Source organism: Spinacia oleracea, chromosome 6, assembly GCF_020520425.1.
Source record: "Spinacia oleracea cultivar Varoflay chromosome 6, BTI_SOV_V1, whole genome shotgun sequence".
NCBI lineage: Eukaryota > Viridiplantae > Streptophyta > Magnoliopsida > Caryophyllales > Amaranthaceae > Spinacia > Spinacia oleracea.
This window is the reverse complement of record NC_079492.1, coordinates 56,663,334-56,724,281: the sequence shown is the minus strand read 5'-3', so window position 1 is coordinate 56,724,281 and position 60,948 is coordinate 56,663,334. Positions and strand designations below refer to the sequence as shown.

The following is a 60,948-nucleotide window of genomic DNA, read 5'->3' as shown; positions in this document are numbered from 1 at the left end:
CATGATTTGGATTGGTTGACTCAATTCTTTTCCTTCGTCCGCTCGGGTAAATTTCGCACTTTGGGAGGTACGGGCTAAGTATTTCATGGCTCGCTCTTTTCGCTCTCCCTTTTCTCTTTCTATTTTCTCTTTTTGCTTGGGATTTCTCCCCAACATAAATCCTTCAAAAAAATTTATTTGGGTTAAAAGGTAGATGGTTGTGGTCTTTGAGTCACGAGGCGAGACTGAGTGAGCCTCGTTTGGTAGGCCTATAGTGGACCTTTAACTTTAGTAGGCCTAGGGTGGATCTTTAGCTTTAGTAGGCCTAGGGTGGACCTTTAAATTGTCTTACTTTGCAAGCGTATTTAGTCGTTTCTTAAAATGTGCAAATAGCGTTGATTCAAAATGTTGTTTTTACCTTATTGAAATTTAACGAAAGAATTACATCGAAAATAATTTTTTGCTTCTTTTTCAGATTCCAGTTTCTCGGATTTAACTGGAAGTTGTGATTTAGACTCGAACTTTCATTAATCTTTCTGATTATAACCCGTGTATGAATACAAGGAGGTGGCCTAGACTCAAAATAATGACGTGGCGTAAGCCTATAATACTTGACCAAGCGACTCTCAGACTTAGGCTAATTGGACCATAACTTTCGTTGGTTGACACTTTAGATTTTAACCCTTGGGTGTTCATTTGTCATGCGCCATTTTGCTTAATGTTGGCAAGGTAGTTAGTTGGGGAGATCGAATTTCCACTTTTACAAGACTAGAATCATTAGTGCGGCTTCCCTCTTAGTGTATATTGCCTTACCCCAATGGTAGCCTTATGGTATGCCGATTTGAGTATTTTCATGGTTGGTCATGTTGCATGGAAAATCTTTTAGTCCGTACTTAGGAGTATTTCAAGGAGCGAGTGGCTCGAGAGGACTATGATGGTCGTGACCCAATGTGATCATAAGCCTTGAGGCCATTAATTTTGCTAATGGTATTGACACCCTAGGCTCACTTTGGGGGTTATGCGACTATGGGGGAATGATTTTCAGAATGTGACCGTTTCCATTTTTCAAATACTATAATATATTCTTTTTATTGGCGAGAGAGAGTATTGAGGCCGTAGATTTTTAGCAAGGGATGACAATTACATATGGGTGCTTGTTGATTTAAATGTTAGGAAGGGAGACTCAATATGGTTTAAACTTTTAACTTGCAGAACGACACCAAGCATTAGGACCGATTCTATGGATAAGACAACTAAGACTTAGGATTTAGATTGTACTTTGGCATAGCCTAGTCTAGACTCGGATTTATTTTTTATTCGATCATTAATTTTCCTTGAAGACTCTATTTGAACATTATTTTAGGAATACTTTGCCCATGTGACATTCAAGGTTATTTCAATTAGCGTGCTCGGTTTTGGAGCCGAACATTGTCGTCATAGGAGGCCTAACAACGACACAAAGAGTTATTTTATTTTTTACAAGTCGCTTTTAGAATCGAGTGCCTTTTCATACGCCCTCGTAGCAAAAAAAAATTCGGAAAGTTTTTTTTTTTTTTTGCTACGTATTTTCTTCATGCGTGGGCACCGAGGCTGTTGTGCCTGACCAAAAGGCCAGGCAGCAACTTCAGCGCCCAGCGAAGGGCGTGAGAAATATCGGCGCCCAGCTAGGGGCGTTGAAAATGCGTCCCTGGTTGGTTCTCGTTTTCTGTTTACGTCTTCTTTTTGTTTATGCGACTTTGATTTTGCGTGCTTGCCTTATAACGTCCTTTACGCGTTGTGCAGCGTTTGTGGGATTCGTTACAGGCCATCCCGAGCGTCGCTTATTTTTGTGGCGATCGTTTGGGTTTGCGGAACACGTATTTTGGTATAACTCTTTGGCCAATTGGTTTATGAATGTTTGGGCAATTTTTAAGGTCGTTGGTTTTCTAACATTGTTTGTCACACACAATCATACATTTCGCTACACATAACTAACATTACATCATGAGGCAATAATAATATGTCATGTAGTTTATGATAGGCTTCTATGGGTAGTATTTGCGCCGGCTTGGTACTGCTTCTATCGCAGATCCAACACATGCCCCGGTCGAGGTAGTGCCTTCAACAGGCGAATTTCGCCCAAGAGGCCAATCACGATGTAAGCCAAGGGGGCATGCACCAATGAGAGGGACCTAGTGGGCGAGCGATTGGGTTTGGGACGGGTGTACTACTAGCGAAAGTGCCGAGTGGACAACATTCGAAGCGTATGCACCCCCCGGTTGGCGATGGGTATCCTTAGTCCCAACTCCCGAGATGAAACATCCAAGGGAGCCAAGATTCGTTATGCGGTTCTGTCCGTTCACATTAATATGCTGATTTTCAGGTCGTCCCAACTTGATGGGGAAATCAACGCGGGGTAGGATCGTTTCACCCTTCGGCTATTTGATTACCTACGAGCACGAGTATTTCCTTCACTATCCCCAGTGGAGTCGCCACTGTGAGGGGGTCGAAAAAGCACGAGGCTAATGCGTGACCTTGTCCCTCGTGGGTGTGACGTTTCTTTTTATCAAATCAAGTGTAATTGGATTTCCTGTGAGTTTACACCCAATTGACTAGTAATATAGGAGTCTCCATTCAGTTTTTAACGACAATGAGAAAAACTGACAAAACCCGATTATCGTGACATAAAGGGAGTGCAATTATGTTTGACCACGACGGCCGTAGGTTCCCTTGTGATCCCTGGTGTGGGGATCTCTCAACATACACCCGCAAGGTAGAGATTGAGGGTTCGGGGGACTGTAACTACCGAGAGGAGTACTCGCTCTTCGATAACTCCAGAGGCAGGATATCCTTACTAGCTCAGCATAAATAATTGAAGGGACATGCGTTAACTATTAAACTAATCTGAGTTGATTTTAACAATATGCAACATATAATACTAGATCGAGCGCGATTATCTGATTTAGATTGTATTAAGGGACCTAGCATGATAATCCAATTTCCCAACATATTATCTTTATTAGGCGTGATAGAACAATCAGATTTAATTAGTTTAACAGTTCATAAAAGGGCGAGGAAAGCAATTAAATCATGCGAAGGGGCACATTACGACGCACCCTTGAGAGGTGCGTCACGGTTCTCAGAAAACTAACCACTTTGACTTTGCTATTTCTCCTTTTATTTAACGAATCTCAAATTATAGGACAGGATACGTTCTGTTCGATGTTTGGATCGATTGCGACAGAATGCGTGATCAGTTTTGCAGCGTGAGGCTTAGGCTTGGGGGTTTAGAGTCAATACTCAGAATAATAATTGTGTGTTGTGTCCTCTTCACGTCGAACTTAGGGCCCTATTTATAGAAAAGAGTTCGTGGAAAGATAGAATTGTAGAACTCTAATCCACGAGGAATTAGGAAAGAACACGTCCCAGGTAATATCAGCGCCCACGGCTGGGCGCCGAAGATTTCGGCGCCCAGAGCCAGGCGTTGAAAATAGGGTCTGGGCCGTTTCTTTGTCAGATTAGGATTCTTAGAATCCGGAGTGTATGAGACTTTAATCGAGTCTTTTAGTGCGTATTAATTTTATGATGGAAAGCATCTGGGCCCGTTACGAACTCTAGGCTCGTTAGGATTTTAATTAATACGTAACTCTTATTTTTGAATCGTATTAGGAATAGGATTCTCTCGCAATTTCCATCTCATTTAGGATTTATGTTGGAGTGCAACACCTAATTCTGACAATTTTCTATCTTTTACAACTTGCCACTTTTAACAGCTACCCATTACGGCAGTTACTATTTTTAGCAGGTTTCCATAAATAGCAGGTTTCTATAAATAGCAGGTTTCGGGTTAAATGAAAAGGGGAATTTGAGATTCGTTATTTTATAGGAGATGCTTTGTCAAGTGGAGATTTATGTTCTCATCATCGAACATTCCCTTTCGGGAATGGGAACAAAAGTAGGTGTCTACACGTGGTTAGTTTCCACTTAGCTATGTGGTTCGAACAATTCAAGTCAAGGGGGTGGCTAGTAGGTGGCTCCACTTTTCCCATCATGTTTGAAATTTTATGCATTGTTGCAAAGTAATTTGATTGGTTTGTTGGTCTGTAACCTTAGTGTTGTCCATGTCAAACCCAGTCATTAAAGTGAGTCTTGGATGATCAAGGAATATCCAAAATTGTTAGGCAACTAGCCGCAGTACTTCAGAACCTAGCAGAGACTAGGCAAAATTCAATTAATGAAACTGCTAGGGGAATGTTCAAGATGGTAGTCCAGAGTAATCTTCCACTGTACCAAGCACTAGTAGAAAAATTGCTATTTGTAACCCCCTATTAGTAACCAGCCCAATTTGTGTCAGTTATAAATGTTGCAATAGTAACTAATAAAATAACCATTGGTTATAAATAAATTGGTCAAAGCTAATCTGACCGAGTATTAATAACTGGAATTGTTAAGACCAGTTATGAATACATGGTCAATTCTTTGTGTTGACTTATTATTCGTAATTGACATTATTTTGCTTGTTACGAACTCATATTAGATGAATTAAAAAAATTAACACATGCTTCTCTCATTTTTGTTTTTGCCTTGGTATCTTGTCCGCCCTCCCTCACTTTCCACTCTCCATCCCTCTCCTCTCAAATCAATTTAACCCTCTCCTCACGAGGAAGTAAATTTGCAATGCTGTGATGTACTCCCAAATATATAACAATGTCCAAAAATAAAAGTAAAGTAAAATAAATACAGTTTTGGGGGGAAAAATAAAACGGGTTCCAAATTTTATGTAACGGAGTGCACACATGGCAAAAATTCACATGCTGACTGGATTGTAAATTTCTGAAATGAAAATTGGGGATCTTTCTTCATCCTTCGTTTTCTCTCTCTTCTGTACTTCTTCTTCTCTTCTGTTCTTCTTGTTCTTCTTGTTCTCTTCTGTTCTTCTTCTTCTCTTCTCGTGTCTTCAAATGAATTCTAAAGGGATTTGTTTCTACTAAACAAACACAATACTCTTGGTTGAAGGGTTTCCACAAAATGAATTGAAAAATCCGAATTCTTGAAACACCCAAACATGGATTCGACTGGAATGGGTTCTACTGAAATTGGTGAAGCTAGTGAGGCACCTGATGGCGATGAAGCGGAATTTTTGTTTAGGTATTCCCCAGCATCGTCCTATGAAGAGGTTAGTGTTAATACAGATTTTGAATTTTTCAATTTTGCAAATTGATTTTTTATAAAAATTAGGGTTTGTCATTGAATGTATTGTTTCATTGATTTAATAACTTGCTTTGAGGGATTTTGTGTTTTTCATTGAATTTAGTGTTTCATTGATTATATTACTTGATTTTATGGATTTAATGAATCCTGTAAGGAAATTGTCATGCTAATTGGATTAATGTTAGAATAATTGGGTGATTTACTTTGGGTAAATAAACTAACTCAATGTTGTAAAATATCTGATTGAATGTTTGGTTAAAAATGTGATTGAATCATGGTATTTGATTGAATGTGTTAACTTGATTTTAGGGATTTTGTGTTTGTCATTGAAGATAAAAAAAAAACAACAGAGGAAGTATTTGGTATAATGATAGTTTGATAAAATTGTCAACAAAGAAAGAATTGATTGTTATTTCATTATAATTTAGGTTTTGTACATTGTGTAAGAATGGGGTTATCCTATGAATGAAATTTAAATTCTGCGTTGTGAATGTTATTATTAAAGGAGGAGGTAGGTGATGATTTTAGTACCCCCAAAAGGACAATGGTAAGAACCGCATTTGGGGAAGAGAAAGAAGTTCCCCAACTAAAGATTGGCATGGTTTTTCATGATTGGGAGGAGATTGAAGAACAATTTAAGGCGTACGGGAGGCAAAAGGGCTTTGCTGTAGTAAGACGAAGCGGTGCTTATAGGTCTTATAGTAGCCAGTCGAAGGATGGTAGTAAAGAGTTAGTGAAACAAAAGCGTAATGCATTGTGGACTTGTGAGTGCTTTGGTCAGCCAGATAGGAAGCGCAAGGAGAAGGCGATTGTTCCCTTCGATTCCCCACTCTATGAAATAGTTGGGAGTGGCATACGGAAGTCTAAGAAATGTCAATGTCCCGTCCATGTGTATGCTAGTGTAAATAATTTAGGTCAGTGGGTGATACGTAGAGCTGTAATGGTACATGAGAATCATCACCCAACCCCTTCCAAGTCCAGAACTATTGCTTGTTTTCGTAAAGGGTTTATAAAAGAGAATCCTCATGTAGTGTCACAAATGAAGGTGTGTTCGAAATCTGGGATGTCAGTTGCCCAAACGTTTAACTTAATGGCTACGCAACGGAATGGCAAAGCTTTAATGCCTTTCTCACAGAAGGATATTAATGATGTGGTTGCTAAAGAAAGAAAGGCAAGGATGAAGGGGGGTGATGCGAATGCCATGTATGAGTATTTTAAGATGATGAAAGAAGATAATCCAAATTTGTACTTCATATATAGGCAAGCGCCAGATGGTCGATTGCAGGATGTGCTGTGGGTTGATGCTCGTAGTAGAGCGGCATATGAGGAGTTTGGTGATGTTGTATGTTTTGATACTACGTACTTGACGAATCAGTACAAAATGCCATTCGCGAACTTTGTAGGCGTAAATCATCATGGTCAAAGCATATTACTTGGGTGTGCCTTGGTATCTCATGAGAACTCTGATACTTTTGAGTGGATTTTTAGCCATTGGTTGGATTGTATGGGAGGTAAAGCCCCGATAGGGATCTTAACTGATGAAGATGCCGCAATGAGGAAGGCGTTGAAAGAAACCATGAGTGGAACATGTCATAGGTGGTGCATATGGCACATTCTTCAGAAGTTTAGTAAGAAGCTCGGAAAAGAAGAGGAGTACCCTGAATTAAAGGTAGACTTGGAGCGTGCAATATACGATAGTCTTGATTGTGATGAATTTGAACTAAACTGGGCAACAGTTATGGAGCGGTACCAAGTAAAGGATGACTGGCTTGAAGGTAACATTACATACCCATTGTTTCTAATTATATAATTTTTATAATTGTATGTTTATTTATTGTGTATTTATGGTGCAAACAGGTTTAGTGAGGTTTGGCTAAATTTAGGTGGGTAAAAGAATTAATAGATTCGAAAAATATACTCGTATGTATTAAAAATAGAAAATATTAATGCATGCATGCACATGGGAGAGTTGATAGTACAAATAAAACCTTAAATTTAGTGAACCATGGTTGTTGTTGTTGTTGTTGGTGGTGGCTTACGTAATCTGATGCCGTGTTACACAAGAAACACCTAGCCTAAAATAGAAGTAGTAAGCTAGCAATGCCATAGGAATTAGGAATTAGGAAGTATATTAGGAGCTAGCAAATGCCACAGGAATTAGGAAGTATATAAATTTATACATTTGTATAATTTCTTTGTAATTGTGCATTTTAGGGTTGTATGAGGAAAGGCACATGTGGGTTCCCGCCTATTTAAAACATTTGTTTTGGGCTGGCATGAAGACAACCCAACGAGTTGAAAGTATAAACAGTTTCTTTGATTTGTATGTTAACAATCATACTCATTTGTATGAATTTGCGGAGTCATACTGTGAGGCAATGGAGGGGAGGGCTAATGCAGAAAATATGGCAGATACTAGTAGTGCAAGAAATCTACGGCAAATTGTGACTGCATTTTCTGCCGAGGAAGTGTATCAGAAATGCTATACGGATGCTAAGTTTCATGAGGTTCAAAGAGAGTGTACTAGGGTATTGTATGTCCGATGTTTGAAGAAGGAAATGTTGAATGAGTGTGTTGAGGAGTATGAGCTTGGGGATAGGGTGTGGATAAAGCCGAAAAATTCAAAGAAGGAAATTGTTACTAGACATAAGATCAAGTATGTTGCACATTACAATTGTGTGACCAAGGAAGTATCTTGTCAGTGTAAGCACTTTGAATGTCATGGAATAATTTGTAGGCATATGATATTTTTGTTTGATCTAAATAACATTGAGGTGCCTGAAAAATATATTCTTCGACGTTGGCGGAAAGATGTTGAAAGGAAGCATACCAAGGTGAGGGTAATGTACCATGACCCATTGAAGACGGAAGCTGTGTGTAGGTAAAATTCCATTCTTAATGTTCTGTGGACTTTTGTTTAATTTAGATATATATTCATTTAATTTTTAGTAACTTGCCATGTGTACAGGTACGATAAGTTAATGGTGATGATTAACCCCATATGCCATAAGGCATCTACTTACAAAGAGACGGTGGATATTGCAGTGGAGATGTTCTAATTGTTGGAAATTAGGTTGGATGAGAAGATTGGGATGTTAGACAGGCGAAGGGAGAATGTGGGTAATGTCAATGTTAATGTCAATGTGGGAACCCCCTCTTCTGTATGTCTAGCAAATGGTAGTACTGAAGTTACCCCCACATCCGTTGGGCAATTGCAGCCTGTAGTTCGTCGTACAATGGTGTTTGATTCCCCACAAACAAATGAACATGAAGGTAGTTGTGCGGGTGGTTTGTCCGGAACCTTAGGAATAGATGATGTTGATGTTGATGTTGATGTTCCTGTTGATGTTGATGTTCATGTTGATCCTTTTAGCGGTAGGTTTGCGGGGGAGGGTGTGGGGACTCCAAATTCTGGAAGGGTAGATGTTGATCTCACCAGTGGCGAAGGCTGTGATGGGGATGCTCTCCCATTGAGGGATCCTTTTAAGCCTCCACCTCCAGCCCATAGGACAACCAGTTATAGGTACAGGTCATGTACCGAGCACCCTAAGAGGCCTGTGACAAAGGAACAAACCATGAACAAACCAAGTAACAGCTGCCCTCCAACAGCTGCAGCTCCAAGGCAGCCACCTCCAAAGAAACCAGCAGCTCCAAAGAAGGCACCAGCCCCCAAGAAACCAGCAGCTCCACGGGCTCCACGCAAGAGCAAGAAGGCATCGGCAGTTGAGCAACAGATTGTGCAACCGCACCCGCAGCACCCCCAGCAGCAGGTATGGTTTATTACTTCATTTATTTTACATTGTTTGTATATAAATGTATGTGTTGTGATTAAATGTAGTGGTGATATTAGATGATTATCAGTTATTGTACGTGATTAGATGATCAGTTGTTGTACATGTTGCTCTTTATTTGGTTATTATTTGGTTATTGAATTTGTGATCTGTAGGAGTATGCACAAAGCGTTGGTGGAATACGTATGATGGATGGTTCCTGTACGTACTATACCCGACCGATGTATGTTGGTCATCAGCAACAACAATATGTTGCCCATCAGGCTGATCCACACATTGTTGGGGAAGGATATGTTGGGAACGGGTTTGTTGAGCACGGATTTGCTATGGACGGATTTGTAGGTGAGGGTTACACGGACCGTCATGGGGGCCAGTACGTATATGTTCCTCCCCCTTCTCAAATGGGTCGTCAAATGTCGACTTTGAACCCGTGCACTAACCTCACCTATCAAGGTCCATCATATTGTCATCAACGCTCTCCTTCTTGGCATCAGCATCAGCGGTCTCCCTCTTTTCATCAACGGTCTCCCTCGCAAATGATTCGGCCCCTAGCCAACACTGGTTCAGCGGCTACTACGCTACTCCCTAGGTTTATGCAGTCGGCGATGCAAAATGTTGTGGTGAGCGACAATGGTGGTTCGGGGTCTTCTACAAATGTACTTCCTAGGTTCATGCAAAACAACTTTCAAGGGCAAGGCCGAGGCAATAATTGATTAATAATTGATTAATAAGTGTTTAATTGAATGAATGAACATTTGAGTTGAGTTAATTGTCTTTTAATTGTGAATTAACATTCGATTCAGTGAAATGGTAATGTTTGTGTCTTTAACCAGTTCACTTGTAATAATTTAGGTTTTTACAATTGAATGACTTATACACTTTACTTTGTTAAACTAAGGTTTTGGGCATTTTCAATTGAATGAGTATGTTTTGTCATGCCATTGAAGTACGAATATAGGCCATTAACATTGAGCAAATATCATTTTAAGTATAATGCACCATTACACGAATACACCATTTTATGAGTACAAATACACCATTGTATAGATTAAATACACCATTGGATAAATAAAATACACCATTGTATAGATAAAATAAACCATTGTGTAGATACATTACACCATTAAAATATATAAGAACACCATTTTAAATATATAAGATATAAGACCATTGTATATATAAAATACACCATTGGATAAATAAAATACACCATTGTATAGATAAAATAAACCATTGTGTAGATACATTACACCATTAAAATATATAAGAACACCATTTTAAATATATAAGATATAAGACCGTTGTATATATAAAATACACCATTTTATAGATAAAATACACCATTTAAATATCTAAGAACACCATTTTAAATATATAAGAACACTACTTAATTTGATTACAAAAATTTGAAGATTTTTGAAGATATAAGACCATTTGAACAATATTAAGTACCATTCATAATCTACAAGGCAACCCTAAACCCTAAACCCTAAACCCTAAAATAACCCTAAACCCTCAACCCCTAAAACCTCAACCCCTAAACCCTCAACCCTTACCATTACCCTAAACCCTATACCCTAATGTTAGAGGGAACTCGTTAACCATTTTCGAATGGTTAACCATGATTCTTAAGTCTAATGAATCATAAATGAATCGTTAACCATGTATCATCGAATCTAAACACATTGTGATTTTGTGTGATAAATTGAATCATGAAATCGATTCGTTCACCATTTGCCAAATCATGAAATCGATTTGTTCACCATATGCCAATGTATTCTTAAGTCAATCAAATATAATTATGCATTCCAACATTAGAATCATCAAATCGAATCGTTCACCATATTAGAATCATATATTAACCCTAATCGTTAACCATATATTAACTCAAATCGAATCATAAAATCGAATTGTATATGGAATCATCAAAACATATATTAACCCTAATCATATATTAAATCATCAAATCTTATAATACTTATTCGAATAAGGATTTTCTAAGATGATTCAAAATGGTATTCGTATTGTAAAGAATTGGTTGTTATTATTCTTAAATGTTAATCGTCTTTTTAAATGGAGCATATTAGTAAAGAATGGTTGTTATTATTCTTAAATGGTATTCGAAACCCTAAAAATCGTTTTAACCCTAAACCCTAAACCCTAAACCCTAAACCCTAAACCCTAAACCCTAAACCCTATCGAGTCATTAGATAGAATAGTTAACCAAATTAGATCATACATTGAATAATACAATTAGGGTTTAGATCATATTTAGAACAATCATCCTTATTCGAATAAGTATTAACCATCGACGATATTCAAATAAGGATTAACCATTAAAAATATATCGACAATATTCAAATAAGGATAAACCATAAAACATCTCGACAATATTCGAATAAGTATTAACCATAAATCATATATTGAATCATCATCCTTATTAACCATAAGTCGTATATCGAATCATTTAATCGATTCATCAATCAATAACCATTTACCCTAGTTCATGGTAGAATCAAATCGTGAATCGACCACCCTAATCGGTAAATTTGATTCTTTAATCCTAATTCCATCGTAGAATCGAACCATGAATCATGAGTTATAGTAAGATAGAATCATGTATTTCTATTCCACTCATTATTGTACTTATTAACCCTAACTTCACACTAAATACCAAATTATGAACCCCAATTTTACTTCTAAACCAATTTTCATGAACCAATTTTCATGATTATTGTAAAGAATGGGGTTTAATTATTAGTAAATGGGATTCCTTATTCAACAATGGTGCAGATATTTCGTTAATGGTATTATGTATTCTAAATGGTAGATTCGAACATCTAATCACTTCCATGATGCCATGAATGACAATGGTATTCCTATTGTAAAGAATGGTTGTCATTATTCTTAAATGGTGTTTGTATTGTAAAGAGTGGTTTACATTACTATTAAATGGTTTCAAGGGAATACACAAAATATAAAAATTCTAATGGTACTCCTTAATCGTACAATGGTATAAATCTGTAATTAATGGTATAAATATATAATTAATGGTATTATTCATACGTAGTGGGCTCACACGGATTTTTGTTGGGCTCGCACAGATTTTTGTTGGGCTTCGCACTGATAACAATTAAATATTTTGTCACAAAAAAATTAACATCGTTTTCATCCCGGCAATAACATCGGTTTCATCCCGGCAACACGGCAACAAACCAAATAAAAGTACATCCCGGGCAACAAACCAAACAAAAGTACATCCCGGCAATAACATCGGTTTCATCCCGGCAACAAACAGTAAGTGTCCTCCAAACTGAGTACATTTAAATACAAATATCAAATACTAGTTGCACACTAATTCAGCAACCATTTAGCTAACAAATTCAGCACACAGATACTAGTTCAACTAGAGAAACAAGTCAAGTTCAAACACAAATCCATTTAGCTAATAGCACCCACTTTCATCAAGTTCTTGACACAAAACAAGCTAATCCGTGGCCTTCGCCTTTGACCTCAAACTAGCCCCTCTCTTCCAGATCGGCGGGAGAAGTGCCTCAAACGATCCTTTCAACTCATTAAACTCAGACATAGCATCGTCAAGCACAAGCGTGGTTCTTGCAATTTCCAATTTGCCCTGGTGTCCATTTCCAACAAGCAAGCAGCCATAAGATTCTAACTAACATTAGCTAAAAATCAGCCATAAAAGTCAATAACTCACCACACCAAACTTGTTAAGCGTCCGACGAGCACGGACCTTGATGCAACTTAGCATGATAGCTCCGCAAGACCGACTACACCCAACCATAGTTCACACCACAAAGTTATAAAAATTAAATAGCAAAAAATACCACAAGTGGGGAAGGAAAATACTCACTGATCAGTTGGCTCAACTATCTCAATTCGGTCCTTCACCCACGTACTCATATTCCCTGGTGTCCAGCTATTCCCATTGATCTCCAACATAATATCAACTACGTTCACCTACAAAGAAACGAGTTTAACTTACTCCTCCTACTCCATTCAGTCTCGAAAAAAATTGAACACACAAAAGGGTCAACATTAAGAAATAATTACCAGCTCGGATAAGGCATCGGCATAGTTTTCTACAGGGTTTTTATGAATGGAATCAATCAAGCTGATTCTCTTGTGTTCGAGATCAAAACAGGCACACCACCAGTGGGAGTTTTTTTCGTCCAAAACTGGAACAAAAATCTGTTGCAACTAGTTCATTAGCAAGTGCAGTTATAAAAACTTGCAGTTATAAAAATTATAATTAGAAAACCAACCAAGCTTATGGCCGAAGCTGGAATGCCACTAACAATCTTGCCATACTTTCGGGCAATCATAAAAGGAGGGTCTCTTGGAGCCAACACCCTTGCCTGTTAATATATAATAGTACATAACCGTCATGACTAGTACATTAAAAACATATTATCAAATCAAATTTTTTATTATATTTACACTTACCGAAAAATCTGGACTAAGCAAGATCCTATGACTTCCGCCAACGAATTCCTTCTCCCTCCAGGTTTTAGTATACAATGCCGAGGCCATCCTCACATATCCGAAACTCACACATTCCTTTACCATCATTGTAAGATAACAATCGCGTTGATCTGCTTCCGCCCCATCACATCTTACCAACACTTCACCAGGGCTGCACACAAAACCAGATTAAACTTGGGGAATTAGAAAGTGTCAACTAAACAAAACTTTTATAAATAAAGTCAACTACACTAAACTTTTATAAATAAAGTCAACTTTTGTAAATAAACCATACTTGTTCAAATCTCTAAGGTTACGCCAACTTCGAATGAACATGTCCATACGCGATTCCATCTCAGATTGTTTTCCCCTACTAGAAGACAGCAGGCACACTTCTTCGGTCAAACTGCTAGTTGGTCTACAACTGACTCTCTTATTTGCAGTTGCACCACCTTCACTAATTATACTCCGCTCGTCCTGGACCTCCAGATTTTGAGTGTTCCCTGCTCGTCCTGGACCTTCAGTGTTTACTACCTGCTTTCCGTCAACTGTGTTGGAATCCGATTTCAATGCAGCGTTATGGACAGGTGTACTAGGAATAGACTCTTCAGAAAAAATAACCTGATGACTTGGATCCTTTTCCAAATCAAACCCCTTCATACATGACTCAGCAATGTCATGAATTGCGTCTCTCAAGGGAACATTTTGATCATTGACTTGGATAACATCATCGTTCTCCCTTAAAAAAGCCTCATTAATTGGACAAGTTCGGTTCATTTGGGAGGAATCACCTAACACACCAGAACTAGGGTGTGTTCCCCAAGCACCACCACCAGGTACAGCACCCTGAGCACCTCTGCCTAACATGCCCCAAGGACCACCAGCATGTCCCCCAAATTGTCCAACAGCAGCACCGGCAGCAGGTGCACTACTCCCACCAACTCCAAGTCCAAGTCCAAGTCCTAGTCCAAGTCCATGACCACTATTCCCACCACACCCACTAGCTCGACAAGCGTTGAAAATCATCTGCTCCAGCTGGGGTTTTAATTCATGTAAAACCTAAACACAGGAAAATAAGAAAATATGAAAAACCTGCGCAAATACCTAAAACGAACAACTCTAAACCAACAACTCTAAACGAACAACTCTAAACCAACAACTCTAAACCAACAACAACAACTAAAAAGCAAATACCTGCGCAGCCAACTGATACACCATCCTATCATCGAAGGGACCTTGACTCCTAAGATCACCTCCCCCTGTTGCAACTACCCCATCTGTTGTTGTTGTTGTTGTAACACCTACATGTGTTGGGACAACATCTCGGGTAACACCACTAACACTTCTCCTCAAATTGCCTTTATCACCACTGTATGTCACCTTCCGAGACTGCAATTAAACGCTCTTGTCAAAACGAATAATAAAATTGTAACCATTTAATGTAACCTGATGACTTGAATTGAATAATAAAAATAATATATCTGATGACTTGAATAATAAAAAATAACCTGATGACTTAAATAATAAAAATAATATATCTTACCATCAGTTTACCGTAGTCGCCTTTCCTTGTCTTGTCGGCCTCTATAGCCTTCGACAAATCTTTTTTCCCCCACGCCTTGATTCTAGGATATACATCCAACTTTTGAGAAGATCCCAGACGCAAACGATCTAGGTAAAATATCTGCAAAGGTATCCAATAATATATAAATATCCACAATACTCTACTCCACATTTATGAAATAAATTTTGTAATATACGTCTATGAAAATCAAAATAACTTACCATCAAAGCAACAACACAGCCACCACATCCAGACACATAACCTTTCTGCTCAAACTTTCTTGAAAATGTCGTAGCACGTTCCATTAACCAGTTGTATGCCCACGAACACCAATCATACTCCTCTACCTTCTCAGTCACCACCACAGCAGCCATTAACTGAGGAGATAGGACAGTGCTCGTCGTGGTAGGACATAATACAAATCCTAACACAATTATCAGGAACAAAGTCCTAAAAGCTTTCTTATCTTGGTCACTGCTTAGAGGTTGACCACAACCACTAGATAAAGCTTTTACAACCTTCGACAGCAAGAAAGTCGCACGCTTAGGATCATCAAGATTTACCCCATATAGGTTCAGGATCTCCTGAACGTCTCTTACCATTCCTACATCCTCGTAATCAACATCCCCAGGTACCTCCTTACCTCCAAAAGGCAACCCAAAGATATGCCTGAAATCAATTGGTTTAAACTTAAACACATTACCATCTCCAAATTCGACATCACCATCAGCCCCTAACCTAGTCAACAACCAATAACAAAACTTCCTATCTACCCATCGCATCTTAAACTCCAAAAGCCCCCCAAAACCCATTTTGATAACTTCTTCCTTCCTAGAATTGTCTAGCTTACTTAAGACCTTCACAAATGCCTCGACCCGACAAACAATGTTCGGTGCCTACAATAAACATATTCAGTCCATAAATATTATGCACAAAAGTAAATCTAAAGGTTAATAAAAATACAAACAGAATATATGAAACGTTTGTTTGAAAACAGGAGACTATAACTCGTGAAACTTGGCACAAACTCTAAACAATAAAAAAGCATGCATCACAAACAACACAAACAAATTAATACAAGGGACTGAACTTTGAAGCAACATTCATGACAAAATGAAAATCAAGTACCAAATTCAGCAATTAAGAACCAAATTCAGCAATCAAGAACCTGAAACCAAATGAAAAGGCATGATATTACCTTAGGACACATTTCAAGCTGAGTCGATACCACGAGTCCAAATGACCTCACTGACTCTCCATTGGTCATCTTACTCGTACTCTTACGCTTCACAACCTGAAACCAAAAAGAATTAATCTTAATATACAAATTGTTAATATCAGATACAAGTTTAAATTAACTACACCAACATTTATACCTTTTGCCTTTTACGCTTCACTTTTTCCTTCACGCCCTTCCCTTTCTTCCGCCTTATTCTTCTTTCTTCCTCTTCATCTTCAGACATGTCATCATCATCATCATCATCTTCTTCTTCTTCATCATCAACTTCATCATCCGATTCCTCAATCTTAGCCTTGCCCTTTTTTTTTCTTTTGCCTCCTTTGTTCATCAACTTCATCATCACTGCGTTGGGAAGAATAAGATGACGCAGATGACTCAAAGGCAGATTCATCTTCTTCCTCGCTACTCTCTCCACAGTCATCATCATCCTCCACCGAATCATCACCGTCATCATCTATCTTGTAAGACCTCTTTCTCTTCCCACCCCTCTTGATCATTCTTGCGGGATCACTAGGTTTCTTCCCGGGAACAGCACCAAGTATAGTATGGAGGATACTCTGTCAAACAACCAACAATATTACATTTTTAGTAATTAAAAACATTACACATTAAATAGTTAAATAATATGATCCTTACCGCCCTATTCCTATTCTTTACTGCCCCAGCTTTCTTCGTATCACCTTTCCTCTTAGATGCAACAACCTTCATGTTGCCCCCCATTCTACAAGTTCAACCGAATTAAATATCAGCAATCAACACTAATAAACAAATGCATCACTACTAACAATTTCATATGGAACAATTAATCAATTCAATGTCTTTTCTATGTTATCACAAATAATCATTTTCAAACACCACAACAAATAATCATTTTCAAACACACACATCATCTATGTTATTATTACTCCCCCCATTTTGTGTCCAATGAGGGTCCACTGAAGATTTGGGCAAAATTAACATTCACACACATCATCATGTTGATAATATATAATTAGTATTATATGCTAATATAAATAAATCAACAAACATGATTCTCGATTCAAAACACCCTCAAAAATTAAATCTTTCCGCAATCCTACCTAATACTCGAATATAAAAACTAAATAGCTCACACTCAATCCATCAATTGAACTTCAAAAACACGTTTGCTAAAACAAAATGTCAATTCCATCAAGAACAAAAATAAAATCCATCTACTCATAAACTTTGTGAACGAATATCAAAATACGAAATAAACTCACAAAACGAATTCCTAATCCATCTTAGGGAACTCAAAATCAAAATCATAGAAATAATTTCCTCCATACCCAAATTCACACACGAAAATCTTACAAAAAATCAAAAAATTGAACTTTTAGAATTAGGGTTTCATTACCTCGAAAAAAATTCGCGATTAACAAATTACGCTTCAACCTCGCGACCACACAGTTGTAGAATAATTCGCCCAAACTCGGAATTCTGCCGGTTACTCAAGTTCTTTGAGAGGACAAAGAAAGAGAGTGAAGAGAGGGAGAAAAATCGAGGAGTGAAGAGAGAGAAACCAAACCAGAAATTCGAGGAGAGAGACACAGTTTTACTCAGTTACCCAATTCTTTCCTCCACCTCATCCCGTAACGGACTCCACGTAGGAAACGGGCTCAAAGTTTGAATTACACGCGAAAAGACGAAAATACCGCTACGCCATCCTCCTCTCCTCACCACGATAAACTGCCTCCTCTGATCAAGTCAGGCGAACCTTCTCACTTTCCGTCCCATCTCCTCCACAACAGCAGCAGAATCAGAGAGGGTAACTCTGTGCTACCTTGTCCGCTACTCTGCTACCTTGTCCTCCTACTCTGCTACCTCTCCCTTCCTAAACTCTCCCTCAGTCCCTTTCCCTCCATCTTACCAGTATCAGGTAATTATCATTTTTCCCAAGGTAGTTTCGATTTTTAGGGTTTTTGTTGCTATGATTTTGTGCTATTTTAACCCTTTCTATTCAAACCCTTTTCTTACTTGGACCGGCGACTAGAGCATCCAGCGTTGGTTTGAGAAATCTTAATCGTTAGTCGGTTAGTCCTCTAGGAGATTTGGGGTTAATTGTTTTATGCCTACTAATTTCTATTGGAAAATTACGAATTCATATTCTGTTAATGATAAGGGGAAATAATGACCTACTCCGTATCCAATAGTTTTTTTTTCTTCCAATCCAAATAACCATTTAAGAATCCGTAGTTTTTTTAAATCTTCAATTGATTGAATACTAAGATTGGGATGTACAAATGCTCGTTGTTCATATACTGTGTATTTTGGTGGCGTTTGGTTTGAATTTTATCAATTTGTTATTGAATTAGTTCACGTTTCTTGAGCTCGTGACAAATTTGCGTCTGAAATTTTTTAATTTTGCTTTACTTTGTTCGAAAATATGAATATATACTCCGTATGTTTTTTGGGGATTTTTAGGGAACCTTTGTATATTATTAGGTTGGATCTGCTATAAAAAAATAAAGGCAATTTGGGATGCCACTCAATTTACATTTATTGTTAATTTCTTAGTGTCAATTGCAGCTACTTTGGATTTCTATTTTTTTGTTGTATTTTAGAATTTCTGAAAGAATTTATGAACTATGGTTGGCATTTTGAAACTGTAGGACCGGGGATTGACTTCTCCTCCCTTGGTTTTGGATTGAATTCCCTCTAGTGAACTTACTCTAATAGTTGTACACTTTAATGCCTTTATCACACTGGAATTTTACAGTTGCTTGGGTTGTGTCTTGTGCAAATGTTTAGGACACAGACTTAACTATAGAACATATCTTGCAAATATTGGGCATTTTAGATACAATCTTGGTCAATGCCAATTAAGGATTCGTATAGATCTTCCTTGATTTTCTGTTGTCAGTAGATAGTGTCTGTATTAGATGAAATGTCCTTATTGTGTAAAGAATGTTTATTCTTTCTTTAGATTTATTCCTTTGTTACTAATTACACTTGTTGGTTGTATAAGCTGAAGTGAAATAATATCTCATAGCTAGCTACTGAAATAGCTCAAACTAAACAACATGAAGTTGCAGAGTTAGGTTCTGCCATACTTGAAGATCCAGAGTCAAATATTAAGTCTCTGAAAGAATTACTAAGCTTCAGTGAAGATGGTGATAAAGCTATTGCAAAGGTTGCATTATCATACTCGTTAATTGTTTATAGAAACATATATAATCCTTGGTTAAAAAATATCTTTTAGTAAAGCTCTCCCTTCACATTTCAACATGACCTCGTTTATATATGCAGGTTGTATGTTGTAGTTACCACATCAGGCTTCCTTGTCAGAGCGAGAGATGGTTGTTTCTAAGGCTGTAAATAAGATGCGGTATTTTGAATTAACGTTGTTATTATTCTCATACAAGGTCATATTTATTTAAGAATTAAGAACATCAATAATAGATTTATGTCGTACTTTCTTTTCCATGTCAACAGTTTTCCAGGTTTTTGAAGAATAATCAACCGACAAACTTGAAAATATTATAAAGTTCTTATCCTCCTTTTAAGATACAAGCTTATGTTCAGAACATAGAAGCACATTTTTCATGTGTTGTCTTTTCAAGAATTCCACTAAAGAAATCTTATACTCCATGTTTCTCAGTTTTGTTCAGAGAACTAGCTCAGAGCTCTCTGATACGGAAACTCTCTAGTTAAGGGACTTTATCATAGAATATTCTCTCACCTTATAATTTATTCTAAATAGTACTATTTACAACTTGAATCTATAAATGTCTTGATTTCACAAGTCTTTTTCTATTTGCAGGTCTTCCACAACTTCAACTCATGACCAAATTTTTACTAATTTGAGGAGAGGGAATTACTCCAACCTAGTTACCTGAGTCTTCAGGTGTCTCCACGTTGTAGACACCTACTTTTGTCCCCATTCCCGAAAGGGAAAGGTTCGATGATGAAAGCATAAATCTCCACTTGACAACGCATCTCCTATGAAATAAACGAATCTCGATTCCCCATTCCATTTCACCCGAAATTTGCTATTTATGGAAACCTGCTAAAAATAGTAACTGTCGTAAAAGATAGCTTCTAAAAGTGGCAAATCATAAAGAATAGAAACCTGTCAGAATTAGGTGTTGCATTCCAACATAAATCCTAAATGACATAGAAAACTGCGAGAATCCTATTCCTAATATGATTCGGAAATAAGAGTTACGTATTAATTAAAATCCTAACGATCCTAGAGTTCGTAACGGTCTCAGACGCATTCCGTCATAAAATTGATACGCGCTAAAAGACTCGATTAAATCTCAAACTCTACGGATTTCAGGAATCCGAATCTGACAAAGAAACGGCCCAAACAGCAATTTCAACGCCCAGCCCTGGGCGCTGAAATTGCCTGGATCATATTTTCAACGCCCAGAGCTGGGCGCCGAAATCTTTGACGCCCAGCCATGGCGCTGAAAATACCTGGGTACGTGTTTTTTCCTAATTCTTTGTGGATTAGAACTTTGCAATCCTATCTTTCCACGAACTCTTCCCTATAAATAGACCCCTAAATTCGACGTGAAAAGAACACACAACAACACACAATTCATATTATGAGTATTGACTCCAACTCATAAGCCTAAGCCTCACGCTGCGAAATTGTTCACGCGTTCTGTTGCAATCGATACATAAATCGAACAGAACGTTTCCTGTCCCATAATTGAGATTCGTTAAATAAAAAGGAGAAATAGCAAAGTCAAAGTGGTTAGTTTTCTGAGAACCGTGACGCACCTCTCAAGGGTGCGTCGTAATGTGTCCCTTTTCGATGATTTAACTGCTTTCCTCGCCCTTTTTATGAACTTTTAAACTAACCTAATCTGATTGTTCTATCACGCCTAACAAATATGATATTTTTGGGAAATCGGATTATCATGCTAGGTCCCTTAATGCTATTTAAATCAGATAATCATGATCGAATTAGTATTATATGTTGCATATTGCTAAAATCAACTCAGATTAGTTTAATAGTTAACGCATGTCCCTTCAATTATTTATGCTGAGCTAGTAAGGATATCCTGCCTCTGGAGTTATCGACGAGCGAATTACTCCTCTCGGTAGTTACAGTCCCCCGAACCCTCAATCTCTACCTTGCGGGTGTATGTTGAGGGAACCTACGGCCGTCGTGGTCAAACATAATTGCACTCCCTTTATGTCACGATAACCGGGTTTGTCAGTTTTTCTCATTGTCGTTAAAAACTGAATGACGACTCCTATATTACTAGTCAATTGGGTGTATACTCACAGGAAATCCAATTTCACTTGATTGAATAAAAAGAATCGTCACACCCACGAGGGACGAGGTCACGCATTAGCCTCGTGCTTTTTCGACCCCCTCATAGTGGCGACTCCGCTGGGGATAGTGAAGGAAATACTCGTGCTTGTAGGTAATCAAAATAGCCGAAGGGTGAAACGATCCTACCCCGCGTTTATTTCCCCATCAAGTTGGGACGACCTGAAAATCAGCATATTAATGTGAACGGGCAGAACCGCATAACGAATCTCGGCTCCCTCGGGAGTTGGGACTAAGGACACTTTTTTCCGCCAATAGGGGGTGCATACGCCGCGCATGTTTCCCACTCGGTACTTGTGCAGGTAGTACACCTATCCCGAACACAATCGCTCGCTCATTAGGTCCCTCTCGCCTGCATGCCCCCTTGGCTTGCACTTGCGGGTTGGCCTCTTGGGCAAAATTCGTCTGTTGAAGACACTACCTCGACCGGGGCATGTGTTGGATCTACGATAGAAGCGGTACCAAGCCAGGCGCAAATAACTACCCATAGAAGCCTATCATAAACTACGTGACATATTTAATTTTCAAATTCATGTTTGTAATGTAGTTATGTGTAGCGAACTATGTGACTATGTTATGATTGTGCATACGAATAATGCTAGACAAACAATGTTAGAAAACCAACGACCTTAAAAAAAATTACCCAAACATTGATAAACCAATTGGCCAAATAGTTATACCAAAATACGTGTTCCACAAACCCGAACGATCGCCACAAAAATAAGCGACGCTCGGGATGACCTGTAACGAATCCCACAAACGCTGCACAACGCTTAAAGGACGTTATAAGGCAAGCACGCAAAACTAAAGTCGCAAAAACAAAAGTATACGCAAACAGGAAACGAGAACCAGCCAGGGACGCATTTTCAACGCCCCTGGCTGGGCGCCAACATTTCTAACGCCCACTGCTGGGCGCTGAAGTTGCTGCCTGGCCTTTTGGTCAGGCACAGCAGCCTCGGTGCCCGCGCATGAAAAAATATACGTACCAAAAAAACTTTTCGTAAAAATTGCTGCAGGGGCGTATGAAAAGGCACTCGACTCTAAAAGCGACTAAAAAAAAATATAATTCTTTGTGTCGTTGTTAGGCCTCCTACGACGACAATGCTCGGCACCAAAACCGAGCATGCTAATTAAACGACCTTGAATGTCACATGGGCAAAATATTCAAAAAATAATGTTCGAATAAAGTTTTCAAGAAAAAAAATAAATGTTCAAATAAATCCGAGTCTAGACTAGGCTATGCCAAAATACAATCCAAATCCTAAGTCTTAGTTGTCTTATCCATAGAATCGGTCCTAATGTTTGGTGTCGTTCTGCAAGTCAAAAGGTTAAACCATATTGAGTCTCCCTTCCTAACATTTAAATCAATAAGCACGCATATGTAATTGTCATCACTTGCTAAGAGTCTACGGCCTCAATACTCTCTCTCACCCATAAAAAGAATATGTTATATAAAATGGAAACGGTCACATTCTGAAAATCATTCCCCCATAGTCGCACAACCCCCCAAAGTGAACCTAAGGTGTTAATACCATTGGAAAAGAAAAATTAATGGCCCCAAGGCTTATAATCACATTGGGTCACGACTATCATAGTCCTCTCGAGTCACTCACTCCTTGAAATACTACTAAGTACGGACTAAAAGATTTTCCATGAATGCAACATGACCAACCATGAAAATACCCAAATCGGCATACCATAAGGCTACCATTGGGGTAAAGCAATACACACTAAGAGAGAAGCCGCACTAATGATTCTAGTCTTGCAAAAATAAAAATTCGATCTCCCCAATTAACTACCTTGCCAACATTAAGCAAAATGGCGCATGACAAATGAACACCCAAGGGTTAAAATCTAAAGTGTCAACCAACGAAAGTTATGGTCCAATTAGCCTAAGTCTGAGAGTCGCTTGGTCAAGTATTATAGGCTTACGCCATGTCATTATTTTGAGTCTAGGCCACCTCCTTGTATTCATACACGGGTTATAATCAGAAAAATTAATGAAAGTTCAAGTCTAAATCACAACTTCCAGTTAAATCCCGGAAACCAGATTCTGAAAAGAAGCAAAAAATTATCTTCGATGTAATTCTTTCGTTAAATTTCAATAAGGTAAAAATAACATTTTGAATCTACGCTATTTGCACATTTTAAGAAACGACTAAATACGCTTGCAAAGTAAGACAATTTAAAGGTCCACCCTAGGCCTACTAAAATTAAAAGGTTCACTATAGGCCTACCAAACGAGGCTCATTCAGTCTCGCCTCGTGACTCAAAGACCACAACCATCTACCTTTTAGCCCAAATAAAAAAGTTTATGTTGAGGGGGGAAATCCCGAGCAAAAAAGAAAAAAATAGAAAGAGAAAAGGGAGAGCGAAAAGAGCAAGCCATGAAATACTTAGCCCGTACCTCCCAAAGTGCGAAATTTACACAAGTAAAACGAAGGAAAAGAATTGAGTCAACCAATCCAAATCATAAAATTCTACGATGTCTACCCTTTCCAATCCTTATGCTCTTAGACGCCTTCGCTCCGGGGTCCCTGTTCAGCTCATTTAACCTATCCATGTTCTCATTGCCATGACCCAAGAAACCATTACCTCGACTCTTGTTCTTGAACTCGTTGTCAACCGCAAACCACGCACGGCCATTGACACGTGCGTCATACCCCTTATTTCCAAAACCTGCTCTTATACCACCATTAGCATAATGACCATATAACTTGTGTGGATACATCCTGTTGATATACCCTTGAGCCGTCCCCATGCTGCTCATTGGCCTTGTAACACTAGCACGAAGCTGCAAATTGTGAGCCCTAGCAGATATAATCCTCATGCTTGACCAACACTATACAAATTCTCCTATCTCATTCAACCCATCTTTCAAGCCGTCTTGAGTCACAAAAAAAAAAAAAGGAAACAAATGAAAAGTGCAAAAAAAATAATAAAATGTGAATAATAAAAAAGAAACTTTGCAAAAGCGCCTCTAAAGTTAGTCTAAAAAGAAAAATAAAGAAGCATTTAGCGCACCAAAAAATATCCGCCCAGAAACCATTTTCAGCGCCCAGAGCTGGGCGCCGAAATCTTTAGCGCCCAAGCCTGGGTGCCGAATCTCTCTGCTTGCTGAAATTTTTTTCCAGAAGTGCTCGTCATTTTATCCGCACATGCACGGAAAAATAACGAACACTTGGAGGGGTACAACACGTATTCAGGTATACGTACCAAAAAAAAAAACACATGAAAAGAAAATACATGTACTCAAAAATATAAAACAAATTTTTTGGCTTACGGCAAGGCAGCAGATTTAAATAATAATAAACTTCACTTATTTTACCGTTTCAAATAATATGTTTCCACCTCAGAACATACTTGTTTAAAATCGGCATTCTATGAAACCATTTTCTAGGCTAAGAACTACGCAAGACCTGATTCCAAATTAAATCTATTTAAGGCGGATACGTAGGCAATCCATGATTCGGTCCAACCAATTTGCAAAAATATTAAAGCCTATAGAATAACAAGAATAAAAATAGAAATCCCTTATTGAAATATAATTACTTGCATCCCAAGTCGAAAGAAAAATTTAAGTCAAAGGAAGAATCCAAGTCACCAAGATGCCAAATTAATGAGCACACATCGAAAAATAATAAGGGCACGTACCCTTGCCAGAAGGAGCACTCACACTCCTAGGCACTTAGCCAAGACTCAAAAGATCACTCAGCCTCAATTGAATGGGGGCTAACGCAAGCGTCCATGACCTCTAAAGTACTCGACTTGACCCTCCCTAAAGCGAACTAACTCACTTAAAGACTTTCTTTCACCACTAGACATAGTCGTTCGCTTAAAAACCTTCTTTCACCACTAGACACAGTCATGATCGCCAACAAGTAGTAAAGGCAGTAAGCTTGCAATAAAGAGCATTGTTCTACGGCGTCGCCCCATCGTTCCTTCGAACTCAGGGCACCCGTTCATGGTAATTCAAATGCTTGGGAATCCCCTTTGAAAAAACAGACATTGTCAATAGGACTTGGCACTTAACCAAGGCTCACCCTACTCATACATATGACACGGGCATCTAAAATCAAAATCTGAAAACATTATTAATGGGAAGACATAAACAGCAACTGGGGGCTAAAAATTGAAATGAAAGAGCTAGGGAAAGAACTAAGTATACCTTGACTTTTTGTGCAGACATACACCAAGTAAATCTAAGTCAATTTGAAAACGGTTTATATTCCCGCAATTCTGGAAAAGATGGCCCTAAAAGCCTAAAAGCATATGCCAAACGGGCACAAGTAATATCTTGACACCTGCACCCTGGCTTCCAGCAAATCCTTAGACAGCATTTCATAAATCGTAACAGTATTTTGATTCACTCATATAATCCTGTACGAACCCTTCTATAAGTCAACCTACTTAGGACACCTCGGATTATACACAATAGGACTCGAATTTTAAATAATTTTCAAATGATTTTCAAAAGACTTTTTCGAACATAACAAAGCGTCGTTGGTTTAAGCTAAGTATGCGTTTATCTCAATGTTGCAAGTGAGTCAAAGGATTTCCAAATATGATTATGGGTAAAGAAAGGCACCTAGCTTTTGGACAAGGCACACTTCAACATGTGACTACCTTAACCATGGCAATGTCGCACAATACGACATTTACAAGAGAAGCAGCAAAATCACTACTCGAACGTACCTCGCACTAAACGAGTCTGGTTCAACTATTCATGATCCATGTCACCATGAATGCATAAAAACGTATGCAAAGCATTATAGCACCAAGCCAATCCCGTAGCTACAGTTGGAGGCTTGAGAAAAAAAACACTCTAAAAATGCTCGAAATGACGATTTTATCGCAAATTCTCGACGCTAATGCTATACATATATCATAGGGGCACAATCCTAAGCTTAATCGTGTAAAACGAACCTTAGAATGGCTACAACCCCTCCCAAATTCTAAAGCACTACTTAGAATATATAAAGTCACCCCACTAACAAGGGTAACTAAAAATCGCGAGTCACCAAAACTCCGATCAAACTACTGCACATAACGCTCGCCCTACAAGCGCCCGTTACACAGTCTACCTCGTTCCAAAGCAAAAGCGAAAGAAAAAAATCAAGGATAAGAACTGTCAAAACTCTGCCAAGAAATCATTTTCAGCGCCCAGAGCTGGGCGCCGATATCTTTAACGCCCCAGCCTGGGCGTTGAATCTTTCTGCTTGTCAAATTTTGCCCAGATAAAAATAAGAAAGAAACACCTATGAATCCTCCCATCGAACGAAGTAATAAGCCGTGCAAACCCACGCAGAAGGTGCTACACTTGTTCGAGCACCTGAACCGGGCGCGATGAAGTACTCCAATGCAAAAATAATAATGATATCCTAACGCTTGGAGGAATGTTCTAAGACACGCCGTTAGGCCACACAAGCCTACGTTGCACCATAAGTTCAACCATCCCATGGTACAAGTCTAAAAAAGAGAGTAAGGCATATTGCACTAATGCAAGCACGACCAAGAGCATGTGTAAAAGAGGCAAAGACTACTTATCGCCCAAATTCAAAATGCAAGCCACACGACTTCTACATTAAGGATTAAAGGTAGCAAAATATTACCTACCACGAAAGGGATAGCTCGCACCTACACGAGCGGAACCCCAAGGTATCTTTCTCGCAAGAACCTACAAAAATCGTACGCCAAAAGGAAGCATCCCAACATGCATGCTTGGGGGCTCCAAGCTACGAAACGACCATAGCAAAATAAAAATATATATATATCGAAGCAATTGTTTGAACAATCAAAAGGGCACGATGTTTGAGCCCACTTCATGAATGGGCCTGACCCTATCAAGCTTCTAAGCGAACTATTCACAATCAGTCATTGTTCAAAAAAAAATTGATTCAAGCAAACTGATTAATGGATCGCACACAACGGCAATTCTATGAACACTCGTTTGCACATACATGTCATCATTCACGAACGCATTCAAAAGAAAAAAAATATATACAAGAGCGATCAAAGTCTTACGCCTCAAGGTATGTTCCTCGGGCCATATAGACTCGCCCAACTGTTGCAATAACTGTACGCCTTAAAGAGCAACAGTTCCTTAAAATAATCGCCCCAAAGCGACAAGCACCGTAGTCCACCAATCGGCTACGGCTTCTCAAGAAAATCATCACGTTCTGAAAATAAAGAAAAAACAAAAGAGAAGAGAATACATAGAACTTTCAACTGTGTCATCAAAAGACCAGCCCAAACAACACTTTCAACGCCCCACCTGGGCGTGAATTATTTCAACGCCCAGGCCTGGGCGCCAAAAATGAACCCAGGCTCAAAAAAGGCCCTAACTTCTATTGGGCCCTGCCGCATCCATTTGACTCAAAATTTCCAATTTGCTTACTGAAAGTTGCACCTCACGACTTTGTCAAGAGTAGCACACCACTACGAAGATCGCTCGCACTTACGAGCACGATCCCAAACACAATCAAGGACATTACAAAATGCGTATTCCCAAAGAACCTCTTTGACAAGAACTGACCGCCAAGCACGAGTACTTGGTGGCTCGAAAGAAAAAATATATCTCAAAAAAAGGGGTATGCAAAGTTAAAACAATATTCCCAGACTACGTTGTACAAAGTCCCGTGTTTGGATAATCTCAAAGGAAAAAGAACCGGTTTACGACCTCAAGACATAGGTCGTCGTTGATACTTATACATAGTCCCCTAATCAAGGACCCAAGTAGTGGCAAAATTGAGCCGAAAAGACTAGCTCAAAACCATGAAAAGATGATGGCCACAAGACAATGGACTGTCTAAGCACGTTGTCAACCCACATTCAGGTTACAACTAAATTCGAGCATCCCTCGGAAGAATTCGCTCTTGCAAGATTGAACAAAAGAAATTCTCAAAAGAAATCACAAGAAAAAATGAAGTAGGGACTTGCCCACCTCAATCGGGCAAGATCGCGGCACGCGAATCCCAAAATCGAAAAAACGAATTCAGGGACGTCCACCCTTAGCGGACAGGCTCGCCAACCTTCAGCGGGCGGGGTCTGCCTCACTAGCCGCGCAGATCCTCAGGTTTCGAAAAATAGAATCTTCAAAAAAAACAAAATGAAACAGGCTCGCCATCTTTAGCCGGCGGTGTCTACGTCACAAACCGCGTAGGTCCTTATTTTCAAAAAATAAACACAAAAAAATTTCAAAATAGATTCGTCCACTTCTATCGGACGGGGTGTCCACCCTTAGCGGACAGGTTCGCCATCTTTAGCCGGCGGGGTCTACGTCACAAACCGCCTAGGTCCTTATTTTCAAATTTCAAAAAAACAGATTTGTCCACTTCTATCGGACGGGGTGTCCACCCTTAGCGGACAGGCTCGCCACTTTAGCCGGCGGGGTCTGCGCAATTAAACCGCGCAGGTCCTTAGTCGCTACAGCGATAACTTTTGCTGGATTTTCCTTCGTTTTACGTCCTATAAAAACAAGGGTGCTGGATTTTCCTTCGTTTTACGTCCTATAAAAACAAGGGTGCTGGATTTTCCTTCGTTTTACGTCCTATAAAAACAAGGGTGCGGGATTTTCCTTAGTTTTACGTCCCATAAAAACAAGGGGGTTTTCTCGTTTAGCTAGCCCTGAAAATGAGAATCTTCAAAAACATTTTTTACCTCGTCATTAGGCTTGGCCAGGCCCAATTACACTTTATATCTTTGATTTCGAAAACATCTGTAGCTACTCCCAATGACAAAGTGAGGGAGTTTCTACGCACCTTTAGATCTTTCCAATGACAAAGTGAGGAAGTTTCTATACTATCAGTTGACAAATCCCAATGACACGTGAGGGATATGTCGACACTTCAAGTGATGACCCTTAAGTCAAATGTTATCACTCGGGGGCTCGTGAGACCCTCGCAAAACAGGTCACGTATACCATGGCTTGTGTGACGCACTCCGTCTAATACTTTGACCATCGTCTTGTTAGGTTATGATACATATGACATTACATAGATCATGCGGAAACAACCATTAACCCAGGACAACATATTATTTACACATAATCATATAGCATAATTTAGATGCATACTCTTTGTTGCGTGCCCTCCCTAGCTGCGCCCGAACCGAACAAGAACAAGTCTTTAGGACTCCAAGTGTCGTCCCTCCGTAGATAGTCCACAGCACGTCCGGATCCGCCTTAAGATTGACCAACTAGAATCGCCCTTAAGGTACTAGAAAATTTCGGCACTTTTATGAGCAAGATGTGTGTTTTAATTTTCTCTCAAAAAATTCACTTTTGAATACTTTGAAACTTGTTATAAATTGTGAGCCCTAGCCTCATATTTATAGGGGTATGGAAAGGGAATCGAAATCCTATTCAGATACAAATTAATTAAACCTAGAATCCTACAAGAACTCTAATTTAATTAATTTATCAAATAGAATTAGGAATTTAATCATTAACCGAACTCTGCATGTTTTAGGAAACGTGCACGAACACAAACACTTGCACACACACGCACGGCAGCCACGATGGGCCCCCATGCGTGCGCGCGAGCAGCAGCCCACGCAGCGCCCGCGCGCGCTGCGCGCTGCGCGTGCTGCGCGCTGCGCGTGCTGTGCGCGCTGTGCGCGCTGCGCAGCCTGCTGGGCCTGGCCTTGGGCTGGGCCTGGCGTGGCTGTTTGTGCGGCGCGCTTGGCTTGCTGGGCGATGGCCTGGCTTCGTGCTGGGCCTCGTCCGGCAGGCCTCGTCCGATGCTTATTCGTACGATGCGCTTCCGATTAAATTTTCCGATTCCGGAATTCATTTCCGATACGAACAATATTTAATATTTCCGATTCCGGAATTAATTTCCGTTTCGAACAAATATTTAATATTTCCGTTTCCGAAATTATTTTCCGATTCCGGTAATATTTCCGATTCTGACAATATTTCCGTTTCCGGCAATATTTCCGATTCTGGCAATATTTCCATTTCCGATAATATTTTCCGATACGTACCATGTTTCCGTTTCCGGCAACATCTACGACTTGGATAATATTTATATTTCCGATACGATCCATATTTCCGTTTCCGGCAATATCATCGTTTTCGGAGTATTCATTTCTTGCCTGTGACGATCTTAGCTCCCACTGAAACCAAGATCCGTCGGTTCCGAATATTCATAGATGGAGTATTTAATGCCATTAAATACTTGATCCGTTTACGTACTATTTGTGTGACCCTACGGGTTCAGTCAAGAGTAAGCTGTGGATTAATATCATTAATTCCACTTGAACTGAAGCGGCCTCTAGCTAGGCATTCAGCTCACTTGATCTCACTGAATTATTAACTTGTTAATTAATACTGAACCGCATTTATTAGACTTAACATAGAATGCATACTTGGACCAAGGGCATTATTTCCTTCAGTCTCCCACTTGTCCTTAGGGACAAGTGTGCATTTCCTAATTCCTTTGTCTCTCGATGCTTGCTCTTGAACATAAGGTAAGAGTTGTCATCCTTATTACGTCCAGAGGTGTTCCTCGGTTTCAGAGTTCAACTGATCAAATAAACAGATAATCATAGCCTATGATTCATCCGAGCACGGCCATGCATTTCACAGTTTCTAGCTCTCCGAGTGGCCTTGTACAACTTTTAAGCATCTCATCCCGATTTATGGGAGGACAATCCCAATCTTGCGATCTTGAGATTAGACTTCGTTTGATAGGTGATTACCTGAGCGTTGCCTTTATAGCCTCCTTTTACGGTGCGGCGGTTGGTCAACGTCAAAGCAACCAGTTCTCAAACAAGTAATCTCAAATCACTCAGGTATTGAGGATTTAGTGTCTAATAATTTAATGAAATTTACTTATGACAGACTTTCATCTCTTACAGTAAAGTTTCATAGGTCTTGTCCGATACTAGTCTTCCCAAAGTAAGTATCTATGCAAATGATTATGACATTGCCATGTCCACATAGTTCAAGAAACAGAACTACTAGTCATCTTGCATTCTAATCGTTTAACGTTTTCTATGCGTCCAATTTTATAGAAAACTTCGATTAGGGACCATTTTCAACCTTTGACATTCAAGTCCACTTGATAGACATTTCTTAGTCACAGGACTGGTCCTGACAGTCTATCTTGAATATATCGTCAAATTGAAGGGACTCATCATTTAATAAACCACAAATTAAATGGAAAAATGAATTCTTTTCATTTATTGTGAATGATTAACCAATAATGTTTTACAAAGATTTAAACTCTAAAACTTTAAAACATTAAACAGAGACATCAAAGCCATTCTCCAATATGCTTGATTCCCATAGCTGCAGTGTGCGAGTTGTGCTTCGCCTGCGGCAGAGGTTTAGTTAATGGATCTGATATGTTGTCATCAGTTCCAATTTTGCTTATCTCGACTTCTTTTCTTTCAACGAACTCTCGTAGAAGGTGAAATCTACGAAGTACATGCTTGACTCTCTGGTGGTGTCTAGGCTCTTTTGCCTGTGCAATAGCTCCGTTATTATCACAATACAGGGCTATTGGTCCTTTAATGGAGGGGACTACACCAAGTTCTCCTATGAACTTCCTTAGCCATATAGCTTCCTTTGCTGCTTCATGTGCAGCAATGTACTCCGCTTCAGTTGTAGAATCCGCAATGGTGCTTTGCTTAGCACTTTTCCAGCTTACTGCTCCTCCGTTGAGGCAGAAGACAAACCCAGACTGTGATCTAAAATCATCTTTGTCGGTTTGGAAACTTGCGTCCGTGTAGCCTTTAACAATTAATTCATCATCTCCACCATAGACCAGGAAGTCATCTTTGTGCCTTTTCAGGTACTTCAGAATATTCTTGGCAGCAGTCCAATGCGCCTCTCCTGGGTCTGACTGGTATCTGCTCGTAGCACTGAGTGCGTACGCAACATCCGGGCGTGTACATATCATAGCATACATTATTGAACCAATCAATGATGCATATGGAATCCCATTCATTCGTCTACGCTCATCAAGTGTTTTTGGGCACTGAGTCTTGCTTAGAGTCATTCCATGAGACATGGGTAGGTAGCCTCGCTTGGAGTCCGCCATCTCGAACCTATCAAGCACCTTATTGATATAAGTGCTTTGACTAAGTCCAATCATCTTTTTAGATCTATCTCTGTAAATCTTGATGCCCAATATGTACTGTGCTTCTCCTAGATCCTTCATCGAAAAACATTTCCCAAGCCAAATCTTGACAGAGTTCAACATAGGAATGTCATTTCCGATAAGCAATATGTCGTCGACATATAATACTAGGAAAGCAATTTTGCTCCCACTGACCTTCTTGTATACACAAGATTCGTCTGCGTTCTTGATGAAACCAAGGTCACTGACTGCTTCATCAAAACGTATATTCCAGCTCCTGGATGCCTGCTTCAATCCGTAGATTGACTTCTTTAGCTTGCATACCTTTTTAGCATTCTTTGGATCCTCAAAACCTTCAGGCTGTGTCATAAACACAGTTTCTGTTAAAACGCCGTTTAAGAAAGCAGTTTTGACATCCATCTGCCATATTTCGTAATCGTAATATGCAGCGATTGCTAACATTATTCGAATAGACTTTAGCATTGCAACTGGTGAAAAGGTTTCATCGTAATCCACACCGTGGACTTGCCTGTAACCTTTTGCGACCAATCTAGCTTTGAAAACTTCAAGTTTCCCATCCTTGTCCTTTTTCAGTTTGAAAACCCATTTGCTTCCAATGGCTTGGTAGCCATCTGGCAAATCGACCAAATCCCATACTTGGTTTTCAGACATGGAGTCTAATTCAGATTGCATGGCTTCTTGCCACTGCTTGGAGCTAGGGCTCGTCATAGCTTGCTTGTAAGTCGCAGGTTCATCACTTTCAAGTAATAGAACGTCATAGCTCTCGTTCGTCAAAATACCTAAGTACCTTTCCGGTTGAGATCTATATCTTTGCGATCTACGCGGGGTAACATTTCTAGATTGACCATGATTCTCACCAGATTCTTCTAAAGATCTCTGAGTTTCATCCTGAATGTCATCTTGAGCATTCTCTAGAGTTTGTTGTTCGACTCGAATTTCTTCGAGGTCTACTTTTCTCCCACTTGTCATTTTGGAAATGTGATCCTTCTCCAAAAAGACACCATCTCGAGCAACAAACACTTTGTTCTCAGATGTATTGTAGAAGTAATACCCCTTTGTTTCCTTTGGATAGCCCACAAGGATACATTTGTCAGATTTTGGATGAAGTTTGTCTGAAATTAATCGTTTGACGTATACTTCACATCCCCAAATCTTAAGAAAAGACACATTTGGAGGCTTTCCAAACCATAATTCGTATGGAGTCTTTTCGACAGCTTTAGACGGAGCTCTATTTATAGTGAGTGCAGCTGTATTTAGTGCATGTCCCCAAAATTCTAATGGAAGTTCGGCCTGACCCATCATTGACCTGACCATGTCTAGCAAGGTTCTGTTCCTCCGTTCTGACACACCGTTCCATTGTGGTGTTCCAGGAGGAGTCAATTCTGATAGAATTCCACATTCTTTCAGATGGTCATCAAATTCATAGCTCAGATATTCACCGCCTCTATCAGACCGCAGTGCCTTAATCTTCTTGCCTAATTGATTCTCTACTTCACTCTGAAATTCCTTGAATTTGTCAAAGGATTCAGACTTATGCTTCATTAGGTAGACATAACCATACCTACTGAAGTCATCAGTGAAAGTGATAAAGTAGCTGAAACCACCTCTAGCATTTGTACTCATTGGTCCACATACATCTGTATGGATTAAACCCAATAGTTCATTTGCTCTTTCTCCAACTTTAGAGAAAGGTTGCTTTGTCATTTTGCCAAGTAAACATGATTCGCATTTACCATAATCCTCTAAGTCAAATGGTTCTAGAATTCCTTCCCTTTGAAGTCTTTCTAAGCGTTTCAAGTTTATATGGCCTAATCGACAATGCCACAGATAGGTGAGATCTGAATCATCCTTTTTGGCCTTTTTGGTATTTATGTTATATACTTGTTTGTCGTGATCTAATAAATAAAGTCCATTGACTAATCTAGTAGATCCATAAAACATCTCTTTAAAATAAAACGAACAACTATTGTCTTTTATTAAAAAGGAAAATCCCTTAGCATCTAAGCAAGAAACTGAAATGATGTTTTTAGTAAGACTTGGAACATGGAAACATTCTTCCAGTTCCAAAACTAGCCCGGAGGGCAACGACAAATAGTAAGTTCCTACGGCTAATGCAGCAATCCGTGCTCCATTTCCCACTCGTAGGTCGACTTCACCCTTGCTTAACTTTCTACTTCTTCTTAGTCCCTGTGGATTGGAACATAAGTGTGAGCCACAACCTGTATCTAATACCCAAGAAGTTGAATTAGCAAGTATACAGTCTATAACGAAAATACCTGAAGATGGAACGACTGTTCCGTTCTTCTGATCTTCCTTTAGCTTCAAGCAATCTCTCTTCCAATGCCCCTTCTTCTTGCAGTAGAAGCATTCGGATTCAGAAGTGGGTTGACTGACCTTCCTCTTTGCAGATTTGGCGCCAGTTTGCTTAGTTGGGCTGGCCTTGTTGCCACCTTTCTTAGCATTCCTCTTCTTTCCAGATTTCTTGAACTTGCCCCCACGCACCATAAGCACATCCTGCTTATCACTTTTGAGCGTCTTTTCAGCGGTCTTCAGCATACCGTGAAGCTCAGTGAGCGTTTTGTCCAGACTATTCATACTGTAGTTCAGTTTGAACTGATCATACCCGCTATGAAGAGAATGTAGGATGGTGTCTATAGCCATTTCCTGAGAAAATTGCTGATCCAGCCGACTCATATTCTCAATGAGTCCAATCATTTTGAGAACATGTGGACTTACGGGCTCGCCTTTCTTAAGCTTGGTCTCAAGAATTTGCCTATGAGTCTCGAATCTTTCGACTCGAGCCAGATCTTGGAACATGTTCTTCAACTCACTGATGATTGTGAAAGCATCTGAGTTGATGAACGTTTTCTGTAGATCCGCACTCATGGTGGCGAGCATTAGACATTTCACATCCTTGTTGGCATCAATCCAACGATTGAGGGCTGCCTGAGTGACCCCGTCGCCTGCAGCTTCGGGCATCGCCTCATCCAGGACATACTCCTTTTCTTCCTGCATAAGAACTATTTGCAAGTTCCTTTGCCAGTCAAGGAAGTTTTTCCCGTTCAACTTCTCCTTTTCGAGAATTGATCGAATGTTGAATGAATTGTTGTTTGCCATATTAAAAACTACAATTGAAAAGAATAAACAAATAAATAACCATTCACAGTTTCTCTTAATAAACTTAAATTCTAGCATACATGCATAATTCAATGTTTATTAAGCATTTTATTCAAATTATGTGTTCCGGCAGGTGTGAATAAAATGATTCCAAGATCCTAAAATCATTGAAGAACTAAGCACAGTTTGTCGACTTAATCCTAGAACATCTTAGGTAAGCAAAAGCCTTTTGCTAATAGTCTAGAAACTATTCTTGGTTGATAGGTACGTCTAAGAACTTATTAGGTAAACCTATCGAATTTGCCACGACATAAAAGGACTCCTTACTTATATCGTTGAGTTTCACCAAAACTAACATGTACTCACAATTATTTGTGTACCTTGCCCCTTTAGGACCAATAAGTAACACCTCGCTGAGCGAAAACTATTACTAGATTGATGTAAAGGATATCCAAGCAAGTGTATATTTTGGCATGACACCTTTTAACTCAATTTTTAAGTTTGGAACTTAAGGCTCTTACTATGTTGGTTAGATTTTAAGTGAACTAAAATCCTTAAGCATGCAACATAATCAAGCTTTTGATCTCATGCATTTTAAGACATATTTAAAACAATAAATAACTTAAAGCATGCATAAGATAAATGTGATCTAGTATGGCCCGACTTCATCTTGAAGCTTTGACTTCAAAGTCCGTCTTGAAAATCTCCGTGGGAGGCACCATTTTCTTCAAATAGGATAAGCTATAACTAATTACAACTATTTTATGGTACGCAGACCATATTTGAATTGAAAAATAACTTTGGTACTTTAGACCAATTACATTCAAATTAATGGTACGCAGACCATATTTTCTATCCTATTTGGGCCATACTAGTCACTTCATAACCTGCAAAACAGTACATATACAATATATACCATTCACCCATTCATTATCATGAATGGCCCACATAGCTGGTTAGTAAAACACATTATGCATCACGTAAACATTTGCAGCAATTAATCAAGGGCACCAATAATCTACCAATTATTCAGTCCTTATTAATTCTAATCAAGTTGTTTTAACCTTAAGGATTTGTAGACCTAATCAAGAGTTTATGACTAAAAAGCGCTCCCACTTAAACCAATAAATTTATATGCTTTACTAATTTTAAACATAAAAATGTATTTCTAGTCTAACCGGAAACATACAAATTTTATTAAAATTTAAAGCTCATATAAATTTATAATTGAATCCAAAAAGTTTAATTTAATTTCAGTCGTATTTAAATTAATTCATGATTTTAATTTTAGTAAAATAATTAGAATAAATAAAATTTATTATAATTACAATATTCAAAATTAAAATCCAAGAAAATAATTTAAATTATTAATTTTAAAATTAATTAAAATTACGTGAACTGAAATTTTCAAATTAAACATTCAAAACGATCTTTAATCGTAACGCAAACACCCTACGCGTTGCACGCCCATGGGCCGCACGCACACAGCCATTGCTGGCCATGTGCGCGCAGCCCATGCGCTCGTCGCATAGCTGCTGCATCCCCATCGCAAGCCTCCGCACGCATTGGTGCTCGCTGCGCGCGCCAGCGCTCATCGCACGCGAGCTATCGCTCGCAGTGCGCGCGCGACATCGCTCGCTGGGCGCGCGAGCCATCGCTCGCTGGGCGCGCGACATCGCTCGCTGGGCGGGCGACATCGATCGCTGTGCGCGCGAGCAATGCTGGGCGCAGCGCTCGTGGCACGCGAGCTTGCGCTCGCTGCGCGCGAGGCTGCGCGCTCTTGTGCGAGGCAGCGCGCGTTGTGGCGCAGCTCGCTTGCTGCCCACACGCGACTGCCTTGGCTCGCCCTTCGCCCATGCCCATTCGTCCATTGCTCGTGGCACACGACACAAGGCAGGGCTGCTGCCTTGTGCTCGTGCACTACGCCCTTGCTCATTGCATTCGTGCCGCACGGGCGACGAGCTCCCTTGCTCGTCGTCGCATGCCCGCATTATACAACACCCCTTAAGGGTAACACGAAGCGTCCATTGCTTCGTGCGTGCAAGTTTTATGAACGAATCGCATAAAAATTTAAAATTTATATTTAAAATTAATGACAAATTAATAAATAATATTAATTTCATAATTTTAGGGCGAAAAATCGAAAATTTATTATCCAATTGATTTCCGATTGTTATGGATTCAAGTCTAGGTCATAAAAATTTAAAATTTATCATAAATTTACAATTTTTATGGTGGTTTTTAATCATAGGTTTCTAATTAAATTACAATTAATTATGAAAATCAAATTAATTCTAAATTATTCTAATTTTCAACAAATTAATCATAATTACAAATTAGATTGCATAATTAACAAGACTAGGCATTCAAACTTGTTAAACATATGCAGTAGGTCAATCAAAAATTCAAGATTTATCAACAAGAATCGCAAATATTTAATTTAACATCTTAAATTTACGAAATTTTGCATTCGAAAAACTAAAACCTTCGAAAAGTCATAGTTAGTCTTCGAATTTGAGAATTCTGGGTTTGGCAGAAAATTATTATTTTTGTCAAAATTTTAGAATGCCTTTTACATGCGGAATTGACACCAAAATCACTCAATTCGGATGAGTAACGAAGAAACTGCCGAAAAACTGCGTACGTATAATTAAATAAACGCAATTTGCAATTAATTAACAATTACGAAAATTAATTACCCCTTTTAATTCTTGCAAATTTGTAATATTTAACCATGTTCATGCAATTTAGATGATAAAAATAATAAGGGGCTCGTGATACCACTGTTAGGTTATGATACATATGACATTACATAGATCATGCGGAAACAACCATTAACCCAGGACAACATATTATTTACACATAATCATATAGCATAATTTAGATGCATACTCTTTGTTGCGTGCCCTCCCTAGCTGCGCCCGAACCGAACAAGAACAAGTCTTTAGGACTCCAAGTGTCGTCCCTCCGTAGATAGTCCACAGCACGTCCGGATCCGCCTTAAGATTGACCAACTAGAATCGCCCTTAAGGTACTAGAAAATTTCGGCACTTTTATGAGCAAGATGTGTGTTTTAATTTTCTCTCAAAAAACTCACTTTTGAATACTTTGAAACTTGTTATAAATTGTGAGCCCTAGCCTCATATTTATAGGGGTATGGAAAGGGAATCGAAATCCTATTCAGATACAAATTAATTAAACCTAGAATCCTACAAGAACTCTAATTTAATTAATTTATCAAATAGAATTAGGAATTTAATCATTAACCGAACTCTGCATGTTTTAGGAAACGTGCACGAACACAAACACTTGCACACACACGCACGGCAGCCACGATGGGCCCCTATGCGTGCGCGCGAGCAGCAGCCCACGCAGCGCCCGCGCGCGCTGCGCGCTGCGCGTGCTGTGCGCGCTGTGCGCGCTGCGCAGCCTGCTGGGCCTGGCCTTGCGCTGGGCCTGGCGTGGCTGTTTGTGCGGCGCGCTTGGCTTGCTGGGCGATGGCCTGGCTTCGTGCTGGGCCTCGTCCGGCAGGCCTCGTCCGATGCTTATTCGTACGATGCGCTTCCGATTAAATTTTCCGATTCCGGAATTCATTTCCGATACGAACAATATTTAATATTTCCGATTCCGGAATTAATTTCCGTTTCGAACAAATATTTAATATTTCCGTTTCCGGAATTATTTTCCGATTCCGGTAATATTTCCGATTCTGACAATATTTCCGTTTCCGGCAATATTTCCGATTCTGGCAATATTTCCATTTCCGATAATATTTTCCGATACGTACCATGTTTCCGTTTCCGGCAACATCTACGACTTGGATAATATTTATATTTCCGATACGATCCATATTTCCGTTTCCGGCAATATCATCGTTTCCGGAGTATTCATTTCTTGCCTGTGACGATCTTAGCTCCCACTGAAACCAAGATCCGTCGGTTCCGAATATTCATAGATGGAGTATTTAATGCCATTAAATACTTGATCCGTTTACGTACTATTTGTGTGACCCTACGGGTTCAGTCAAGAGTAAGCTGTGGATTAATATCATTAATTCCACTTGAACTGAAGCGGCCTCTAGCTAGGCATTCAGCTCACTTGATCTCACTGAATTATTAACTTGTTAATTAATACTGAACCGCATTTATTAGACTTAACATAGAATGCATACTTGGACCAAGGGCATTATTTCCTTCACGTCTTACTCCAAGACTCAGTCAAAGTGGGGGCTAACTGTAGACACCTACTTTTGTCCCCATTCCCGAAAGGGAAAGGTTCGATGATGAAAGCATAAATCTCCACTTGACAACGCATCTCCTATAAAATAAACGAATCTCGATTCCCCATTTCATTTCACCCGAAACCTGCTATTTATGGAAACCTGCTAAAAATAGTAACTGCCGTAAAAGGTAGCTTCTAAAAGTGGCAAATCATAAAGGATAGAAACCTGTCAGAATTAGGTGTTGCATTCCAACATAAATCCTAAATGAGATAGAAAACTACGAGAATCCTATTCTTAATATGATTCGGAAATAAGAGTTACGTATTAATTAAAATCCTAACGATCCTAGAGTTCGTAACGGGCCCAGACGCATTCCGTCATAAAATTGATACGCGCTAAAAGACTCGACTAAATCTCAAACTCTACGGATTTCAAGAATCCGAATCTGACAAAGAAACGGCCCAAACAGCAATTTCAACGCCCAGCCCTGGGCGCTGAAATTGCCTGAATCATATTTTCAACGCCCAGAGCTGGGCGCCGAAATCTTTGACGCCCAGCCCTGGGCGCTGAAAATACCTGGGTACGTGTTTTTTCCTAATCCTTTGTGGATTAGAACTCTGCAATTCTATCTTTCCACGAACTCTTCCCTATAAATAGACCCCTAAATTCGACGTGAAAAGAACACACAACAACACACAATTCATATTATGAGTATTGACTCCAACCCATAAGCCTAAGCCTCACGCTGCGAAATTGTTCACGCGTTCTGTCGCAATCGATCCATAAATCAAACAGAACGTATCCTGTCCCATAATTGAGATTCGTTAAATAAAAAGGAGAAATAGCAAAGTCAATGTGGTTAGTTTTCTGAGAACCGTGACGCACCTTTTAAGGGTGCGTCGTAATTTGTCCCTTTTCGATGATTTAACTGCTTTCCTCGCCCTTTTTATGAACTCTTAAACTAACCTAATCTGATTGTTCTATCACGCCTAACAAATATGATATTTTTGGGAAATCGGATTATCATGCTAGGTCCCTTAATGCTATTTAAATCAGATAATCATGATCGAATTAGTATTATATGTTGCATATTGCTAAAATCAACTCAGATTAGTTTAATAGTTAACGCATGTCCCTTCAATTATTTATGCTGAGCTAGTAATTAAGGATATCCTGCCTCTGGAGTTATCGACGAGCGAAGTACTCCTCTCGGTAGTTACAGTCCCCCGAACCCTCAATCTCTACCTTGCGGGTGTATGTTGAGAGATCCCCACACCAGGGATCACAAGGGAACCTACGGCCGTCGTGGTCAAACATAATTGCACTCTCTTTATGTCACGATAACCGGGTTTTGTCAGTTTTTCTCATTGTTGTTAAAAACTGAATGACGACTCCTATATTACTAGTCAATTGGGTGTATACTCACAGGAAATCCAATTACACTTGATTGAATAAAAAGAATTGTCACACCCACGAGGGACGAGGTCACGCATTAGCCTCGTGCTTTTTCGACCCTCTCACACACGTATTATAAAGCATGATCTTGGGCCTGCAGTATCCTTGATCTTGGATGTTCTGGTGCCATCATGGTCCCACTTTGACGGATTCCTGCAGTACTTGGTTTACTTGCTGCTACTGGAAGTTATTTCTATGCTAATTCCCTTGTTGCCAAACTTCATGAATATGGTGGCAAAAGGCACATCAGATACAAGGATCTTACTAGATTTATTTATGGTATGAGCTAAGTTATGATCAACTCATGTCAACCTCTGTCCAAGATTAGTTGTCGCGTACCTACCACCTAGTTCACATTATACTGTAAATGTGACGATTAAATCTGGCTGGAGGGTCAATTTATTAGTTATTTTTATCTAATGGCAGTAAAATAAATTTTGCAGGTTCAAAAGAATATTCACTTAAATAGAATTTGCAATACATCAATCTTTTCATGATCAACATTAGATTTATTATATTGGCTGTTTCTTTTCTCAAAGTAATCTTAAATTTAATCTAACTACTGGATTTCCATGTAGAAAATGATGTAGAATCAAGAAGCTTTTGTTTGAAATTCAGTTTACCACTTTGACTCTTCTGCATATCTTGTGTGTTGCATGCTACATATGTTTTGCTCATGGATGATGATGTACTGACGCTTCCATATTGCATAATCATTTGGGGGTTTGTATGTGCGCTTTTTTCCATAGGGATTCCTCATTTTTCTGCTTTGAGAATTTGGCTTGGAGTTTCGACGTTCTTCGGCCTGATTTACATAATTATAGCTATTGCTCTTTCACTTAAAGATGGTAATGCCTAACTCAATTTCCAGTCTTTACCATTCGTTACATAATAGTTGTATCTTTATTCCCTGTGTAGTTTACTGGTTAAGTCCATGTTAGAAATTATTACATAATCTATTGCATGTAATCACTAATCATTCATCTTTAGTAATTTTCCTAGACTTAATGAGAAAATTTGTAAACATGTGAATTTTGTACTACGTATATTTCAATCTGTATACCTGACCTATTAAAAGGTTTTAGATCAGCTTAATGCAGTAGTCCTGAAGCTTATTTTGTATAAGTGACATGTTTCTTTTGAAATTCTTCTTAAAGTTGCAGAGATGGTTGCTAAAACCGTCCTGGTGGTAAGATTTATTTAGTTTAGTTTTTATTTGTCTTACTGCTTTTAACTCATCTTGCATTTATGGAAAAGCTAAGCCTAGGTCATCCAATATTACTTGTTTTTATGTTTGAATTGTTAGCATATCAACCAACTTTACTGTAAGGTTTTTTTGCAAAACATTGACAAAATTATAATTTTAGAGTATATGGAACTTTCAAATTTAAATATGCATCCAACTTTGTTGGCTTGCCAATGATTGAAAATATGATACTTGTAATTTTGAACACTTAGCCCCCCTTTGCATATAATCCGTCACTCCCAATTTACAACCTACATGTAGACAAAATGAGTGTCAAAAGTAGACATCCTTGTGAAGCACATTCTTAATTTTTCATGTGATAAATTTGATTGTCTACAGACATTGTTTCTGCATTATCCCAGCCTAGCTTGTATCTCAATTTACAATGCCATATGGAGATAATGTTCATACATATATTAGACTGGTCATTTAATGTTACCGATAACCAGCAAAACAATCTTTCTTTTAGCAAAAAACATTGTTCTTTCTCTCAATTTGACCTATTGAAAACTTGAAAAGTAGCAATTCGTACAGTGTTGTACAATTGTTTCTCAATGAAGGTTGTGTTGATTATTTTATTATATGCATGCCATGCCATGTTGATTTACAATAAACCTGATGTTAGTTTTTAATTTATGTATACAATGTATCCTAAATTCCTAATCTATGGATGCAGTTCTACATTCTTGTCTTTGCATTGTCTCATTGGTAGCTTATACAGGCTCTAAAATAGTGTCATGTGAAAGCAACTTAATGACTCATATATTTGTTATTACTGACATCGTCGTAGAAAATGAAGGATATATTTGCAATGACAAGCAAGAATCTTGTGGATCAAAGGAAAATTACCTTTTTTCGTAACACCTTTGGAATAGGCAAGGTAAGTTTTTACTTTTTGTAATATTTGTGGAAATTGGAGCAGTATGATAATTTTTTTCTCCTTTTCCTGGGGAGGGGATTGCAAAAGGAATCACAGAGATTGTTTGGTGTTTTCTCTTGGGGTTCTACATGAAGATTGTTTTTGGGATTTTTGATCAGTAATTTTGCTAAATTTATTAACAAACTATTTGGTAAAATATAATCAAATATGCATATATGCATATATGCACAATCACCTTTGCTCAACTTCTATGTATCGAAGACTTGTTTAGATGATATGCAGTTTCTGACCTATCTGAACTGCTTAGGAGGGGAGATACCCCAACCTTGAGATATTTGTATGGCACATGATCCGAAGGAGCGTCACAATGTGAAGTTGATCATAGGCTGTGAATGGTCTTTTCTTTTACTTTTTTCTTTTAGATTTCTGCTGGTATAATTAGGAGTTCATTTTTAGAATTTTGCTGAAGAAACAAGTATATGACTACATCCGGACATATCTTTGTGTATGCCAATGTTATCACCTAATATTTTTTAATAAAATATCATGGTCATTTCTTTTCCTTCCCCTCATGTATTAATTCATGTATGATATTATTACCATATAATTTGTGAATGGGAGTGATGGGTGGTGGATCTTGTGGCGTTGTGGTTGCTAGTGACATGGTTTATAGTGGCGTGGTGGCGGAAATAGTGGTGCATGGCAGCGTCTCCTGCTCATGCCCATATTTTTTTACTAAAAAACAAATACTATTAGTAACTGGCTAAGATTTATGTTAGTTACTTTAAAAACGGTTCGTAACTACCTAAGAATGTGGTCAGTTACTAATGATAAACTATTAGAACCTGACACAATATTAGGCGAGTTACTAGTAATTCATTTTCTTAAAAGAAAAACGGGTATTTGTAACTGGCGTTGAACTATGTTAGTTACTAATAATGCTTATTAGTAACTGGCTTTTACCCAGTTACTAATAATTTATACTACTAGTAATGCTAGCTATAGCAACGGACAATTGTAGTTACTAAAAGCATATTTTTACCAGTTACTAATAGCACTTTTTCTACTAGTGAAGGGGAGTCTCACCCAAGTGTACTGGAGAACTGGCTTAGAAAGTTTGATAAATTGATGGTTGTTGTAAACTGTCCAGAGAAGCTTAAGGTTAATAGTGTTGTGTATCACCTTAGGGGAGAATCTGATTTGTGGTGGCAAAGGTGTGAGAACGTTTTAAGAGCTATACCTGGATTTGGATGGGAATCACTCAAATTTGCCTTGAGAAACAAGTTTTACCAACCGTACTTGAAAAAGCAGAAAGCCTAAGAGCACATTGAGCTAACGATGGATGGGATGGTTGTGACTGAATACTATTCCAAGTTATAAATTTTTCTTGGTTTTCACCTGAAGTGGTGGCAACGGATGAGCTTAGGGCTCAAAGGTTTGAAAATATATTGTCAAATGGATTTGCAGTTGTTACTATCTAGAGAGACCTTTAATTCTCTAGGTACCCTATATATATGGAAAGGCTGCTCATCTGTATGGACTACAGGTGAGGAAGAACAAGATTGAAATTGGAACTGGCAAAAAGAGAAGGATGTAGGAAACCAAAGTCATTGAAATACCCATAGTTATAACAACTGGTAGCATAGTAAAATGTACCGAGATTCATAGGAATGTGCCTCTGACCATAGCCAAAACCATTTTCCTTTCTAACCTCATTGAGTTTGAATTAAGGGAATTGGATGTAATTTTAAGTATGGATTGGTTAGCCATGTTCAAAGCCAAGGCTGACTGTGAGGAACGAAAATGTTCATTTGAGATCTAGCTTAGGTAAAGTAGTATCCTACCGTCGTTTTGGTAAGCCTAGAAACATAGGAACCATCACGGTAATAGAACTCGCATAAGGGAAATCCAGTATTCTTATGGAATGTGAGAAACCTCGATAATCAAGATAAAGATACACTTGAGGACATTACAGTTTTGAATGAATTTTTAAACGTGTTTCCGGAAGAGATCCCGAGAATACCTCTCAATCGACCTAGTGACATTGCTATAGACTTAGCACCTGAAACCGTACCTATTTCGAAAGCCCCATATAGAATGACTCCAACAAAAATGAGTGAGTCGAAAAGTTAATTTGAGGAATTGTTGGAGAAAAGTTATATTATACCAAGTACCGCACAAGGGGAGCACAAGTTGTGTTTGTGAAAAGAAGGACAAGAGTATGAGACCATGTATAGCCTGTAGGGAACCCTATGAGGTCATAATTGAGAACAAAGTATCCTTGCCTAAGATAGACACCTATTTTGACCAATTTAAAGAAGCAGAAATTTTCTTGAAGATTGAATTGTGATCAGGTTATCATCAATTGAGAATTGCAGATAACAATATACCAAATGATGCATTTAGGACAAGATAAGGTTATTATGAGTTCACTGTTATGCCATTTGGGTTTGCCAATGCACCTACAATATTTATGGACTTGAAGAATCGTGTGTTCCATGCATATATGGATAAGTTTGTAGTGTTTTTCATAGATGATATCTTGGTATATTCGAAGAGCAATAAAGAGCATGTTGAACATTTTGGGTCTATGTTAAGTACACTTAGGGATAACCAGTTCTATGCCAAATTATTGATGTGCGAATTCTAGATGGAGAATGTCACATTTTGGGGTATCTAGTGTCTAAAGAAGAAGTTGTAGTGAATGTTGCAAGATTAAAGATGTTAGCAAATGGCCTATACCAATGAGTGTCATTGAAATTTGAAGTTTTCCTGGTTTAGCTGGATATTATAGACGCTTTGTGCAAGACTTGTTTAGGATAGCCAAACCAATGACTACCTTGATGAAGAAAGAAGCTAAGTTTGAGTGGAATGAGAATTGTGAGGAAGCATTCCAAGCTCTAAAGATGCGTTTGACAACTGCGCTAGTGTTAACTCTACCAGATGGAAATGATACCTACGATGAGTATAGCGATGCATCAAACAATGGTTTAGGGTGTGTGTTGATGCCGAACGGGAAGTTTATTGCGTATGCATCAAGGAAATTAAAGCCGTACAAACCTAAGTACCCTACCCATGACATAGAGCTAGCAGCCATATTATTTTCCTAGATGAGATTAAGGAGAATCAAATTGGAGATGTAAAGTTAGAACGAATCAAGGAAAATATTTTACAAGGAAAGGGACAAATTTTAAGATCCATGATGGTGGAAGTTTAAGGTACAAAGGAAGGAGGTGTGTTCCTCAATGGTGTGAAGAGTTGAAGGAAATCTCATGAGAGAAGGTCATAATACACCATGTTTTGTTCACCTAGGCGGTAAAAAGTTGTATAAGGATTTGAAAAATGTCTATTAATGGCCAAGAATGAAGAATGAAGTAGCTGACTTGTAGCTAGATATTTGACTTGTAAGAAGGTCAAAATAGAACATAGAGACCTCAATGAAAGGTTCAACCATTAGAATTTCCAAGTTGAAAATGAGATTGTATTTCAATGGACTATGTCACTTGTTTGCCCAAGTCAAAGTTAGGAAATGACACCAATTGGGTGGTGGTAGATAGACTGACCAAGCCAGCAATGTTTATACCAATGAAGGAGACCTAGAAATATGGAGCAACTTGCTAAGGCTTACATTAGGTATGTTGTGAGACTACGTGGAGTTCCTAAGGATATCTTGTCAGATAGGGATTCAAGGTTTCTTTCAAACTTCTGGGAAAGTGTACAGAAGAAATTTGGTACGACATTGAAAATGAGTACAGCGTTCCATCATCCACATATGGACAAACTGAGAGAAGCATTTATACACTTGAGGATATGCTTCGTGCATGTGAAATTTATTTCCAAGGAAGTTGAGAAGATAGTTTGATTTGATTTATTTTCATATAACAAATAGCTATCATGCCAATATAGGAATGACCCCATTTGAGGCCTTGTATGGAAGGAAATGAAGTATTCCACTGTGTTGGAATGACATTAGTGAGACAGTTGTGTTAGGACCTCAAATGATAGAGGACACAATGAACCAAATTAGAACTTTCAATCAAAGATTCAAGTAGCACAAGATCGCCAAAAGAGCTATGTATACTTGACAAAAAAAAATTCTAGTGGGTGACAAATTGTTACTCAAAGTTTCACCAATGAAAGGTGTGATGAGATTTGGCAAGAAAGGGAAGCTTAGCCCAAAGTATATAGGCCCATATGAAATCCCAGAATGGATAGGAAAGGTAGCTTATAGACTAGCCTTACCCATGGACCTGCATAGAGTGCATAATGTGTTTTATATATCTCAATTGAGAAAGTACGTTCCGGATAAGTCGCATGTGTTGCAACAGGAAACCATATAATTAGACCAAATTTTATCTTTCGAGGAAAGACCCGTCAAAGTCCTGGATTGTAAAGTGCGTAGTACACAAACTAAGGGTGTGAAGATTGTGAATGTTTTGTGGTCTAATGAAGTTTTGTGGCCCCGGGAAGCGGAGGACGATATGAGAAAGAATTATCCCTAACTATTTCCCAAGGGTAGTTGAGTTACGGGGCCATAACTCGTTTCTTTTTTAAGGGGGGTAGAGTGCGGTAGAATTTCGCGCTTTTTACCTTATTTTTCCTTATTTTGTGCTTAATTTAGTGCCTTCTATGGGAAATTGCACTTCATATTATCATGTTGAATTACTTAAAGAGTACAACAACTAAAATATTTTTGCAAAGAAAACGCAATAAAGTCTCATAAAGTCTCATGTTTTGATTTCAATTTGTGATTTCCATGCCCAAGTTTCGGGACGAAACTTATTTTAAGGAGGGTAGACTGTAATACCTCGTATTTTTCTGTATTTATAAATATATTTTATTATATTTATAAAGTATTTTTATGATATTTAGAATTTAAATCGCATTTAAATATTATTTAAATGTATTTTTAATTAATTAGAATATTTAATATTTTAATTAATTACTAAACGAATTTATTATTTCATTGTGAATTTAATTGGTTTTAAAAAGTAAAATGATTTTAAATTAATCTAGCCCAATCCAATTCCAAGTTCAAGTCCAAACAAACTAAGCAAGCCCATCTTATGTTTAATGAAGCCCGAAAGGGAATCCTAAAGCCTAGCCCATTTTTGAGTTTCCTAAGCCTACAAATATAAGTGCTCACCCTCAAAATCCCTCACTATTATTCATTAAACCTAAAAGTAAAACCCTAACCCTAAATTCCTCTTTCTTTCGTCGAACTTAAGTTTGGCCGATTTTCTCCTACTTCCGTTCGATTTCGGAAAAAGATTTTTTCTTCAAAGTTGTAGATCTCAAAAAGTTCTTGAACTGTGCCTCTAGTATAAATCGATTCCGAGTTAAAGATTAGAAGTTATGAGCGTTCTAAAATCCGGCTGCAGTAATTTCTGTCTTCTCCTCCGTCCGCCCTTGTCTTCGGCCGCAAGCAAGCCACGAGCTTGGCTCGCCCCTGCCTTTGACGAGTGCTGCCTTGTGCCGCTGCTCACACGCAACACAATTGTGTTGTGTGTGTGTTTTGTTGTTGTTGATCGTTCATACTCCATATACTTTTAACCTTTTCCAAATTCCGTTTTTAAATTATTAAATTATTATTATTGTTTTGGATTATTTAAATTGATTAGAACGGTTATGAACACCGTATTGGTTTATTGTCGTATTTAAATTAAAAAGATTGGTTTTGATGATTGAAATTATTATTTTCAGATTTAATGAGTTAATAAAGTGTCGATTTTTGAAGTCAAAACATGTTTTTATGATAAACTGTTATTAGGGTTTTAATTCCAATTGATTAAGCGATTGATTCACATAATTTAATGACAATTTAAATTATGGGAATCAACTTAAATTTTCAGATTGTTTATAAGCTTTAAAAAGTTGGTTTTTAATGGTTTTATAGCTAAAAAGTCAATATTTTTATGTTAGGACTTGAGTTGACTATTTGAGACTATTAAATTAACGATTAATGATTGATTTCTAATTAAAGTAAGAGTTTTAGAATCTTAAATAGTTGCTGGAAATTTAGTAAACATGGATAATGTGAGGGGGTCGAAAAAGCGCGAGGCTAATGCGTGACCTTGTCCCTCGTGGGTGTGACGATTCTTTTTATTCAAACAAGTGTAATTAGATTTCCTGTGAGTATACACCCAATTGACTAGTAAAATAGGAGTCGCCATTCAGTTTTTAACGACAATGAGAAAAACTGACAAAACCCGGTTATCGTGACATAAAGGGAGTGCAATTATGTTTGACCACGATGGCCGTAGGTTCCCTTGTGATCCCTGGTGTGGGGATCTCTCAATATACACCCGCAAGGTAGAGATTGAGGGTTCGGGGGACTGTAACTACCGAGAGGTGTAATTCGCTCGTCGATAACTCCAGAGGCAGGATATCCTTACTAGCTCAGCATAAATAATTGAAGGGACATGCGTTAACTATTAAACTAATCTGAGTTGATTTTAGCAATATGCAACATATAATACTAATTCGATTGTGATTATCTGATTTAAATAGCATTAAGGGACCTAGCATGATAATCCGATTTCCCAAAAATATTATATTTGTTAGGCGTGATAGAACAATTAGATTAGGTTAGTTTAACAGTTCATAAAAAGGGCGAGGAAAGCAGTTAAATCATCGAAAAGGGACACATTACGACGCACCCTTGAGAGGTGCGTCACGGTTCTCAGAAAACTAACCACTTTGACTTTGCTATTTCTCCTTTTTATTTAACGAATCTCAATTATGGGACAGGATACGTTCTGTTCGATTTATGGATCGATTGCGATAGAACGCGTGAACAGTTTCGCAGCGAGAGGCTTAGGCTAAGGGGTTAAGAGTCAATACTCAGAATATATTATGTGTTGTTGTGTGTTGTTTCACGTCGAAACTAGGGGCCTATTTATAGGGAAGAGTTCGTGGAAAGATAGAATTGCAGAGTTATAATCCATAAAGAATTAGGAAAAGAGACGTACCCAGGTATTTTCAGCGCCCAGGCCTGGGCGCCGAAGATTTCGGCGCCCAGAGCCAGGCATTGAAAATAGGGTCTGGGCAGTTTTGTTTAGTCAGATTCGGATTCCTAAAATCCGTAGAGTTTGAGATTAATTCGAGTCTTTTAGCGCGTATCAATTTTGTGACGGAATGCGTCTGGGCCCGTTACGAACTCTAGGTTCGTTAGGATTTTAATTAATACGTAACTCTTATTTCCGAATCCTATTAGGAATAGGATTCTCGCGGTTTTCTATCTCATTTAGGATTTATGTTGGAGTGCAACACCTAATTCTGACAGGTTTCTATCTTTTTGTATTTGCCACTCTTAGAAGCTACCTTTTACGGCAGTTACTATTTTTAGCAGGTTTCCATAAATAGCAGGTTTCGGGTAAAATGAAATGGGGAATCGAGATTCGTTTATTTTATAGGAGATGCGTTGTCAAGTGGAGTTTTTATGCTTTCATCATCGAACCTTTCCCTTGCGGGAACGGGGACAAAAGTAGGTGTCGGCGGTTTGTGACGTAGACCCCGCCGGCTGAAGATGGCGAGCCTGTCCGCTGAGGGTGGACCCCCGTCCGATAGAAGTGGACGAATCTGTTTTGAAATTTTATTTTGTTTTGTTTTTTGTTTTTTTTTGAAAATAAGGACCTACGTGTTTTGCGCCGTAGACCCCGCCGGCTGAAGATGACGAGCCTATTTTAAATTTGAAGACTTTATTTTTCGAAACTGAGGACCTGCGCGGCTAGTGACGCAGACCCCGCCCTCTGAGGGTGGGCGAGCCCATTTTGAATTTCTTATTTTGCCTATGTAGAAGAGCTTTTGGTGATTACAACCTGTTGGTGGGTCGTAATATTTCCTGATTAGATGTGTCCTATAAGTGGGTCCACACTGTGTATATTTTTGTTTAACGATATTTTGTGAGATACCCAAATATGTTATGGTGCGTGGCGCAGTCTGGGAATGTGATTCTGATTGGCGCTCCCTGTTGGAGTCCACTTTTCGCGAGCCCCCAAGTGTTGGGGCTCGTCGGTTGTTTTTCGCGTCTTGTAATCATGTTTGGGGTCACGCTTGTATGTGCGAGCGACCTCCTATAGTAGTGTGCTATTTTTAGTGAAGCCGTGGAGTGCGACTTTAGCTTTCAGGCGACATCCGGTTTTGGCTTGGCCCGGATTATCCCTTTGACAGACAGACATTTTCTATTTGGAAAACCAATGACTTGACGACACATATTTTTGGTGTTTCGAAGAATGACCATGATATTTAAATTGCTTTTTTTTTGAAAAGTGTACATGAGCGTTTTCTGAGATGAGTATAAGTTTCGACCAAGTTTCACTGTTATTATTATTTTTTTGCTTATTTGGGAGCTAAAGGTGCTTTGGGCTTGATCTTACTTGTAATAGGGCCTCGTGTTTTAGCAACACGGTCTTAAGTCCTTTCCTATTCCGTGTTTTTGTGAAATCTGGGCCTTGGGCTGCATTTTCCGCGACCAAGCTCAGGCGTTAAAAATTTCGGCGCCCAGAGGTGGGCGCTGAAAGTCCTTTCCTGGTAATATTTGATTTTCGGATTTCTAAACACGTTTCCGAATGGGATCAGGATGTTTATTGGGTGCGTTCAGCTATATATAGGGGTTAGGTACGTCCTTATTATTATTGTTTTGGATTATTTAAATTGATTAGAACGGTTATGAACACCGTATTGGTTTATTGTCGTATTTAAATTAAAAAGATTGGTTTTGATGATTGAAATTATTATTTTCAGATTTAATGAGTTAATAAAGTGTCGATTTTTGAAGTCAAAACATGTTTTTATGATAAACTGTTATTAGGGTTTTAATTCCAATTGATTAAGCGATTGATTCACATAATTTAATGACAATTTAAATTATGGGAATCAACTTAAATTTTCAGATTGTTTATAAGCTTTAAAAAGTTGGTTTTTAATGGTTTTATAGCTAAAAAGTCAATATTTTTATGTTAGGACTTGAGTTGACTATTTGAGACTATTAAATTAACGATTAATGATTGATTTCTAATTAAAGTAAGAGTTTTAGAATCTTAAATAGTTGCTGGAAATTTAGTAAACATGGATAATGTGAGGGGTTCGAAAAAGCGCGAGGCTAATGCGTGACCTTGTCCCTCGTGGGTGTGACGATTCTTTTTATTAAATCAAGTGTAATTGGATTTCCTGTGAGTATACACCCAATTGACTAGTAATATAGGAGTCGCCATTCAGTTTTTAACGACAATGAGAAAAACTGACAAAACCCGGTTATCGTGACATAAAGGGAGTGCAATTATGTTTGACCACGATGGCCGTAGGTTCCCTTGTGATCCCTGGTGTGGGGATCTCTCAATATACACCCGCAAGGTAGAGATTGAGGGTTCGGGGGACTGTAACTACCGAGAGGAGTAATTCGCTCGTCGATAACTCCAGAGGCAGGATATCCTTACTAGCTCAGCATAAATAATTGAAGGGACATGCGTTAACTATTAAACTAATCTGAGTTGATTTTAGCAATATGCAACATATAATACTAATTCGATTGTGATTATCTGATTTAAATAGCATTAAGGGACCTAGCATGATAATCCGATTTCCCAAAAATATTATATTTGTTAGGCGTGATAGAACAATTAGATTAGGTTAGTTTAACAGTTCATAAAAAGGGCGAGGAAAGCAGTTAAATCATCGAAAAGGGACACATTACGACGCACCCTTGAGAGGTGCGTCACGGTTCTCAGAAAACTAACCACTTTGACTTTGCTATTTCTCCTTTTTATTTAACGAATCTCAATTATGGGACAGGATACGTTCTGTTCGATTTATGGATCGATTGCGATAGAACGCGTGAACAGTTTCGCAGCGAGAGGCTTAGGCTAAGGGGTTAAGAGTCAATACTCAGAATATATTATGTGTTGTTGTGTGTTGTTTCACGTCGAAACTAGGGGCCTATTTATAGGGAAGAGTTCGTGGAAAGATAGAATTGCAGAGTTCTAATCCATAAAGAATTAGGAAAAGAGACGTACCCAGGTATTTTCAGCGCCCAGGCCTGGGCGCCGAAGATTTCGGCGCCCAGAGCCAGGCATTGAAAATAGGGTCTGGGCAGTTTTGTTTAGTCAGATTCGGATTCCTAAAATCCGTAGAGTTTGAGATTAATTCGAGTCTTTTAGCGCGTATCAATTTTGTGACGGAATGCGTCTGGGCCCGTTACGAACTCTAGGTTCGTTAGGATTTTAATTAATACGTAACTCTTATTTCCGAATCCTATTAGGAATAGGATTCTCGCGGTTTTCTATCTCACTTAGGATTTATGTTGGAGTGCAACACCTAATTCTGACAGGTTTCTATCTTTTATGATTTGCCACTCTTAGAAGCTACCTTTTACGGCAGTTACTATTTTTAGCAGGTTTCCATAAATAGCAGGTTTCGGGTAAAATGAAATGGGGAATCGAGATTCGTTTATTTTATAGGAGATGCGTTGTCAAGTGGAGTTTTTATGCTTTCATCATCGAACCTTTCCCTTGCGGGAACGGGGACAAAAGTAGGTGTCGGCGGTTTGTGACGTAGACCCCGCCGGCTGAAGATGGCGAGCCTGTCCGCTGAGGGTGGACCCCCCGTCCGATAGAAGTGGACGAATCTGTTTTGAAATTTTATTTTGTTTTGTTTTTTGTTTTTTTTTTTGAAAATAAGGACCTACGTGTTTTGCGCCGTAGACCACGCCGGCTGAAGATGGCGAGCCTATTTTAAATTTGAAGACTTTATTTTTCGAAACTGAGGACCTGCGCGGCTAGTGACGCAGACCCCGCCCGCTGAGGGTGGGCGAGCCCATTTTGAATTTCTTATTTTGCCTATGTAGAAGAGCTTTTGGTGATTACAACCTGTTGGTGGGTCGTAATATTTCTTGATTAGATGTGTCCTATAAGTGGGTCCACACTGTGTATATTTTTGTTTAACGATATTTTTTAAGATACCCAAATATGTTATGGTGCGTGGCGTAGTCTGGGAATGTGATTCTGATTGGCGCTCCCTGTTGGAGTCCACTTTTCGAGAGCCCCCAAGTGTTGGGGCTCGTCGGTTGTTTTTCGCGTCTTGTAATCATGTTTGGGGTCACACTTGTATGTGCGAGCGACCTCCTATTGTAGTGTGCTATTTTTAGTGAAGCCGTGGAGTGCGACTTTAGCTTTCAGGCGACATCCGGTTTTGGCTTGGCCCGGATTATCCCTTTGACAGACAGACATTTTCTATTTGGAAAACCAATGACTTGACGACACATATTTTTGGTGTTTCGAAGAATGACCATGATATTTAATTTGCTTTTTTTTTTGAAAAGTGTACATGAGCGTTTTCTGAGATGAGTATAAGTTTCGACCAAGTTTCACTGTTATTATTATTTTTTTGCTTATTTGTGAGCTAAAGGTGCTTTGGGCTTGATCTTACTTGTAATAGGGCCTCGTGTTTTAGCAACACGGTCTTAAGTCCTTTCCTATTCCGTGTTTTTGTGAAATCTGGGCCTTGGGCTGCATTTTCCGCGCCCAAGCTCAGGCGTTAAAAATTTCGGCGCCCAGAGGTGGGCGCTGAAAGTCCTTTCCTGGTAATATTTGATTTTCGGATTTCTAAACACGTTTCCGAATGGGATCAGGATGTTTATTGGGTGCGTTCAGCTATATATAGGGGCTAGGTACGTCCTTATTATTATTGTTTTGGATTATTTAAATTGATTAGAACGGTTATGAACACCGTATTGGTTTATTGTCGTATTTAAATTAAAAAGATTGGTTTTGATGATTGAAATTATTATTTTCAGATTTAATGAGTTAATAAAGTGTCGATTTTTGAAGTCAAAACATGTTTTTATGATAAACTGTTATTAGGGTTTTAATTCCAATTGATTAAGCGATTGATTCACATAATTTAATGACAATTTAAATTATGGGAATCAACTTAAATTTTCAGATTGTTTATAAGCTTTAAAAAGTTGGTTTTTAATGGTTTTATAGCTAAAAAGTCAATATTTTTATGTTAGGACTTGAGTTGACTATTTGAGACTATTAAATTAACGATTAATGATTGATTTCTAATTAAAGTAAGAGTTTTAGAATCTTAAATAGTTGCTGGAAATTTAGTAAACATGGATAATGTGAGGGGGTCGAAAAAGCGCGAGGCTAATGCGTGACCTTGTCCCTCGTGGGTGTGACGATTCTTTTTATTCAATCAAGTGTAATTGGATTTCCTGTGAGTATACACCCAATTGACTAGTAATATAGGAGTCGCCATTCAGTTTTTAACGACAATGAGAAAAACTGACAAAACCCGGTTATCGTGACATAAAGGGAGTGCAATTATGTTTGACCACGATGGCCGTAGGTTCCCTTGTGATCCCTGGTGTGGGGATCTCTCAATATACACCCGCAAGGTAGAGATTGAGGGTTCGGGGGACTGTAACTACCGAGAGGAGTAATTCGCTCGTCGATAACTCCAGAGGCAGGATATCCTTACTAGCTCAGCATAAATAATTGAAGGGACATTCGTTAACTATTAAACTAATCTGAGTTGATTTTAGCAATATGCAACATATAATACTAATTCGATTGTGATTATCTGATTTAAATAGCATTAAGGGACCTGGCATGATAATCCGATTTCCCAAAAATATTATATTTGTTAGGCGTGATAGAACAATTAGATTAGGTTAGTTTAACAGTTCATAAAAAGGGCGAGGAAAGCAGTTAAATCATCGAAAAGGGACACATTACGACGCACCCTTGAGAGGTGCGTCACGGTTCTCAGAAAACTAACCACTTTGACTTTGCTATTTCTCCTTTTTATTTAACGAATCTCAATTATGGGACAGGATACGTTCTGTTCGATTTATGGATCGATTGCGATAGAACGCGTGAACAGTTTCGCAGCGAGAGGCTTAGGCTAAGGGGTTAAGAGTCAATACTCTGAATATATTATGTGTTGTTGTGTGTTGTTTCACGTCGAAACTAGGGGCCTATTTATAGGGAAGAGTTCGTGGAAAGATAGAATTGCAGAGTTCTAATCCATAAAGAATTAGGAAAAGAGACGTACCCAGGTATTTTCAGCGCCCAGGCCTGGGCGCCGAAGATTTCGGCGCCCAGAGCCAGGCATTGAAAATAGGGTCTGGGCAGTTTTGTTTAGTCAGATTCGGATTCCTAAAATCCGTAGAGTTTGAGATTAATTCGAGTCTTTTAGCGCGTATCAATTTTGTGACGGAATGCGTCTGGGCCCGTTACGAACTCTAGGTTCGTTAGGATTTTAATTAATACGTAACTCTTATTTCCGAATCCTATTAGGAATAGGATTCTCGCGGTTTTCTATCTCATTTAGGATTTACGTTGGAGTGCAACACCTAATTCTGACAGGTTTCTATCTTTTATGATTTGCCACTCTTAGAAGCTACCTTTTACGGCAGTTACTATTTTTAGCAGGTTTCCATAAATAGCAGGTTTCGGGTAAAATGAAATGGGGAATCGAGATTCGTTTATTTTATAGGAGATGCGTTGTCAAGTGGAGTTTTTATGCTTTCATCATCGAACCTTTCCCTTGCGGGAACGGGGACAAAAGTAGGTGTCGGCGGTTTGTGACGTAGACCCCGCCGGCTGAAGATGGCGAGCCTGTCTGTGAGGGTGGACCCCCCGTCCGATAGAAGTGGACGAATCTGTTTTGAAATTTTATTTTGTTTTGTTTTTTGTTTTTTTTTTGAAAATAAGGACCTACGTGTTATGCGCCGTAGACCCCGCCGGCTGAAGATGGCAAGCCTATTTTAAATTTGAAGACTTTATTTTTTGAAACTGAGGACCTGCGCGGCTAGTGACGCAGACCCCGCCCGCTGAGGGTGGGCGAGCCCATTTTGAATTTCTTATTTTGCCTATGTAGAAGAGCTTTTGGTGATTACAACCTGTTGGTGGGTCGTAATATTTCCTGATTAGATGTGTCCTATAAGTGGGTCCACACTGTGTATATTTTTGTTTAACGATATTTTTTGAGATACCCAAATATGTTATGGTGCGTGGCGTAGTCTGGGAATGTGATTCTGATTGGCGCTCCATGTTGGAGTCCACTTTTCGCGAGCCCCCAAGTGTTGGGGCTCGTCGGTTGTTTTTCGCGTCTTGTAATCATGTTTGGGGTCACGCTCGTATGTGCGAGCGACCTCCTATAGTAGTGTGCTATTTTTAGTGAAGCCGTGGAGTGCGACTTTAGCTTTCAGGCGACATCCGGTTTTGGCTTGGCCTGGATTATCCCTTTGACAGACAGACATTTTCTATTTGGAAAACCAATGACTTGACGACACATATTTTTGGTGTTTCGAAGAATGACCATGATATTTAACTTGCTTTTTTTTTGAAAAGTGTACATGAGCGTTTTCTGAGATGAGTCTAAGTTTCGACCAAGTTTCACTGTTATTATTATTTTTTTGCTTATTTGGGAGCTAAAGGTGCTTTGGGCTTGATCTTACTTGTAATAGGGCCTCGTGTTTTAGCAACATGGTCTTAAGTCCTTTCCTATTCCGTGTTTTTGTGAAATCTGGGCCTTGGGCTGCATTTTCCGCGCCCAAGCTCAGGCGTTAAAAATTTCGGCGCCCAGAGGTGGGCGCTGAAAGTCCTTTCCTGGTAATATTTGATTTTCGGATTTCTAAACACGTTTCCGAATGGGATCAGGATGTTTATTGGGTGCGTTCAGCTATATATAGGGGCTAGGTACGTCCTTATTTTCCACCACTCTCAAATTCTTTCTCTTTTTTTTGCTGTGCTCTAATTATTTACTGCTTTTGCCATGTCGATCCCTAATTTCTCACTCCAACGGACTGTTAGGCGTTGGCTACGAGCCCTTACTCCCACAGAAAAAGCTTTGTTAAAAGAATACCACTTAGAGGCACTTTTAGGCTTACAACAAATTAATATTGATTATAATTTTCTGCATGCTGCCCTAAACTTTTGGGACTCCGATCATCATGTTTTTTCCTTTCGGGGCAATGAAATATGTCCTTTGCCTGATGAATTTGCTGCGATCCTTGGTTATCCTACTAATGCTACTCCTGTTACCCTGGCACTATTGACGAGGGTAAAACAACCATAAGGGCTTTCCTAGGGCTAGGTGATAACATGTTTGCTGAACTTGTTGTAGACGATAAGGTTAACTTGGCAAAACTCGTAAAACATCATTTTAGGCCTAGTTAGAATATGACCGAACAAAAATTGAACATTCGAGCCCTTGTATTTTGCTTGTTGAATCATTATTTGCTGTCGAATAATAATGGTGAGTTCGGTGACATAAGGCTGATCCCCTTGATTAGCCAGATGGAAAGTTGCTATTCTATTATGCCGTTGGTTGTTGCTGAGACTTTGCTGAGTGCGGATGAGCTGAAGAAGGATGCCAAATCCGAAATTTTTAAGGGAAGCCCCCTATTACTGCAGGTAATCTATTTCTTTCTTTGCGCACACATACGCCACTTTTATATATTTCTTTTTGCCTGGGGCTGAGTTTCAGCGCCCAGGGCTGGGCGCTGGAATATTCGGCGCCTGATACTGGGCGTTGAAACTGCGCCCCAGGAACCTTTTTTCTTTCTTTTCATTCTTTTGATTCGATCGTACCTGTTCTTGCAGATTTGGCTTGCGGAACGGCTTAGACTTTTGGAAGCTCTTGCCGATCCTAAACATTATCGCCCTATAGCTTTGGGTAACCGAAAATACTTGCACCAAGGCCAGGACGAGGCCGAATGGACCTCCTTTTTTACTTATGGCATTCGTTCTATTAAGTGGGTGGTACCATGGTGGGGTTTGACTACTATGACAGGGGGTCTGATGTATCGGTTTATATTTCTTTGTTGGGGCTATCTTGTCCCATTTATATTTTCCCTTACCGAGTCATGCGTCAATATGGTTTAAGGCAGACTATCCCCTTTTCTGATACGGTACCACCTAAGGTAGCGACCTTTGCACAAACGCGGGTCTTAGCGTGGGCTAGGTATTATGATGGTCTCCCGCGTTGGGCTGTAGCTACAAATGGGTTTGCGGGTCTTTCTGAAAACTATAAGTTGTGGATGAGTTCCGATGACAAGGATGTGAGGACCGAGGCTCGTAATGGGGAGCCGGCTGAGCTTTTGATACCTCGTATTCGTGTTAAGTATGAGGGTCCTGATTCTGCCAGACCTCGTACCTATAGTTTTAAGACTGTGAAAGCTCCTCCTGATCGAAAGCGAAAGGAAGTTCTTCCCCGTTCCAGTGTCAGGCCTAAAAAGATGCCTAACATGAAGGGGCCTGCTGTTGTTAAAAGAAATGCGAGCTCTCGCGGAGATCGTCGCCGGAACAATGTATGGGTTAGGAAGGCTCAGCCGCCTGTAGAAACAGTGGCTAGTCCAGTTGATGATAGTAATCCTTCTCCCACCACTGTTTGTGCCCTTGAGGCTGAGCGGGCTATAACTGAGAATGTTTCTAAAGCTTTGGCATCTTTGGAAGTTAGTGTCCAGGAGCCATTTCTTATGGAGATTGATATTGGGGCAGCGCAGAAGACTATGGGGGTAGATCCTGCGAACATTGCTCTCTTCAAGACTTTATTTGATGATCCGGAAGAACTAGAGTAGTGTAGTTCTTTGCTAGGGTGTAGGTGCCCTATATTTATTTCAGTTGTGTTTGTTTTTATTCCTAGCACTTTGTTTTCCTTCTTATTATATTTTAATAAAGGCGTATTTTTAGTCTCCATTCAATTTTGTTTATATGTCTAACACTTTTTTACACAAAGAATATAATTTTTTTTTTTATTATTTGGACCGAATCCTTGGTAAGGATTGCCTACGTATCTTGTCAGAATCAGGTCGCGCGTAGTTCTAGCTTTAGAATAAGCTCTAGTATGCCGGATTTCGGTAGATATGTCCTGAAGTGGAAACATATTACTTAATCGGTCAAATGAGTGAAGTATTTGCCATTTTCATCTGCCGTTTTCCATAGGTTGCGTAAAATTCGACCAATTTGTTGTTAAACCTACTTGGATACGTACTGTACCCCCCAAGTGTTCGTTATTTTTCCGTTGTGTGCGAAAAAAATGACGAGCACTTTTCGAAAAAAGGAAAACTTTTGGCAGGCAGAGAGTTTCAACGCCCAGGCTGGGGCGTCAGAAATTTCGGCGCCCAGCCCTGGGCGCTGAAAATAACTTGGGCGGTCAATTTTGACGTTTTTGCTTCACATGTTCTTGCGTTTATTTCTATTTCGTTTTTTGTGCCTTGATATTTTGCTTCGTAGTTAAAGTTAATTTTGAGGCTATTTTGGAGGTTTTTTGACTGTTAGCGTGAAACGCATTTTTTTCCAGATTAATTTTTTCTATTGGTGACTCAAAACAGTTTTGAAAATGGAGTTAGG

The 60,948-nt window shown here is 39.0% G+C and overlaps 1 protein-coding gene and 1 long non-coding RNA gene across 3 annotated transcripts; both read left to right on the top strand.

The window, feature by feature from the left end:
- The first annotated feature begins 5,023 nt into the window (after nt 1–5,023).
- LOC130463173 (protein FAR-RED IMPAIRED RESPONSE 1-like) lies at nt 5,024–8,228 on the top strand. Its single transcript, XM_056832224.1, has 5 exons — nt 5,024–5,134; nt 5,675–6,944; nt 7,384–7,825; nt 7,907–8,050; nt 8,138–8,228. Exons 1-5 carry the CDS (start codon nt 5,024–5,026, stop codon nt 8,226–8,228), a joined length of 2,058 nt encoding a protein of 685 aa, XP_056688202.1.
- A 9,408-nt stretch (nt 8,229–17,636) lies between these two features.
- On the top strand, nt 17,637–19,988 carry LOC110786465 (uncharacterized). 2 transcript variants are annotated; one of them, XR_002532874.2, is made up of 3 exons: nt 17,916–18,146; nt 19,236–19,400; nt 19,517–19,988. It is a non-coding gene; the product is annotated as an uncharacterized lncRNA (long non-coding RNA). The 2 variants fall into 2 exon arrangements; XR_008924044.1 differs by having other exon boundaries at nt 17,637–19,400.
- The last annotated feature ends 40,960 nt before the right edge of the window (nt 19,989–60,948 follow it).

Excerpts from the sequence above, each read along its gene's own strand:
- LOC130463173 (XM_056832224.1), top strand. The coding sequence starts at position 5,024 with ATGGATTCGACTGGAATGGGTTCTACTGAAATTGGTGAAGCTAGTGAG. Across the intron at positions 5,135-5,674 it reads CAGCATCGTCCTATGAAGAG|GAGGAGGTAGGTGATGATTT; the intron begins GTTAGTGTTAAT and ends TTATTATTAAAG. Across the intron at positions 6,945-7,383 it reads AAAGGATGACTGGCTTGAAG|GGTTGTATGAGGAAAGGCAC; the intron begins GTAACATTACAT and ends TGTGCATTTTAG.